This window comes from Aptenodytes patagonicus, unplaced genomic scaffold (genome assembly GCF_965638725.1).
Source record: "Aptenodytes patagonicus unplaced genomic scaffold, bAptPat1.pri.cur scaffold_71, whole genome shotgun sequence".
Classification (NCBI taxonomy): Eukaryota; Metazoa; Chordata; class Aves; order Sphenisciformes; family Spheniscidae; genus Aptenodytes; species Aptenodytes patagonicus.
In genome coordinates this window covers 300,650-369,065 of record NW_027472020.1, presented here as the reverse complement: position 1 = coordinate 369,065, position 68,416 = coordinate 300,650, and the positions used below count along the sequence as shown (strand labels likewise).

At 53.8% G+C, this 68,416-nt stretch overlaps 4 protein-coding genes and 1 long non-coding RNA gene across 6 annotated transcripts; 2 read left to right on the top strand and 3 right to left on the bottom strand.

Moving 5' to 3' along the window:
* Positions 1-4,757: 4,757 nt before the first annotated feature.
* Positions 4,758-9,691, bottom strand: LOC143173364 (radial spoke head protein 3 homolog). The gene is made up of 4 exons (XM_076363589.1): positions 9,491-9,691; positions 9,213-9,375; positions 8,423-8,531; positions 4,758-4,987 (listed from the first exon to the last, which is right to left on the bottom strand). The coding sequence occupies exons 1-4, from the start codon at positions 9,515-9,517 to the stop codon at positions 4,909-4,911; spliced, it is 378 nt and encodes a 125-aa protein (XP_076219704.1). The 5' UTR covers positions 9,518-9,691; the 3' UTR covers positions 4,758-4,908.
* Positions 9,692-12,427: 2,736 nt separating this feature from the next.
* On the bottom strand, positions 12,428-18,130 carry LOC143173363 (ADP-ribosylhydrolase ARH1-like). Its single transcript, XM_076363588.1, has 7 exons — positions 17,029-18,130; positions 16,731-16,954; positions 15,581-15,679; positions 15,405-15,510; positions 14,246-14,325; positions 13,991-14,174; positions 12,428-13,248 (listed from the first exon to the last, which is right to left on the bottom strand). The coding sequence occupies exons 1-7, from the start codon at positions 17,037-17,039 to the stop codon at positions 12,876-12,878; spliced, it is 1,077 nt and encodes a 358-aa protein (XP_076219703.1). The 5' UTR covers positions 17,040-18,130; the 3' UTR covers positions 12,428-12,875.
* A 2,675-nt stretch (positions 18,131-20,805) lies between these two features.
* On the bottom strand, positions 20,806-31,498 carry LOC143173362 (uncharacterized). Of its 2 annotated transcripts, XR_012997535.1 has the most exons (6): positions 31,434-31,498; positions 30,738-30,921; positions 30,349-30,475; positions 26,027-27,151; positions 21,946-22,072; positions 20,806-21,834 (listed from the first exon to the last, which is right to left on the bottom strand). It is a non-coding gene; the product is annotated as an uncharacterized LOC143173362 (long non-coding RNA). The 2 variants fall into 2 exon arrangements; XR_012997534.1 differs by having other exon boundaries at positions 20,806-22,072.
* Positions 31,499-36,575: 5,077 nt separating this feature from the next.
* Positions 36,576-41,449, top strand: LOC143173387 (ADP-ribosylhydrolase ARH1-like). The gene is made up of 7 exons (XM_076363611.1): positions 36,576-36,847; positions 36,922-37,145; positions 38,197-38,295; positions 38,366-38,471; positions 39,551-39,630; positions 39,702-39,885; positions 40,629-41,449. Exons 1-7 carry the CDS (start codon positions 36,837-36,839, stop codon positions 40,999-41,001), a joined length of 1,077 nt encoding a protein of 358 aa, XP_076219726.1. The 5' UTR covers positions 36,576-36,836; the 3' UTR covers positions 41,002-41,449.
* A 2,787-nt stretch (positions 41,450-44,236) lies between these two features.
* Positions 44,237-49,111, top strand: LOC143173388 (radial spoke head protein 3 homolog). The gene is made up of 4 exons (XM_076363612.1): positions 44,237-44,383; positions 44,499-44,661; positions 45,342-45,450; positions 48,882-49,111. The coding sequence occupies exons 1-4, from the start codon at positions 44,357-44,359 to the stop codon at positions 48,958-48,960; spliced, it is 378 nt and encodes a 125-aa protein (XP_076219727.1). The 5' UTR covers positions 44,237-44,356; the 3' UTR covers positions 48,961-49,111.
* The last annotated feature ends 19,305 nt before the right edge of the window (positions 49,112-68,416 follow it).

The window sequence follows — 68,416 nt, the reverse complement described above, 5'->3', positions numbered from 1 at the left end:
ATCGTGTCCTGCGAATGTCTTACCCACGCTTTGACCTAACGGCCTTGCTCTCAGCACACGTCGGGCCTCGGCGTGAGCTGCGTATCCTGCCAAAACCTGAGCAGGAGTTGAGTGAACAGTTACAGTGGTGGCAATGTCACGGCAGGCAGAAGGTGATGGGTGTCAGAGCGGGCAGCAGGTCACTGGTGTGTCACAGTGGGCAGCAGAGTCAGCAGTGGCCACGTCACCGTGGTGTCACACTGGGTCTGTGACACGGCCGCGCAGGGGTACAAAAGGGGCCACAGGACGGTGGGTCCTGCACCCTGGAGGAGCGTCCACAGGATGAACGCAGGGATGAGCTCCCACAGGGCTGTCGCCACTAAGGAGCAACCCTCCAGCATGAGGCGGACCAAGATGGACTTCTGGGACGGGATGGAGCACGCCTTCATGATGCCCAGCATCACCACCAAAGGTACAGGCATCCACAGCCACCGCGGGAGTGCTTACAGGACCAACAGTTGTAGCGCTGTGTGGGTGAGACTCGGCACTGCAGCCATCTCAGGGGTGTTTCCATCTGGGGCCGGGGACATCAATGTCTCTTTACATCTGGCAATGTGCCACAGCTCAGGGGGTGTTGGAGGGTTGAGAGCTGGCAGACGCAGAGCGCAACCTGGTTTTCCTTTGCTTTCCAGAGCGAACCGCCATCTGGGACGCAGTGGCTGGCTACGTTCAAGAACAGCTCCTGCTGCACAAGGTGGGGCGACACCCGCATCCTCTTAGTCCACCCAGGGGAGTGGGGAGTCCCCACGGGCCTGGGGCATGGCCTGCAGTTACTTTTCCCTCCTCAGAAAGCAGGAAACTCACCCCAAAAGTCCCCGCTGGGGGACAAACAGGGCTCGTGCAAGGGTGGTATCACCTCCGGCAGGTGGTATTGTACCGCAGGGCTGATCCCGGTCGCTGGAGATCCCTGGATGCCCTCGGGCTGCTTCTGCCCTGACTCCAGCACTGCTTTTTCGGGGCAGGGGAAAGGGAAGGAGAGGGCTCAGCAGCTCCTCCTTAAAGCTCTCCCCACTGCCCTGGCTCGCGTCTCTGAACAGCAGGAGCGGGCAGGGTCTGGTCCAAAGCACCGTCCCTGGACAGGGCCACTCCCAGCTCTTCCCTCCAGCCAGTCCCTCACTCTGCAGCCCTTGCCTTCTCTCCTGCTCCAGGGAGTCCGAATTCCAACCCTCGGCTCCTTCGATGTGGTCCCCACGCGGATCCAGGCTGGGAACGAGATTGTGATTATCCAGAGGCCCGTGCTTCGCCTGGCCAGGAACCTTGGAGGAGTCCACAATCTCATGGACAATAAGGATGACCTTCCTGGTAAGATGGCGGATTAAGCCCTGGCTGGCTGCAGGGTCGGGGTGAAGGGCGGTATCGCGTCCCTTTTCTAAAAGCAAACTGCCCCCTTTGCGGAGCAGGTCCAAAAACGGGGCCTTTCTGGGCAATGACTGCAGTAAGCAGCCCTTGGGAAACGCCTGCGGAAGGGCCACTGGGTCAGCGCCTCCACCCGCCTCGTGTGGTTTTCCAGGCGATAAGGAGCTGGAGCCTCTGAAATATGCCAAGGTGGCCATGGATGCCTCTGTGTCCCGGCGAAAAGTGGAGGGCTGCATCCTAGGCGTCACGTCCCTCCTCTCTCACTGCCTGGGGAAGGGGGAGAACGTCGCCCTTGTCCTGAGGGATGTGGGGGTGCTCCTCATCGAAGGCAGGAGAGTGCAAATGAAATTCTACTCTGACTTCCTGGAGAGGATTACTGGGAAGAGGATCCAGGAAGGGGCTACATTCAAGGTGAGCCTTTTGGTTGCCCCACCGCTTGGGCAGACCCACAGCGGTTCCCCAGCACTGCTTGCATGCGGCCTGCCAGGACATGGCCAGCTGCTCAGGCCAGGCGAGAGCACGGTTCCACCAGCTCTTGCTGCCCTCAACTCCTCCACTGTTGAGTGCCTTGGCCACGTTGAGGATGTCCTGCCATCTCCATGTTCCTCCCTTGCAGGTTCCCCAGCTGCTGGACATGGTGGTGTCCCGGACGGTACCCATTGCTTCCCTGACTTTGACGAGCCGCGTCATCGTCTTTCCCGAGTGAGTACGTTGGCAGCTTTAGCCTCTGGCCGACGCAGCTGCTCAGCTGCAGTTTGGTAACGTTTGCTCCTTGTGACCACGGGAGTCTTGCTGCGGAGACACCGAGCAGTGACTCATTTGTGTCTGGCCTGTAGTCATTCCTGTGAGGCGACCTGATGGGACAGATGGAGGATTTTAGGCAACACTCTCTTCCCCGTCGTGGCCAGGACTCCTTTTCTGGGTGACCCCATTTCCCAGGACAGTCCCTGGGGACGGGGCATAGTCGACTTGGGAAAACAATGGCCTTTACAACAGTGCCAAACTCGGCCGCCTGTGAGCAGGTGATCGTGGCAAGTGGCAAGGGCTGGTGGTGCCGTGGGTCATGCTGGTGTCGTCTCTCTGTCTCCAGGTTTGAACTGGAGTTTGTGCCCAAATCACCGCCCAGGGACCCTCTGAAGACCTTGAGAAATGTCCCTGGTGAGGACAAGTGGAAGCAAAAAGAGGTTTTGCCACCCGTCAGGCAAGGCAAGTAAAGTAAAGCCGCTCCCGGCTCCTTTCCGTAGCACGGGCAACCATCTTCTGTATGGGAAAATCCCTGGCAATGATTGTCAAAATCATTTTGACTTGCGTCAAAGCTTCACGCCAGCTCGGCACAGCCTTTTCTCCTAACGACTCGTTGGCTTCACGAGAACCGAGCCCTGGGATGGGATGTGCCCAAGACACCCATCCCTGGGTACAGCAGGAGGGTGGGGATCCAAGGACCTGTCCTCACGCCGGGAAATTACGTCTCCGAAAGAGACTCTGTCACCATTACCCAGCATTACCCAGCTCCCCTTTCCAAAACCTGGCGCCATAAACGCGTTCACAGAAGAGCCCGGCAAGCACCGGTGTTGGGGAGGGTGCCGGGCCTCTGGAGATAGCGGATGCGAGGGGAGCAGACCGGCCCTCTCGGATGTTTTGGGAAGAGGCCTGAGCAGCACTGCGTGTCACCGGGGCCGGCAGCATCACAGCAACGCTCTTCTGACAAGGTCTCTCCTTCCTGTTTCCAGTGAGATTTTCTGAACCGCCCTTGCCTGCCCATTCCAGCTTGACTAATAAGGAACGCAAGCAGCTCTGGCATAAGGAGGCGACGGAGATGAGGAACAACTCTCAGGTCAGGTGAGTCTGTAGGTTCAGGACTGGTGTTTGCACAGGGTCATTTTCTGACCCAGCAAGAGCCCATTGCCCAGCCCCAAACACTCGCCGTTCATTGCCGCCCAACAGTGGTGAAGGCAGCACCTGGAGGGGCGGGATGGGGCTGCCGGGAGCTCCCCGTTTCACAGGGCTGCTTGCTCTCCGGCCTTTCAGGAGAGCCCCAGCGTGGCCTCCTGAGCTGTGCATGGGGACAGCCGTGTGTCAGCCGAGGGTCCTGGCTCAGGGGGTTTCCTCTCCCGAGCTGAGCGCAGCCATCGGCTGAGCTGCCGGCGGCTGCGTAAACAGGCACATGGCTCATGGGGGCACAATGCGGCCCCAAGCTCATCACATCCTCAGGCAGACCCCTCCCTTTGTGCCCTTTCAGGCGGCTACCAGCGATCTCAGGGGCCTCCTCTGGGAAAAAGCAGCCTGTGACCGGCCAACCCAAGGGCAAACCCGCGCCCAAAGGCCAAGCATCAAAGCAGAGCCGAGCACAGGCAGCTAAACCTCGGAGGTGCAGAGGAGGAGGACAAGGAGAAAAGAAAGTCCCCGTCGGAAGCAAATTACCATCAACGATCTCTGAGGCCAGGGTGCCTGAGGAGCCTACCTACAAGGTCTTCATTCCACAGCCACCAAGACCTGAGACAGCACAATTACTAAAATCAAGGCCTGAGATGTTCTGGTCAGTGCTGAAAGAACCGCAGAAGACCATATTAGCGGGATACAGCTTTGAGCCCTCCCTTTTTGGTGCCACCAATGTACCGGGGTCCAGGCCTACGCAATGCCACCCACTGAAGACCAGATCAGTGGTCTCCAGGATGGAGTGGCCCTGGCTGGAGTGATCAGGGCTTGGGGTGCCCGAAGCAGAGGGAGCACCACCTGAGGTGGCAAAACAGGTACGTGATTTGAATCTGTGTCGTCCTTGGGTGCTATTTCCTTGTAGAAATGCAGAGTTAGAGGGACAGTGGGGACTCTTCAAAGAGCCCTTAGTTCTGATTGATGTCGTGGCTAAGTTGCCACCTTGGGCTCCTCCATCACCAGGGGCGAGGTACTCATTTTCCAATGGCGTCCTCTCTTCTGTAGCCTCCGGAAACACACAAGGCCATGTTATTTGGCCATGTTTGGAAGGCCTAAGTAACCGCAAGGCTGCTCGGGGCCAGAGAGGGGACTGTTTCTTCCCAGCTCGTTGCTCCTTTAGATCCCCGGCGGGAAGAGAAAGGCTTTTTGGGTGGGTCTGGCACAGCTTGGGAGCAAACCGCTGCTGCTGGAGAGGCTGCAGAGAAGGGGCAAATAGAGGGAGAGAAACAGCTGCCCTCCCCTCAGCGTCCTGCCCTGAAGCCATCCAGGGGGTCTGCGTGCGGGCAAAGAGCTCCCAAAACCTGCGGTATTGTTTTAGAAGAGTCTCTCTTCTTTTGCAGAAACCCATCTGACTTCAGGCCACAGGGGGCTCGGGAAAGAGAGGAATAAAAACACAAAGGAGAAGTTGCAAAAGAGTGTCGACTCTTCAATTGTTCGTAACGGTCCTTCACCAGAATGGGGGAGAAGGGTTTTAAAATTGGCCATGGCTCTGAGATCAGCCAAGCATGGTCCTGGAAGCGGGGCCATCTGAGGGACCTTCCCTCGGGACCTCTTCCATCCAAAGGACCTTCTCCATGGCCGCTATGGAAAGGAACGTGGTTTTGGAGGCAAGAGAGGGCAGCCAGGCACTTGGAGCAATGTTGTGAAGAACTGAAGATCCCTGGAGGGGAAAGGAGAGAATGCAAGTGCAGCTGGGGAGGCATGGAGGGCACGTACGTGCAGGGGCAGTGGAGGCCACCTAAGCTTACGCCCAGGGCCATAAGGGACCGGGGAAGGAAAGAGAGCAAGGCTGAGCCCAGCTCCACTGGCCTGGACTTTCTATTTCCACCTGGGGTAGAGCCAGGGCTCTCTACTATCCTATTTATCTCCCAGATGACCCAATTTATATCCACTTTCTACCTCTACCTCCACCTCCAGGTAGGTGCCCTGTTTGGCCATCCCGTGGGCCACCCACGCTGACAGAAGGTCCACCTCCAGTCTCAGCACGGTGGCACTCGCGTCCCCTGCTGTTTCCTGGCATTTTCCTCCTTGCCCAAATCCATCCTATGCAACCCAGGAACCAAACCGTCCTTACGGGAAGCTTCTGCTTAGGACCCCCTCCAGCATCCCGGGGGGGAAGGGGCCACCCTGATGCCGCCCTAAAGATGCAGTCCCTGACCTTGAGCAAAGGTTGTTCCTGAGGACACTGGCGCGAGCGAGTGATGAGGGTCTGCAAAGCTGAATTTCACTTTGCAGGGGCAGATCTTTCTGCACCGGTTTGCAAGCGATCCGAGGGTGCCGGGCTGGGAATTGGAAGACCTTCCTGAAGGGCCAAAATGGAGAGACCTACCCAGAACCAGGAGCTCAGTGTGGGGGTGAGATGTGTCTCACCGGGGAGTCTGTAGTGTCACCTACACTGGTGACACTGTGACTGGACAGCAGCTGAGCTTGTCAAATTGGGTCTTTCTACTGAGGGGAATGATAAAATCATGGGATAATTCTGGTCAGAGGGGACATCGAGAGGTTTCCAGCCCAACCCCGTGCTCAGAGCAGGTCCCATCAGGCTGCTCAAGGACATGCCCAACTGAGGTATGAACACCACCAAAGCCTTGCCCCCCTGGCTACAAGATCTGTCCGCTCTCTGGGCAAAAAAGCCCTCCTTTTTAAGGCCCAAATCATCCTGTTTAGAGTCCCAGCCCTCATGTTCAGGGCACAAAGCCTCATTTCTTATGAGTCCAAAGCTGCACCTTAAAGGTACAAAAACCCAGTTAAGGGCCCCAAACCCTCAATTTAGAGCCTAAATCATCATTTTCAGGGTCCAAAGCGTCATTTCAGGGCCCAAAGACTCATTTTTAAGATCCAGCCCCACGTTTTTAAAGCCCAAAGACTTATTTTCAAGGTGCAAGCCTCATTTTTAGGGCCCAAAGCCTCCTTGGGGGGGTCCAAATAGTCATTTTTAAGGTCCAAAACCTCATTTTCAGGATACAAACCCGCATTTATAAGTTCCAAACCCCGCTTCAAAGGCTCAAAGCCTCATTTTTAGGGTCCAAAGCCTCACTTTCACGCCCAAACCCGCAGTTTAGCTCCCAAAGCCTCATTTTCCTATAGCCTAATTTTTAGGATCCAGTCTGTAATTTTTAGGGCCCAAAGCCTCAGCTTTTTTGGAATAGAATAGAAATAGAAATAGAAATAGAAATAGAAATAGAAATAGAAATAGAAATAGAAATAGAAATAGAAATAGAAATAGAAAAGAATAGAAAAGAACAGAATAGAATAGGCTATTTCAGTTGGAAGGGACCTACAACGATCATCTAGTCAAGCTGCCGGACCAATTCAGGGCTGACCAAGTTAAAGCATGGTAATAAGGGCATTGTCCAAGTGCCTCTTAAACACTGACAGGCTTTGGGGCATCGACTTTTTAATGTCCAAAGCCTCATTTTTAAGGTCCAAAGCCTCATTTTTATTTTCCAAACCTGAATTTTGAGGGCCTGAACTCTCATTTAGAGACTTCAAAGCCTCATTTTTAGGGTCCAAACCTTCATTATAGGTCAAAAGCCTGAAATGCCGGGTGGCACCTAATTTTCAGGGTCAAAGCCTCAGTTTTAGTTTGCAAAGGCTCATTTTCAGAGTCCAAACATCATTTTAAGACGCAAAAGCGCCTTTCAGAGTCCAAAGCCTCATTGTAGTTTCCAAACCATATGTTATAGGGCTCAAAGCTTTATTTTTAGGGTCCAAATTCTCATTCACAGGGTCCAAACCCCTCTTTTACAGCTCAAAGTCTTCATTTTAGGGCTCATAATCTTACTTTTAAGGCCCAATGCTTCATTTTAAGGGTCTAAACTCCCATTTTTAGGGCCCAAACCACTTTTTTTAAGGTCCAAAGCTACATTTATGGAGTCTGAATTATCGTTTTAGGGCCCAAAGCATCATTTTTAGTTTCCAGGGTCTTACTTTTAGAGTCCAAAGCATCAATTCTAGGCTACAAAGCCTCATTTTTATCATCCAAACCCGCACTTTAGGGAACACAACCTCATTTGGGGTCTCAAAGCCTCATTTTTATTGTTCAAAGCCTCATTTTTAGCATCCAAACATCTTTTTCAGGGCTGAAAGCCTCCTTTTTAAGGCTCAAAGAATCCGTTTTGGATCCAAATCTTCATTTTTAGAATCCAAAGCCTCATTTGTAGCATTCTAACCCTCATTGGTAGGGTCCAAAGCTTCATTTGTAGGGTCTTAACCCTCATTTTAGGGTACCACGCCTCATTTTTAGGGTCCAAAGCCTCAGTTTGAGTTTCCTGGTTTCGTTTTACTAAACTAAGGCAGGTCCGGCCCTTCCCTCAGGCCTTTCCGGGCCTCAGAGGCCATTTGGGCACGGCAGAGGGGACGGTCCCGCCAGTGCCTGACAGGGAGGAGAGACGAGGCCAGCGCGGATGCGCTGCCTTCCTTCGCCCCTGGGACGACATCTCCCAGCGTGCCGCTGCACCTTCTCTGCGCCCACTGGTGCTGTGGGCTCCCGCGTGGCCGCCATGATGGGGGTTTTAAGGTCCCAAAGGGTCAATTTAGGGTCCAAAGCCCCATTTTGGGGGTCCAAACCCTCCTTTTTAGGCTCCAAACCCTCCTTTTAGAGGCCCAAGACTCCTTTTAGAGCCCAAAACCACATTTTAAGGCCCAAACCCTAACTTCTAGGGCCCAAAGCTTCCCATAAGCGTCCAAAGCAGCATTTTAAAGCCTCATGTTGGGCCCAAAAGCCTCACCTTTGGGGCCTGCGGCCTCATACACAGACTCTGTGCTGCTCTGTGCTCGAGACGCCTTGGGAGGAGGAAAGCTACTGTCCTCTCTCAGCCTGACAAGAATTTGGCTTAGATCCAAGGAAAGGGAGCAGAGGGAAGCGATGTTGTGCGGCTACGTGGGTGTGGGCCACTAGTGGGGAATGGACTCTATGGGTAGGGTCACAAGTGCCCAGTTAGTGTACTGTTTATCTTTGAGATGGCATGCTGTTTCCAAACGACCATTCTTTTAAGGCAGAATGAAAGTCTACCCTGCAATGTTAGATTTGTTGTGACTCGGTGGCAAAACCCCCCCACAATACAAACCAGGAATATGACGCAGAAGAGCTTACATTTCAAGGTTTGGGGACTTGCAGCCAAGCTCTGTCCTCCCCAGAGCCTTCTCTGCCAATGTTTTCTCCACTTCTGCCATCAGCCATGGAAGGAAGTCGGTCTCAATAGCTTCACAAGAAGAAAGCAAGAAAATGTTCATGTCTCAAGGAGGAAGGGCAGCACCTTGGGAGTCATTTGTATTTGGCTCCAGACATGAAAGCATGACCTTCCTCCTTAAAAGACACTCCCTTTGGAAGAGCCAGATGAAATCTCTCAGGAGACGTTAGCCGTCTTAATTCCTGCCTGTTTCCTGAGGTTCCCCACCTTTATGGAGCTGGGCCAGAGCCCCCTCAACCTAAAAAACAGTTCTTCAGTTAAACACCAGTAACCGAGTTTCTAATGTCAACTCATTTCTCCCTTGCTCTGTTAATCCTTCATAAAGATGCAGAAAGACTCACAAAACCCTCCTATCTCTTTGTCTGATCTGCCAAAATACAGGTGTTAGGCTAGAGATCTCCTGTTCCGTGGCCTGCTCATGCTAGCCAGCTGCTTAATTCACAGGAACGCAGAAGCAGCTCTTCTCAGGAAAAGAAAAACAAACCAAAAGACTACCCATGAGCAGAAACATTAGTTTTCTAACTGGCATTGGTCAACAAAGCAACAACCTGCCTAGCTACAATTGGAAAGGAACAAATAAAAATTTCCTTTTAGCACATAATACTAAGGAACAGGACTGTCAAGTGTGTTTCATGGCTAGTCTGCCTGTTACATTGCTACATTCACAAATAAAAAGAAAAAAAATATACAAACCTCTCTCAATTGGGTCATAAGGACAGTCGCTCTCAGGAAGGTTGCTCAAGACCGAGTCACCAAGCTCAGCCAAGACCTGCTGAGCAACTGTCCAAGCTGCCATCTTCTTGGAGGTCTCCTCCAGTGCCTGCAGTGGTTGCGTCTGCTGGCATTCACAAGGTTCCTGCCAAGACAATGCTGCCTGTAAAACACTCAGGCTTTAGCTGTTACTTCTCTGATTTGGAAGAACACCTCAGCAAACAACATAACGATCAAGAACATCAGTATATGCCTCATACCACTTCTTCTACAGCTTGAAGGGCCATAGCTCCTCCTCTTTCTCCCAGGCTGGACAGCAAAGAAGATGGTCATTCAAGAGGCACGTCTGCCTGACATACCAGCTCCACCTTTACTCCGTGGTACCAAGGCTCATCTGAACACAGCTCTGGAAAGCAAAGGCATAAGGACTGCCATGTGTTGGGAATCTTCTGAGCTTTGAAAGAAATCATGACTGCTTTGAACCTTCAAAATCAGACTTTGGGGCTTAAGAATGACGCTCTGGGCCCTTAAAATGAGTCTTTGAACCTTAAAAGCGTAAACCTTGGAACTTATAAATGAGGGTTTGCACCCTAACAATGAGGCTTTGGACCCTAAAAATGAAACTGTGGGTCCTAAAAAAAGGCTATGGGTACTAAGAGACAGGCTTGGAGCCTAAATGTGAGGATTTGGGCCCTAAAAATGGGGCTTTACACCCTAAAAATGGGTCTTTGGACACTCAGAATGAGGCTTTGGGCATTGAGAAAATGAGGCTTTGAGCCCTAAATGAGGAGTTTGGACCCTGAAAATGAGGCTTTGGGTCCTCAAAATTGCAGACTGGATCCTAATATTTGGCTATGGTTCCTGGAAATGAGGTTTTGGTCCCTGAAAATGGCGCCTTTGAAACTAAAAATGAGGTTTTGGGCCCGAGAATGAGCATTTGGACCCTATAAATAAGGGGTTGGACTCTACAAATGAGGCTTCGGACCTTTAAAATCAGATTTTGGGGCTTAAAAATGACGCTCTGGGCTCTTAAAATGCGTCTCTGAACTTTAAAAGTGGGAACCTTGGAACTTATAAATGAGGTTTTGTACTCTAAAAATGTGGGTTTGGACCTTAAAAATGACTATTTGGACCCCCCAAAGGAGGCTGTGTTCATTTAAAAATTACATTTTTTGCCCTAATATTGAGGCTTGCTTTATAAAAATAACCCGGTGTTTAATCTTAAAAATGAGGCTTTGGACCTTTAAAATGTTGGTTTGGGCTCTAAACTTTTGCTTTTAGGCCTTCGCATAGGTTTTTTTGCCATTAAGTTTTAGGTTTCAGCTCTAAGAATGAGGCTTTTCTCCTAGACATGAGGGTTGGGACTCAAAAACGTGGAGCTGGATGTTAAAAAGGAGGGCTTTTTTTACCCAAAGCATGCGCAGATCTTGTAGCTAGAGAGGCAAGACTTTGGTGGTGGTGTTTATACCTCAGTTGGGCATGTCCTTGAGCAGCCTGATGGGACCTGCTCTGGGCATGGGGTTGGGCTGGAGACCTCACGATGTCCCCTCCAACCAGAATTATTCCATGATTTTAAGATTTTCCTCCGTAGAAAGACCCAATGTGACAAGCTCAGCTGGACAGGGTGACACTACAGACTCCCCGGTGAGACACATCTCACCCCCACACTGAGCTCCTGGTTCTGGGTAGGTCTCTCCATTTTGGCACTTCAACAAGGTCTTCCAATTCCCAGCCTGGCACCCTCAGATGCCCAGCTAATCCCTGAGCAATGGCAGCCCCTGCCAACCTCCACCTCCCTGTCCAGTTTTATTGCTGAGCATGACGTCGTATGGTATGGAATATCCCTTTGGTCACTTAGGGTCAGCTGTCCCAGCTGTGTCCCCTCCCAGCTTCTTGTGGACCCCCAACCTACTCACTGGCAGGGCAGCGCGGGGAGCAGAAAAGGCCTTAACGCTGTGCAAGCACTGCTCAGCAACGACTAAAACATCCCTGTGTTATCAACACTGTTTTCAGCACAAATCCAAAACGTAGCCCCATACAGGCTACTATGAAGAAATTTAACTCTATCCCAGACAAAAAACAGTACAGGTGGTTAACCCTGGTTTCCCATCACGCCTTAGGCTCATCAACTTTGGGGTAGTTAAACCTGGGGGCCCATCAACCATGGGTTGGTAAACCCCAGCATCCAATCTCCACAGGGGCCCATCACCCTCAGGGTGGTTAACCCTGGGACCCATAACCCCTTGGAGCCGCTCAGCTTTGGGGTGTCTAACCACGGGGGTCCATCACACCTTAGGCCCAGTCACCCTTTGGGTGTTTAACCCCAGGGGCTCATCAGCTTCGGAGCCCCTCCAGCTTTGGGGTGTTTAAGCCCAGGTGCCCATCACTCCTTGGGCCCATCAACCTTGAGGTACTTAACCCTGGGTTCCCATCACACTTGGGGTGGATAACCCTGGGAGCCCACCACCCCAGGGGCCCATCACCCTTGAAGTGGTTAAAGCCCATCAACCATTAGGCCCAACACCGTTGGGGCGGTTAACCCTGGGGGCCCATCGCCCTTGGGCAGTTAAAGCCAGGGCCCAACACCCTTTGGGCGCATCGTCCTTGGGGTGGTTAACCCCAGGGGCCCATCACCTTTGGGGTTTTTTACTCTTGGGGCCCATTAGCCTTTTGTCCCATCATCCTTGGGGTGATTAACCCTGGGCCCATCAGACCTGTGGTGGTTACCCTTTGGGCCCATCATATGTAGGGCCCATCACCCTTGGGGTTGTTAACCCTGGGGCCCCATCAGCCTGGGTGCCCGTCCCTTTTTGCTTTGAAGGACCTTGGGGCTGTGGTGCCCACTAAGGTGACCATAAGTAGCAACATGCGAAGAAGGTCATCACCATCCTGGGTGGCACTCGGAGGGGTGTGGCAGTAGGGTGTGTGCTCCTTCCTCTCCACTCAGCACTGATGAGCCAACCCTTTGAACACTGGGTCCAAGTCCTGGGCTACCAGTACAAGAGAGATGGAGTGACTGGGAGAGTCCAGTAAAGGGCCCCTGAGATGCTCCATGGCCGGGAGCCTCTTGGACGGGCTGTGTGAGCCAGACCTGTTCAGCCTGGAGAAGAGTTGGCTGTAGGAGGTCCCACCCAGGTGGGATCTCAGCAGTGGCAGTGACAGGACAAGAGGCGCAGGGCAAAAACCGAGACACAGAGTGACTTGGGAGGACACTTCTTTACTGTGGGGGTGACTGAGGCTCCTCGGGGAGGTTCTGGGGTCTCTAACCGTGGAGCGATAAAAGGCCACCTGGATGTGGCTACAGTGGGCTCCCTGGGGCTTGCCTGAGCCCCCCAGCACCCCTTGAAGGGCCCTGCTTCCCCCCAGGGTCTTCCAGGGGCCCTCCCGAGCAACCCAGGACGCTGTGAAGTTCCTTGCAGCCCCCCCAGGGACTCTCCCAAGCCACCCCCAGGACCCCATGAAGGTCCCAGCTGACCCCCAGGGACCCTCCTGAGCCCCCCAGCACCCCATGAAGGATCCTGCTGACCCCCAGAGACCCTCCCAAGCCCCTCCAGGACCCCATGAGGGTCTCTGCTGCACCCTGGGGACCCACAGGGTCTTTCCTGGGAGGCGGACAGCAGGTGACACTGGGGACACAGGAGGGGCTCAGCGCCTCCCCCAGGCCAGCGCGTGGAGGCGGTGAGCGGCATCGCGCAGCCGCCCACGGTGCTCAAGGCAGCAGTGCAGCCCAGGGGGGATGGGCGCCAGCCCCCCCCGCAGCCCCCAGCACCCAGCGGCGATGGTCCCCGTCGAATCGCTGTCCCCACCATGCAGCACCCCCCTGGCACACAGGTCCCCCCAGCATCCACCGGCTGCCAGCAAGGCCTCCAGGGCCACCATGGGTGCGTCATGGCCGCTGCGCCCTGGCCACCCCTCCAGTGCCCAGCCCAGGTACACTGCATCCCGCTCGGCCGGTGACGGAAGGGATGGCACCTGCGGTGGGCCACGACCCTCCAGAAGCCCCCGAGACTCCAGGTACCTGCAGGGACATGGAGACATTGAAGTCACTGGGAACACTGGCGTCACTGAGGACAGGGGGACACTGGGGTCACTGGGGATATTGGGGTCACCAGGGACACTGGGTCAGCAGGGACACTGGAGACATAGGGACACTGGAGTCACAAGGGACATTGGTGTCACTGGGGACATTGGGGACATTGGTGTCACCAGTGACAATGGGGTAACCAGTGACACTGGGGGGTCACCGGGCTGTGGCTCTCCAGCAGTCCCTGTGACACCAGGTACCTGTGGGGACACTGGGGACAACTGGGACACCTGGGGGTACCGTGGCAGTGGATGCAGCGGGGACACCAGTAACACTAGGGAAACCAAGAGCACCAGGGACACCAGGGACACTGAGGTCAGTGGGGGTGTGGGGTGGCCCTGGGCCACGTTCCCACAGCTGAGGATGGCAGCACTGGTGGGGACACTGGGGACAGGGGCACACTGGGGGCAGGATGGGCACTGGTGACCCTGCAGACAGGCTGGGCGCCAGCGTCAGCAGTGACGCCAGTGGGAGTGGGGCAGGGGACACTGGGACCATCCAGGCACTGGGGCAGAGCAGTGACACCAGTGGCACCAGTACAGTGCACCGACAGGACTGGGAGAGAGCCTTGCGGGCACCAGTGTCACCAGTGACCCCCTGAACCCCTCCCAGTAATCTCACCAACCCCTCCCAGTGCTCCCAGTGACCCCACAGAACCCTCCCAGTACCCCCTCACCGGTGCCAGGCATCCCTGAAGAAGGGCCAGGCGGCAGCGTTGTCCCCCACGGCCACCCCGGCACCCTCCACGTAGTCCCATGCGAGGGGCAGGACTCGCAGCAGCTCGGCCCCCCAGCGCTCTGGGGGCTCCCCCCGAGCCCCCAGCGCCCCAAAGAGGGCCACCGCCAGCGCCCCGAGGTACCCTGCGGGGACAGGGCTTTCAGAGGGGCTCCAGTGTCTCCTGCTCCCCTCTCCCCCCCTGCCTGGCACCCACCGGTGGGGTGGTGGTGGGTCATGCGCCCACTCTCGATGCTCACCCGGATCAGCGTCGGCAGCTCCCAGGCGTGCGGGTACCTGCATTGGCATCAGCCCTGTCCCCGTCCTCCCCTGTCCCCTCCCTGTCCCTGTACCCCCAGCCTTGTCCCTAGCCCCACGCCGCCACCCTGGTCCCCACTGTCCTTGTCCCTGCTATCCCCATCCCCCCTGGCCCCGCCACCTCCATCTCCCCCTCTCATCTGCTCTGTGACCCCTATGTCCCCTCTTCCCTATCGCTGTCCTCATGGTCTCTGTCCCCTAGGGCTCCCTGTCCCCTAGGGCTCCCTGTCCCCACTCCCCCAGCTCAGACATCCCCAGCCCCCCCAGCCCCACTGTCCCTCGCCTCCCAGCTCCAGCACCACCATATCCCCAATCCCCGGTCCTTGCCCTCTCCAGCTCCAACACCCCCGTGTCCCCATCCCCCTCTGTGTCCCCGTTCCCCCACCTCTTACACCCCCATGTCCCTGTTACCCCATCCCCATCACCTCATGTTGCCTTCCCTCAAGCTCTGACACCCTCATGTCCCTATCCCTCAAGCTCTGACACCCCCGTGTCCCCATCCCCATGTCCCCCCATCCCCCCTTCTCCCCGTCTCCCCATGTCCCCATCCCCCTATGTCCCCATCCCTCCAGCTCTGACACCCCCATGTCCCTGTCCCTGACTCCCCTATGGCCCTGACACCCCATTACCCAACAGCCCCATCTCCCCATCCCCACTATGTCCCCATCCCTCCATCTCTGATATTCTGGTGTCCCCACCCCGCTGTGTGCCCCTGCCCCTCGTGTCCCCATCCCCCCCAGCTCTAACATCCCCATGTCCCCATTGCCCCAGCTCTGACACCCCTGTGTCCCTGTTCCCATCCCCTCTGTCTCCCTGTCCCCTCCATGCCCCTGTCCCCGACACCCCTGTGTCCCCATTCCCCCTGCTCTGACACTCCCATTCCCCCATCCCCTCCATGTCCCTCTCCCCTCCAGCACTGACACCCCCATATCCCCATCCCTGACACCCGCTATGTCCCCATCCCTCCAGCTCTGACACCTCCGTTCCCCCCGTCCCCATGTGTCCCCCCATGTCCCCATCCCCCCCACCGCTGTCCTTTCCTGTGTCCTTGTCCCTACCTGAGGCCAATGGCCAGGCTACGCATGGCGGCCCCACAGCCAGTGCCGGTGGGGTTGAAGGGGATGCGGTAGCCCTCAGGCTCCCCAGGCCGCAGCTGCGAGGTGCCTGGGGGGGTTGGGGGCATGAGACCCCCTGACACCCCCTGACTCCCCCCAGACCCTCGGACCCCACTCACCCAGGATGCTGGTGGGCCCTGGCTTGCGGCCCTCCATGTCACCCATGGCAGCCACGTAGCGGCGAGCCAGCTCCTGCAGGAGGGCTTCCCCCTCCAGGCCTGGGGCGGGGGGGGTTAGTGAGGACCCCCCTGGACCACCCAAATGGGATTGGAGGGAGAGGCCCCGTGCAACCCCCAAAACTGAAGGGGAAACGGAAGACACCCATTGCACCACCCCCAAATGGTTGGGAAAGGGAACACTGCCCCATAGACAACCCAAAACTGAAGAGGAAGGAGGACACACCCCAAGGACCCCCACAAGTGGAGGGAAAAGGGGACACCCCCCCCTTAGATCCACCCAAAACTAGAGGGGAAGGGTGACACCCACCCATGGATGCCTCAAAACTGAAGGGAATAAGGGGACACCACCCATGGGCTCCAAAACTGGAGGGGAAGGGCGACATCCTCCATGCACCCCCCCAACAGGAGGGGAAGCAGAACAATGTCCATGAACACCCCAAAACTCAGGAGAAATGGGGAATCCTCCTGAGCACCCCAAATTGGGTGGGAAAGGGGTAACCACCACCACCACCCCCCCAAGGTCCACAAAATTGGGAGGGGCAAATGGGGCCCCCCAGCACCCAGCATGGGAGGAAAGGGAACATAAATTCCCACAAACTCTGGGGAAAAATAGGACCCCCCCCAAAGGGAAATGGGGACCCCCCCCAATTTTTTTGGGGGGGGAAATAGGGAGCCTCACTTGAGCCCCTAAAAGAGGGGTGGAATTAGGATGCTCCCAAGCCCCCTCCAGGGCTGGCCGGGGACCCCCAAAAGCCCCTCCCAGGGACCCTCCAGTTTCGGTCAGGGGTATAACAGAGACCCCCAAACCTCCCCAGGGACACCCCCATACAGCCCAGGGGTATAACAGGGACCCCTAACACCACCCCCGGACCCCCACCATGCAGCCCAAGGCATATAACAGGGACCTCCAAACCCCCCCAGGGAACCCGCATGCAGCCCAGGGGTATAACAGGGACCCCCCACCCCCCCCACACCCACCCCGGAACACTCCACTGTGGACCTGGGGTACAATGGGGACACCATCCCCTGGGGACCCTCCCCTGTGTCTGTGGGGTGCAATGGAGACCCCTGCTGCCCCACCCCCTCCAACCTGTGGCCAGGCCCTCGGCGGTCGCGAGGTGGAGGACGGTGTCATCACTGACGGGCCACTCGGGGGGCTCAAGGGTGATGGCCTCCAGCCCCCCCAGCTCGGCTAGCTCAGCATGGATCTGGGGTCCCGAGGTGCAGTACTCCCAGCGGCCCCCCCGGTACCCAAGCGCATCCCCCACCCCGCTCAGCACCATGGCCGCTTCATAGGCTTCCACTGAGGGCACCCTGGGGGAAACAGTGAGGCTTCAGGGGGGGCGCCAGCGGTGGGGGGTATGCCGGGAACCCCCGGGGGCACTCACGTCTCCTCCATTGCGGTAGCAGCTGGGGACGCCCATCAGGTTCGGGGCACAGGGCCAGCGCTGGCCAGAGGCCCTTAAGGAGGATGAGGACACCCTGTGGATTCGGGGGCGGACAGGGGCGCTGTCCCCATGGGGATGAGTGGTGAGGGACCCCAGGGCCTCTGTCCCTGGGGGTTGGCAGGGAGGGGAAAGGCTCCAGGGGGCCCCGAAAGACACTGAGAGGGGACTGGGGGGCTCTGGCGGGCACCCAGAGGGGCATGGAGGGACATGGCGGGGGGGGGTGTACCCAAAGAGGGCTGAGGATACCCAAAGGGTCATGGAGGACCCTGGGGAGGCACCCTAAGGGTACTGGGGGACACCCAAGAGGGAGACAGGGGACACCCAAAGCGACCCGAGGGGTACCCCAAAGGGGCATGGAGGCACATGGGACGCACCCAAAGGGGCCTGGGGGCACATCCAAAGGGGCACACAGGCACATGGGGGGCACCCAAAAGGGCCGCGGGGGGCACCCAAAGGGGACACCCAGAGGGGACAGAGGTGTCAAAAAGATTTGGGGCACAGAGGGATGGGTTTTAGCAAGCCCCAGGGGAAGGCAGTGACAAGGAGAAAAGGAGCATCTCCAAGGAAAAATGTTTCTGCCAAATATTTTCCCATATTTATTTCACTGGGACGCGGCAAAAACATGGCCCTGAGCCATATTTTGGGGTGAGAACCCCCAAACCTGCTATTGCCTGGGTCCCGCCAGGATGGGGCAGCGATATGCAGCCCTGCTCTGACAACCGTGGCCGGCTCCGGGTTTTGCTGCTCAAAATATAGTAAAAAAATGGTATAAAATAGTATAAAAGTAAAAAAGTATAAAAAAATATAGTAAATTTTGCTGCTCAAAAATAGTAAAATTAGTCTTTGGTGGTGGGCAGCGAGTGGTTAAAAGATCGTCCTTAAATTTCAGAGCCTTAATGATGGAGTCAAGCAGCAAAGCCTCAGGCCCCATGCCAGTCCCAGGAAAGTGTAACTCCTGGCTGCCCAGCACCAGGTTTTCATCTTCTTTTTTTGGCCCAAATTATGCCAAATGAGACACAAATCCTTGATCTGTTGGTAAAAATCCTGTTTGGGGGGGTGGGGGGTGGGGGGGTGTGACAGGTGGTTGGTAGTAAAATAGGTGAATAATGAGGTTTAACATTCATTGTCAATTTGGAAAAACTAAAAAAAAAAATGGGTGTACAATTTTTTTGACATATTTTTGTTTGGACGTACAGGAATTGTGGCAGGGTACCCCCAAACCCTGCGGGTCAGGTTCAGGACAGGGGCAGGACATCCACAAACCCTGCAGGTCATGGGCCAGACAGGGACAGGGCACCCCGAACCCCATGGATAAGGGCCAGGACTGGTGCAGGGTAAGCCCCAAACCCTGTGGGTCACAGCCATGACAGGGGTAGAGAACCCCAAACCCCATGAGTCAGTGCCAGGACAGGGGCAAGAAACATCCAGAGTCTGCAGGTAAGGGCCAAGACTGGAGCAGGACACCCCCAAACTGCACAGGTCAGGGCCAGGACAGGGGCAGGGCACCTCCAAACTCCATGAGTCTCGGCTACGACAGGGGCAGGGCACCAGGAACCTACGGGTGATGGCCGTGACAGGGCAAGGCACCAACAAGCCCCAGTGGAGAGTGTCAGAACAAGGGCCGAGAGCCCCCAAACCCCACGGGTAGTGGCCCAGACAGGCACAGGGCACACCAAACCCAGCGGATCAGGTCCAGAACAGGAGCAGGGCACCCCCAAACCAAGTTGGTCATGGAAAGAGAGGGGGCCAGGAACCCCCAAACCTCAAGGTTCAGGGCCAGGACAGGGGCAGGGTACTCCCAAGCTGCACTTGTAGCAGGCAAGACAGGGGTAAAGAACCCCAAACCTCACAGGTCAGGGCCATGACAGGGACAAGGCAGGTTGAAATCCCTGTGGGTCACGGCCAGGTCAAGGGCAGGGAACACCAAACCCCATGGATCACAGCCAAGACAGGGGCCGGGCACCCCCAGACTCTGCGTGTCAGGACCAGGACGGGGCAGGGCACACCCAGACCCTGCAGTTCTATGCTGAGACAGGGGAACGGCCACCACAAACCCTGCAGGTCACGGCCTAGAAAGGGGCAGCGTACTCTAAAATCCAGTGAGTCTCGGTGGCAGCGGGGAAAGGGCACCCCCAAACCCCACAGGAAAGGGCCAGTACTGGGCCAGGGCACCCCAAAACCCCATGTGTCATGGCTAGGACAGGGGCAGGGCACCCGCAAACCCCAAGGTTCTTGCCCAGCACAGGGGCAGGGCACCCCCAGACCCCAGAAATCATAGCCAGGACAGGTGAAGGGAACCCCCAAACCCCACAGGTCACGGCCAGGACAGGGGCAGGGCACCCGCAAACCCCAAGGTTCTTGCCCAGCACAGGGGCAGGGCACCCCCAGACCCCAGAAATCATAGCCAGGACAGGTGAAGGGAACCCCCAAACCCCACGGGTCACGGCCAGGGCAGGGAAAGGGCACCCGCAAACCCCGCATGTCAGGGCCAGGATGGGGGCAGGACACCCCCAAACTGTGCAGGTCATTCCCTGGACAGGGGAAGGGACAGGCACCCCCAAATCCCATGGGTGTCGGCCAGAGCCAGGAAGGGTACCACCAACCCTTTTGGTGCTTTTGATGTCACCTGTGGTTTAGTGTCTGATGTGGCAGGATCAGGCCTTTGACATCAGCACGTGCTTGTGGTGTCACATGTGGCCGAGTAAGCTGATATGGCAGAACCAAGCACCTGGCTTGTGCAGGTTATTGTGATTTTACATGTGGCTGAGAAGCAAATGATGCAGGATCAGGCCCCTGGCATATGCAGGTGCTTCTGTTTTCACTTGTAGCTCAGTGTCTGACACGGCAGGATCAAGCCCTTGACATTTGCAGGTTCTTGTTATGCCACATGTGGCCGAGTAGCAAATGATGCACCATCAGGCCTCTGGCTTGTGCAGGTGCTTGTGATGTCAGTGCTGGCCGAGTAGCAGCTCTGACAGGATCAGGCCCTCGACTTTTGCAGGTGCTTGTCATGTCACTTGAGGCTGGGTAGCTGATAAGGCAGGATGAGGCCCCTGGATTGCGCAGATGCTTGTGATCTCACGTGTGCCTTAGTGGCCGATAGAGCAGAACCAAGCACCTCGCATCTGGAAGTACTTTTGACGTCACTTGAGTTAAGAGTGATTGATAGGGCAGGACCAGGCCCCTGGCTTGTGCAGGTGCTTATGATGTCACTTGAGGCTGGGTAGCTGATAGGGCAGGATCAGGCCCCTGGCTTGTTAAAGTTCTAGTCATGTCACATGTAGCTGAGTGACTGATAGGCCAGAACCAAGAACCGGGCCTCTGCAGGTGCTTGTGATGCCACGTGTGGCTGAGTAGCTGTTTACGGCAGGGTCACGCCCCCGACCTGTGCAGGTGCTTTTGATGTCTGTGACTGTTCATGCAGCTCCTGCTCCAATTTTGTCTAACGCGGCTCATGCTAAGGCCTCATGTATGCTGGCAGCAGCACCATTGGGCCAAAGCAAGAGCACCATGTAGGCAGGACAGGTTGCCAGAAAGAGCTAAAAGGGTGTATTGGGTTTGCGTGGCAAGGTTCGGGGGGGTGGGGCTACAGGGGTGGCTTCTATGAGAAGATGCCAGAAGCTGCCCCCATGTCCAACAGAGCCAGCGCCAGTCAGCTCCAGGACAGACCCGCCGCTGGCCAAGGCTAAGCCCATCAGCGACGGTGGTAGTGCCTCTGTGATAACGTATTTAAGAAGGGGAGAAAAAACTGCTGCACAACAGCAGCCGGGAGAGAGCAGTGAGACTATGTGAGAGAAACAGCTCTGCAGACACCAAGGTCAGTGAAGAAGCAGGGGGAGGAGGAGCAGAGATTCCCCTGCAAGCCCGTGGTGAAGACCATGGCTGTCCCCCAGCAGCCCATGGAGGCCCACGGTGGAGCAGATATCCACCCGCAGCCCGTGGAGGACCCCACGCCGGAGCAGATGGATGCCCGAAGGAGGCTCTGACCCCATGGGGAAGCCCGCGCTGGAGCAGGCTCCCGGCAGGACCTGTGGACCCGCGGAGAGAGGAGCCCACGCTGGAGCAGGTTTGCTGGCAGGACTTGTGACCCTGCGGGGGACCCACACTGGAGCAGGGGAAGAGTGTGAGGAGGAAGGAGTGGCAGAGACAACGTGTGATGAACTGACCGCAACCCCCATTCCCCGTCCCCCTGCACCGCTGCAGGGGAGGAGGTGGAGAAAATCGGGAGTGAAGTTGAGCTCGGGAAGAAGGGAGGGGGTGGGGGGAAGGTGTTTTAAGATTTGGTTTTATTTCTCAGTGCCCTACTCTGATTTGATTGGTAGTAAATTAAATTAATTTCCCCGAGTCAAGTCTGGTTTGCCTGTGATGGCAATTGCTGAGTGAGCGCCCTGTCCTTATCTCAAGCCACGAGCCTTCCGTTATATTTTCTCTCCCTTGCCCAGTGGAGGAGGGGTGATAGGGTGGCGTGGTGGGCACCTGGCGTCCAGCCAGGGTCAACCCGCCGCACCACACTTCCCGAAACAACAATGTAGGCACTTGCTAATTAATTGTAGTATCACCAATATTGTGTCATTACGGAGTATTTTAGTCCTATAAGCAGTTGGTAAGCTAACTTGAAGCACGTGTAAAGAACTGTGTGATTTTTTGCTTTCCCAGGAGACCAGATGGATCACCAGCAAATGCTGCACAGTCAGGTCCTTTTACTGGCAAGAAAAGCAGCCCTCTCCCAGCCATGGCAAAGCAGAGCTTTAGAAGGAAAAAGGGGGCAGGGAGGGGTGGGGAAAAGGGAAATGGGTTTGTACTTGATTTTACCATGGGGGTCCTCAACGTGCTGCACACGACTGATCCTCGTTTTACCTGTTGTCCCTGGGACTGAGTATTTGGGTTCAGGGCTGGTGAACTGAGCCATATTGGGGCCCCATGGGCAATGAGGTCTCCAAGTTCCCACCCAGGCTCCATTCATGCTGGGAGATGCTTACAAAGCCTGAGGAAAGAGCAGAAGAGTTACTAACAGGCTTCCCTGAAAAAGGCCAGGTTTTGATTTGTTTAATTTTGTTTTTTTCTATTTCAGTTCAAATCTCTCCACTTGGTCCTGCTCCTGTACCATCCGAGTCCTGTCTTACCAGAGAATACCAATGCTCTTGGCAAAATAACATTTTTTACGGTGATGGTGGCAAGACTCTGGAACAGGTTGCCCAGAGGAGTTGTGGATTCCCCATCATTGGATTTGTTCAAGGTCAGGTTGGACAGGCCTTTGAGCCACCTGATCTAATGAAAGATGTCCCTTTCACTAGGCAGGGAAGAGCATCTAAAGGCTAATTGGCTTGTGCTTGCCTCAGACCTGGATGGGTCACTTGCTCCGTGCACCCTGCATGCAGCTTTTCCCTGTAACGGGAGAGAAAGGAGGGTGATTGCCACCATATAAGTTCTGCCTCTTAATAAAGCAGAGTCTGAAATTATTTCTCATCCTATAGAATAAAATTCAAGCCTAGTGATGAAAATCCCATCAGGCACAATGGAGCTCATCATTGATGCTAAACTATGGCAAGGAAGGATGAGTCTCAGTACTTCACCTGTCTCAGCCACAGCAGTCAAATGGGATGAGGATGACCCTGTCTGCTGCTTCTGCTCTCTGTTACAGAGCGTGGGGAGTGGTGAGGGCAGGCAGAAATCTGGCAAGAGAAGTTGTGTCAGCTGCCAGGTGACCCTGGGGAGAGCATGCAATCGTCATAGAAATGCACTATGACATCTGGAGCCTGGGTGATGTAATCTGTGCTATTGCATCACCTGGCTGATCCGGGGCTGGGAATGTCCAGCCTGCAGGGCCAGACCTTCATGAGATCTGCTTGTCCTGTCTCAATGTGTATTTTCAGAGTGCACGAGACAGATTTTGAACATCAGCAGAGACTGGGGGAGCTTTCAAAAGCACCTGGTTTTTACAGTCCTTGCACTCAGTGATAGAGGTGACAAGTGACGTAGCAGTTGCAGAGGACAGCTGGGTAGCAGAGGGTTTGCCTGCTGAGTCTTCTGAGGAGAAAGGTAACCCACAAACTGAAGTGAGGGAGGAAGGGAATCCTACACAGGTTTTTGAAGGAGATGAGCACAGTAATGCTGGTGCTGGGAAAGACTTTTCTGCAGGTGCTGGATTGTGGAGAGCTGGTGTGTGGAAACCAGAGAGGAGATCGCTGCAGTGTTGAAAGCAGCTGAGTCCAGCTGCGCGGTGAGCTCAGCTGCAAGCTCCATAGCAGCGTACACTGACAGTGTTCAAGTATCTGAAATGGAGATTTGCTGAGCCCAGAAATTACAAGGGAGAATCAGCGTAGAAGAGGTAGTGGCAAAAGAGCTTAAAGGAGAAGCTGTGAATCAGCAGGAAGTGGTGCTTCTCTTGCAAAGAAGGTTGTGAAATATTTCAGGAGAAACATAAGCAGCAGCTACAAGTAGTTTGTGAATAAGGACAACAGGCCAGGAGTCAAAATGAAAATGCCTGAACAGCATTAAGCTGAAAATTGTTTGCCACTCCGGCAGAGTTTCACATGCATGCCATCCCATGCTGTAAAAATAATGTGCCTTTTGGGGAAAAGGAGGAAAGAAACCCACCAAACCTAAACCAAGAAGGTCGTCTTCTTTTCAGACCAAATCTCCACTGCCTGCCACACAAACCTTTCACTTATGCTCTGGTTTTGCCTGCTGAAAGGCTTTGCTTATTTGGTTCTCTTACCCTCCTGCAACAACCACCTCTCCAGGACTAAAGCATCCCTCCTCTCCTTTTACAGTCTTCCTCCTCTCCACCAAGCCTTGGTTCATCACAGGAGGAATGTTTCCTTTGGTCTTGCCTGCGTATCTGTTAGGAACTCCTTTGTCCTGGACCGACCTGGGTCTGGATCTGCAAATGGCCCGTGCTGTCCTTTGCCCCAGCTGTACCAAACCGCCAGCAAAGTCCTACCCTAACTGGAGGAGGAGCCTTTTTTCCAAGGTTGGGGAGGACCGTGCAGTGCAGGTGAGTAGGAAAGGAGGCAGCAAGGACTTTCTCTGGTTCTTGTTTCTGCTCCTCTGGGAAGATGGGGCAGTTCCCAACTCTGGTCTGACCTGGGCTGCAAAGGGAAGGGCCTGGAGGGAGCGTGGACTTGGATTACTAATGGGGGAGGTCCCGGACGACTGGAGGCTTGCCAATGTGACGCCCATCTACAAGAAGGGCCAGAAGGAGGATCTGGGGAACTACAGGCCTGTCAGCCTGACCTCGGTGCCAGGGAAGATTATGGAGCCATTCATCTTGAGGGCGCTCACAAGGCATGTGCGGGACAACCAGGGGATCAGGCCCAGCCAGCACGGGTTCATGAGAGGCAGGTCCTGCTTGACCAACCTGATCTCCTTCTATGACCAGGTGACCCGCCTAGTGGATGAGGGAAAGGCTGGGGATGTGGTCTGCCTGGACTTCAGTAAGGCCTTTGACACCGTCTCCCACAGCATTCTCCTAGAGAAGCTGGCGGCTCACGGCTTAGACAGGTGTACTCTGCGCTGGGTCAAAAACTGGCTGGACGGCCGGGCCCAGAGAGTTGTGGTGAATGGAGTTCAATCCAGTTGGTGGCCGGTCATGAGCGGTGTTCCCCAGGGCTCAGTTTTGGGGCATGTCTTGTTCAATATCTTTATCAATGATCTGGATGAGGGGATCGAGTGCACCCTCAGTCAGTTTGCAGACGACACCAAGTTGGGTGGGAGTGTTGATCTGCTCGAGGGTAGGAAGGCTCTGCAGAGGGACCTGGACAGGCTGGATCGATGGGCTGAGGCCAACTGTATGAGGTTCAACAAGGCCAAGGGCCGGGTCCTGCACTTCGGCCACAACCCCATGCAGCGCTACAGGCTTGGGGAAGAGTGGCTGGAAAGCTGCCTGGCGGAAAAGGACCTGGGGGTGTTGGTTGACAGCCGGCTGAAGATGATCCGGCAGTGTGCCCAGGCAGCCAAGAAGGCCAACAGCATCCTGGCCTGTATCAGAAATAGCGTGACCAGCAGGAGTAGGGAAGTGATTGTGCCCCTGTACTCGGCACTGGTGAGGCCGCACCTCGAATACTGTGTTCAGTTTTGGGCCCCTCACTACAAGAAGGACGTTGAGGTGCTGGAGCGTGTCCAGAGAAGGGCAACGAAGCTGGTGAAGGGTCTGGAGAACAAGTCTGATGAGGAGCGGCTGAGGGAACTGGGGTTGTTTAGCCTGGAGAAGAGGAGGCTCAGGGGAGACCTTATGGCTCTCTACAACTACCTGAAAGGAGGTTGTAGCGGGGGGGGTGTCGGTCTCTTCTCCCAAGTAACTAGTGACAGGACAAGAGGTTGGCCTCAAGTTGCACCAGGAGAGGTTTAGATTGGACATGAGGAAAAATTCCTTTACTGAAAGAGTGGTTAAACATTGGAACAGGCTGCCCGGGGAAGTGGTTGAGTCCCCATCCCTGGAAGTATTTAAAAGACGTGTAGATGAGGCGCTTAGGGACGTGGTTTAGTGGGCATGGTGGTGTTGGGTTGACGGTTCGACTCGATGATCTTAGAGGTCTTTTCCAACCTTAATGATTCTATGACTCTATGATTTGCGATGGCAAACCAAACTTTCCCACTTGAGCACGCAAACTACAACGTCACGATCCCAAGGGGCTCAAGTCTGTAAGACTCGGAAAGACTTAGTTGAGAAAATAACGAGTCCAAATGAACAGCATCTCCAAGGTCTGAGCACAGCACTACGCTATAAGCTTTAGTGACTGAACCTCTACTTTTCTACACAAATGCTAGTGATCTCCATAGAGAGAAAGCTGGTTTAGCCAGTTCTCCTCCAAAGCCCTTACACTGGTAAATCCAAACGAACATGAGGGCCCTTCTGCAGATAGCCACAGCAAGCAGAAAGGCAATCATCTATTAAATTCATCTGGAAACCCATTCCAGCAGAAAACAGAATCCTTACCAGACTGTTGGCAAAACTCCCCACATCTTCGGGCTGGCGGGACGTCAGCGACATATCCGCACCTCTGATGTTTGGGGTCCACCACAACGATGGTTTCCATTCTGTCACATCCTCTGAGCTAAAGCTGCCGGCAGGAGCTGGCTCATCCTGGGACTCGGTACCACTCAGGCACGCGACCTGCAGTCCGGAAGTACCCCTGAAAAGACCTCAACGGCCTGCATTAACACACCGGCACGCACTTGAGATAGAAACACTGCCAAGTCATCTCTTATTTGCCACAGATACAGAGGACCAAATTTAGCAAGTTGAGCCTTACTTCTGCTGAAACCTTTCTTACAGACAGCTCATTTTCTGTGTTCAGAAACTGTAATAAAGGCCTGTTGCAGTGTAAAGGCTTGAACTCTGCCTACGGTGAAGAAGCCGTTTGGACAAGCCCCAGTTTTCTTTCCTCACTGCTGCCTTGCTTCCCAGAAATCCATCAATACCAAAAGCTCTGTAGGAAGACTGTATAAAAAAGCCAACTGCAAGTGCCCTTACTTGCTACTATTTTTGTCAGGCAGCATTCTAGGAAGAAACCAGCTTTTCCCGCTAGTTTTGCTACAGCTTCATTACTTTTACAGATGACACTTCTTACCTCTGCTACTCCAGTACAGCCTCACAGCCCAGCAAAATCATACTGCAGGTAGGAAACCTTCACCATACAAAGATGGGCACGCTACAGGAATACGTTATTCTCAAAGAACAGAGTCTCAACCACTCTTCCTCTTGCTTACCGAAGTTCAGAGAGTGTTAGAAAAACAACAACAACAACAACAAAGCGGTGTTCTTATTCACATTTTATGGAGCCCCTTATATCAGCTGTTCAGCATTAAGTCCAACTCCAGTCTGAACCCCAGAATAAGAAATACCATCTCAAAATTTCTGGAAAAAGGAAGGGCTTTGAGGTGGCAAGACCAGAGAACGTTCATGAAAGCACCATCATGCAAGTACACATGCCTTATCACAGACCACCTGCTCCGTTACCTAAGTAAGTGATGTTGTCAGCTAACCTGCAGCCACTGACATCTGGAAAATAGCACAAGGTCTCTTGTTCATCAGCGCTGAGCACATAGGTTGGAATTGGAGCTGGGAGGAAAAGCATATGCAGTCAGCCCGGTTTCATTCAAATCCATTAAGGTAAGTCCAGTTCACATTTACGAGGAATCGCAGCAGGTCCCACCTGTCCCTCCAGACCCCAGCACCACTCCTGAGGAGCCTCCCGAGGAGCAGTAAGCACAGAACAAGAAACCTTCCTTCAAAATAAGGCCCACAGCCTGCTGTTTCAGCAAGAGGCATACAGCACCAGCTAAGAATAACCTCTGCTTTAACTACCCCTAGCACCACCATCTCTGTAAGGAGACCAGCTCCTAAATGACCCCCAGCCCTAAAAACACACATCTTCCCTAGGGCAATGCTAGAGGAAATATTAGAGCGCAGGGACACCTGGTCATTCAGTTTAAGCTGATGGGGAGAAGGACAGGGGACTAGAAAGAGAAAAATCAGACAAGAGAGAAGACAGAGGAGCCAACAGAGAAAGGTACAGGGAAAAGGCTAGAGATATGGAGAAATCCAGACAAATAGGGACAAGGAGCCCTGCAGAGACATGGAGGAAGAAAAAGTAGGATCAAGGAGCAGGACAGAGGGACAGAGACAGGGAAGGGGAGGAGAAGAAGAAGGAAGGGGGGATAGAGGAAGACAGGGACAGGGAACAGGTTGTACTGTTATAGAAGAAATTTGATTAACTGTATTTTTCTCTCTGAATAATCTCGTGTAGCATTAGTGGCTTAGCATTAGCACCTAAAGTAGCTGAAGCCTTAGGCCGCAAGAGCTGACCAAGCGTAAACTTTTTGATAAAACTAATGCTGCTAACAAAGAACTCACTGAATTCAGCAGATACAAGCGGAATGAAGAAGAAAAGGATGGAGACAATTCCAAGAGAATGAGGTAACTTCAGAAGGTGGCCAGCCCAGCGCCAGTGAAAACCAGTAAGAAATCAAGAGACCACTGACCAGAATTAAGTGATTGGACTTGGGGTTGGACTTGGGGATCAGGTGATGGGTGGTACGAGTATAACTGAGAGGCATGAACTGGGGTAGGGGTCCCTCTCCAGAGGCACCCAGCTCAAGCTGTAACCTAAGAACTAATAAAAGACTAATTGGAAACCTTCACTCGGACTTTGTATTCTCAGCCGGATCCTAGGGTCAGATCCTGTTACGGTGGCCAGCGTGTGTAAATCCATAACAGTACAGATAGAGAGAGAAGAAGGAGGACAGTGAAAAGGACAGAGAGGACTAAGAAATAAAGAGAGGGTCAGATCTGGATGAAGAGACTGAGAAGGGAAAAAACCAGCAATGAGCTGGAGGAAGAGGAAAAGAGGGCTGAGAAGCAGGAAAAAGGAGGAGAGGACAAACAAAAGGGAGAGCCAGCTGGACAGGGGTGTATAGCAAGAAACGATGGGACAGGCAGCAGGACAGAGAAATAAAGACAGAAAAGATGGGGACAGGAAGCAGGACAGAGGGACAGTGAGAGGAAAAAAGGGGCAGGGAGCAGGACAGAGGGGGAGAAAGAAGCAGCAGAGACAGACGGATAGAGAGAAGAGAAAGAAAGATAGGAAGAAAGACATGGGATAGAGAGAGAAAGAGAAGGAAAGGGAGCAGGACAGGGCATTACAGAGAGAGAGAAAAAAGGGACAGGGAGGGAGGACAAAGGGAAAGACAGGCAAAAATAAGAGACAGAGCAGGACACAGATGGAGGAAAAAAAGCCTGGGTTGGGCAGCAGGACAGAGAGTTGGAGAAGGAAAAAACAGCATTGGGCTGCAGACAGAGATGGAGTGAGAAATGACAGGGAGCAGGACAGAGTGACAGACAGAGGGGGAAACCTGAAGAGGAGCAGGACAGAAAAATAGAGCGAGGGAGATGGGGAGAAATACAGAGAAACAGAAAGAGAGTGAGAGGGGCAGGGAGCAGGACAGAGAGATGGAGCAAGGAGGGAAAAAGAGATGGGCAGCAGAACAAAGGGAAGGAGAGACAAGAACAGGGGCAGGCAGCAGGACAAAGGGATGGAAGAGGAATAAAATAGTGACAGGTTGCAGGACTGAGATGGATGAATTAAAAAAAAAAAAGACACAGGGAACAGGTCAGTGACAGAGAAAAAAGGAACAGGGAGCAGGACAGCATTGGAGGAAAAAAACAACTGCGATGGGCAGCGGGACAGAGAGATGGAGAAAGGAAAAATACTGAGCAAGAGTGAGAGGAAAGAAGGGACAGCCAGCAGGACAGGGGGATATAGTGAGAAAGGATGGAACAGGGAACGGCACAGAGAAAGACAGAAAAGAGAAAAAGGACAGAAGGACAGCAAGAGGAAAAAAGATTCAGGGACTTGGACAGAGACGGAGAAAGAAGCAGCAGGGAAAGAAGAAGAGAGGGAGAAAGAGGGAGAGGGAGCAGGAGAGAGAAAGAAAAATAAGGGCTGGGGGCAGGATAGAGATTGCAAAAAAAGCCTGGAGTGGGCAGCAGGATGGAGAGGGAGTAAAAAATAGGGGCAGCAACTGGGGTGGGGAGCAGGACAGAAGGATATAGCAAGAAACGATGGGACAGGGAGCAGGACAGAGTGACAGACAAGAATAACAACAGAGAAAGAGAAAAGCAGGGATGGTGAGCAGCACAGAGGGATGGAGAAAGAGAGAGGGGTATCAGGAGCCCTGCAGAGAGATGGAGGAAGAGGTGAGGAACGGTCAGGGAGCAGCAGAAAGGGACAGAGAGATAAGAGATGAACAGGAAGAACAGGAACAGTGGGATACAGAATGAAAAAACACAGTGACAGTGAACGGGACAGAACAATAGAGAGCAAGAAAGAGAAGCAGAAGGAAGGAGGGAGAGGGGATGACAAGGATAGGGAAGGGAACATACAGGCAGAGAGAGACAAAGGACAGAGAACAGGCCAGAGAGACTGTGAAAAACAGAGAGGGATGCAGATCAGGACAAAGAGATGGAGAAGGAAAAAACTGCAGTGGGCTGCAGGACAGAGAGAGACAGAAAAAAAGAGGCACAGGGAACAGGAAAGAGGGGCGAGGAGGAAAGGAAAGGGAGAGGTAGGATGACAGAGAAAGACAGACTTGGAGAAAAGAGAAAGGGGGCACAGGGAGCAAAGCACAATAACAGAGAGAGGAAGAGAGGTACAGGGAAGCAAAAAAAAAATACACAGAGGGAAATGGGGGTGGGTGGGCAGGGAGGTACTGAGATGCAGAAGAGGGGTGACATGATCCCAAGGGCCCGGGACTCACTGGAGCTCTGACTCTCTGCACTGCCAGGCAAATTTTACAGTTCAGGCACTTCTTTGTCTGTCTGTCTGTCTGTCCTTTCCTTCCTTCCTTCCTCTTCTGTAGCTCCAGTTGCTTGACTGTCCTCCACCTAAAAGAATACATTGGTGTCTTACAGCTCTTAGAACATGAGGCTTCCTAGACACACAGCCATGCACATGCACACACACACTACCTGGCTGTACCGTACTCTTCCTTACATATACAGACCCCACAGCGCACGTTGGTGATCTGGTCTGCTGAGGACTACTCAGAGGGACCCTTCCTCTCCCAGAGAGGCCGGCCATCTCTTGTCTGCAGCTGAAGACAGCAGCTGGCAGGATCCCCTTCATTTCATCCTCCAGCTGCTTTACCTTTTTCTGGTCTCTTCAGCATCAGCCACGGCAGCACCTCTCCAAAGCCAGTAAGTGTCCACCTGGCCCTTTTCACCCATGCCGCCAGGACAACAAGGTGAGAGACAGCCCATGCAAACCAGAGCCAGATGCAGTCAGGGACATCCCCAGGGGAGGAATGGACAACAAGCCCGCAGTGCGGCCTCTGAGAGAGGAAAAAACAAGCAACCATGATTACCGCAGCTGGCTCCAGGCTGGAGACCCTTCTGCTGCAGGAGCTCCTGCAGGCACTGCTCCTTCCCTGCACTGATGGCACCTGTGTTAATGGAGGATCGAGCGCGTCTGAGGCTCTGCTTGCTGCTGCTGCCAGGACAGGCCGTGGGGTGGCCTGGGGTTGCGGGACAGGCCTCAGGGGAGGTGCTGGGGCCGGGGCAGCTGCAGGGAGTAAGCGGGGCTGGGGCGGCTCAGGGGGTCTCTGGGAGTTGAGGTACCTGGTGCCTATGCCCAGGGGGGGTCTGTCTCCATCTCCTTCCCCTCCCCAGCTCTCGGGTCACTCCCGGGGCTGCCCCGCCCGGGCCCGACTCCAGCTGACCAGGAGCCCGTCGCACCGGATGGTTTGGAGCTCCCCCCCCCGCCACCCCCGGGTGGCCAGTGGGCAGGAGACACCCCCGCGCTCTCCCGAGGGCCTTGCTGCTCACAGAGGGCCCTGGTCCTCACCTCAGCCGGGCCACAGCTGGAGCAGCGACTGCGCCTCCCGAGACCAACATGGCTACCAGGAAACCCTGTGCCACAGGACAATAGCTCCCGGCATGCCCTGGGAACCAACATGGCCACACAGCAGCCCCGTGCCCCAGAACTACAGATCCCGGCATGCCTCGGAGTGCTCCTTCCTGCTGCCTGACCCTGCGGGGACTCCGTCCGTCCGTCCGTCCGTCGTCCCCCCCGCCCCGGCCCAGCCCCGCCCCCCCACAGGCCCCATGGCCGCGTCCGCGGGGTGGAGCAGCGAGGAGGAGGAGGAGGAGGAGGAGGAGGGAGGGAGGGACAGACAGACAGACAGACAGAGCGGCAGAGCGGCAGAGAGGGGCAGGGCAGGGCAGGACAGTGGGGTGGGAGACGTAGGGGAGTGGCATAGAGGGACGGGGAGAATAGGGAGGAGCTGGGCAGGGAGTGGAGAAAGGAGAAATACTGATGAGGAGCGGGCAGAGGGACAGAGCGGGAAAGAGCTGGAGGGGAAGGGGGGCAGGGGGACTTGGAGACCTCATTGCCCATGGGGCCCCAATATGGCCCAGTTCACCAGCCCTGAACCCAAATACTCAGTCCCAGGGACAACAGGTAAAACGAGGATCAGAGTCGTGTGCAGCACGTTGAGGACCCCCATGGTAAAATCAAGTACAAACCCATTTCCCTTTTCCCCACCCCTCCCTGCCCCCTTTTTCCTTCTAAAGCTCTGCTTTGCCATGGCTGGGAGAGGGCTGCTTTTCTTGCCAGTAAAAGGACCTGACTGTGCAGCATTTGCTGGTGATCCATCTGGTCTCCTGGGAAAGCAAAAAATCACACAGTTCTTTACACGTGCCTCAAGTTAGCTTACCAACTGCTTATAGGACTAAAATACTCCGTAATGACACAATATTGGTGATACTACAGTTAATTAGCAAGTGCCTACATTGTTGTTTCGGGAAGTGTGGTGCGGCGGGTTGACCCTGGCTGGACGCCAGGTGCCCACCACGCCACCCTATCACCCCTCCTCCACTGGGCAAGGGAGAGAAAATATAACGGAAGGCTCGTGGCTTGAGATAAGGACAGGGCGCTCACTCAGCAATTGCCATCACAGGCAAACCAGACTTGACTCGGGGAAATTAATTTAATTTACTACCAATCAAATCAGAGTAGGGCACTGAGAAATAAAACCAAATCTTAAAACACCTTCCCCCCACCCCCTCCCTTCTTCCCGGGCTCAACTTCACTCCCGATTTTCTCCACCTCCTCCCCTGCAGCGGTGCAGGGGGACGGGGAATGGGGGTTGCGGTCAGTTCATCACACGTTGTCTCTGCCACTCCTTCCTCCTCACACTCTTCCCCTGCTCCAGCGTGGGTCCCCCGCGGGGTCACAAGTCCTGCCAGCAAACCTGCTCCAGCGTGGGCTCCTCTCTCCGCGGGTCCACAGGTCCTGCCGGGAGCCTGCTCCAGCGCGGGCTTCCCCATGGGGTCAGAGCCTCCTTCGGGCATCCATCTGCTCCGGCGTGGGGTCCTCCACGGGCTGCAGGTGGATATCTGCTCCACCGTGGGCCTCCATGGGCTGCTGGGGGACAGCCATGGTCTTCACCACGGGCTTGCAGGGGAATCTCTGCTCCTCCTCCCCCTGCTTCTTCACTGACCTTGGTGTCTGCAGAGCTGTTTCTCTCACATAGTCTCACTGCTCTCTCCCGGCTGCTGTTGTGCAGCAGTTTTTTCTCCCCTTCTTAAATACGTTATCACAGAGGCACTACCACCGTCGCTGATGGGCTTAGCCTTGGCCAGCGGCGGGTCTGTCCTGGAGCTGACTGGCACTGGCTCTGTTGGACATGGGGGCAGCTTCTGGCATCTTCTCATAGAAGCCACCCCTGTAGCCCCCCCCCCACCCCCCCGAACCTTGCCACGCAAACCCAATACACCCTTTTAGCTCTTTCTGGCAACCTGTCCTGCCTACATGGTGCTCTTGCTTTGGCCCAATGGTGCTGCTGCCAGCATACATGAGGCCTTAGCATGAGCCGCGTTAGACAAAATTGGAGCAGGAGCTGCATGAACAGTCACAGACATCAAAAGCACCTGCACAGGTCGGGGGCGTGACCCTGCCGTAAACAGCTACTCAGCCACACGTGGCATCACAAGCACCTGCAGAGGCCCGGTTCTTGGTTCTGGCCTATCAGTCACTCAGCTACACGTGACATGACTAGAACTTTAACAAGCCAGGGGCCTGATCCTGCCCTATCAGCTACCCAGCCTCAAGTGACATCATAAGCACCTGCACAAGCCAGGGGCCTGATCCTGCCCTATCAATCACTCTTAACTCAAGTGACGTCAAAAGTACTTCCAGATGCGAGGTGCTTGGTTCTGCTCTATCGGCCACTAAGGCACACGTGAGATCACAAGCATCTGCGCAATCCAGGGGCCTCATCCTGCCTTATCAGCTACCCAGCCTCAAGTGACATGACAAGCACCTGCAAAAGTCGAGGGCCTGATCCTGTCAGAGCTGCTACTCGGCCAGCACTGACATCACAAGCACCTGCACAAGCCAGAGGCCTGATCGTGCATCATTTGCTACTCGGCCACATGTGGCATAACAAGAACCTGCAAATGTCAAGGGCTTGATCCTGCCGTGTCAGACACTGAGCTACAAGTGAAAACAGAAGCACCTGCATATGCCAGGGGCCTGATCCTGCATCATTTGCTTCTCAGCCACATGTAAAATCACAATAACCTGCACAAGCCAGGTGCTTGGTTCTGCCATATCAGCTTACTCGGCCACATGTGACACCACAAGCACGTGCTGATGTCAAAGGCCTGATCCTGCCACATCAGACACTAAACCACAGGTGACATCAAAAGCACCAAAAGGGTTGGTGGTACCCTTCCTGGCTCTGGCCGACACCCATGGGATTTGGGGGTGCCTGTCCCTTCCCCTGTCCAGGGAATGACCCGCACAGTTTGGGGGTGTCCTGCCCCCATCCTGGCCCTGACATGCGGGGTTTGCGGGTGCCCTTTCCCTGCCCTGGCCGTGACCCGTGGGGTTTGGGGGTTCCCTTCACCTGTCCTGGCTATGATTTCTGGGGTCTGGGGGTGCCCTGCCCCTGTGCTGGGCAAGAACCTTGGGGTTTGCGGGTGCCCTGCCCCTGTCCTGGCCGTGACACATGGGGTTTTGGGGTGCCCTGGCCCAGTACTGGCCCTTTCCTGTGGGGTTTGGGGGTGCCCTTTCCCCGCTGCCACCGAGACTCACTGGATTTTAGAGTACGCTGCCCCTTTCTAGGCCGTGACCTGCAGGGTTTGTGGTGGCCGTTCCCCTGTCTTGGCATAGAACTGCAGGGTCTGGGTGTGCCCTGCCCCGTCCTGGTCCTGACACGCAGAGTCTGGGGGTGCCCGGCCCCTGTCTTGGCTGTGATCCATGGGGTTTGGTGTTCCCTGCCCTTGACCTGGCCGTGACCCACAGGGATTTCAACCTGCCTTGTCCCTGTCATGGCCCTGACCTGTGAGGTTTGGGGTTCTTTACCCCTGTCTTGCCTGCTACAAGTGCAGCTTGGGAGTACCCTGCCCCTGTCCTGGCCCTGAACCTTGAGGTTTGGGGGTTCCTGGCCCCCTCTCTTTCCATGACCAACTTGGTTTGGGGGTGCCCTGCTCCTGTTCTGGACCTGATCCGCTGGGTTTGGTGTGCCCTGTGCCTGTCTGGGCCACTACCCGTGGGGTTTGGGGGCTCTCGGCCCTTGTTCTGACACTCTCCACTGGGGCTTGTTGGTGCCTTGCCCTGTCACGGCCATCACCCGTAGGTTCCTGGTGCCCTGCCCCTGTCGTAGCCGAGACTCATGGAGTTTGGAGGTGCCCTGCCCCTGTCCTGGCCCTGACCTGTGCAGTTTGGGGGTGTCCTGCTCCAGTCTTGGCCCTTACCTGCAGACTCTGGATGTTTCTTGCCCCTGTCCTGGCACTGACTCATGGGGTTTGGGGTTCTCTACCCCTGTCATGGCTGTGACCCACAGGGTTTGGGGCTTACCCTGCACCAGTCCTGGCCCTTATCCATGGGGTTCGGGGTGCCCTGTCCCTGTCTGGCCCATGACCTGCAGGGTTTGTGGATGTCCTGCCCCTGTCCTGAACCTGACCCGCAGGGTTTGGGGGTACCCTGCCACAATTCCTGTACGTCCAAACAAAAATATGTCAAAAAAATTGTACACCCATTTTTTTTTTTAGTTTTTCCAAATTGACAATGAATGTTAAACCTCATTATTCACCTATTTTACTACCAACCACCTGTCACACCCCCCCACCCCCCACCCCCCCAAACAGGATTTTTACCAACAGATCAAGGATTTGTGTCTCATTTGGCATAATTTGGGCCAAAAAAAGAAGATGAAAACCTGGTGCTGGGCAGCCAGGAGTTACACTTTCCTGGGACTGGCATGGGGCCTGAGGCTTTGCTGCTTGACTCCATCATTAAGGCTCTGAAATTTAAGGACGATCTTTTAACCACTCGCTGCCCACCACCAAAGACTAATTTTACTATTTTTGAGCAGCAAAATTTACTATATTTTTTTATACTTTTTTACTTTTATACTATTTTATACCATTTTTTTACTATATTTTGAGCAGCAAAACCCGGAGCCGGCCACGGTTGTCAGAGCAGGGCTGCATATCGCTGCCCCATCCTGGCGGGACCCAGGCAATAGCAGGTTTGGGGGTTCTCACCCCAAAATATGGCTCAGGGCCATGTTTTTGCCGCGTCCCAGTGAAATAAATATGGGAAAATATTTGGCAGAAACATTTTTCCTTGGAGATGCTCCTTTTCTCCTTGTCACTGCCTTCCCCTGGGGCTTGCTAAAACCCATCCCTCTGTGCCCCAAATCTTTTTGACACCTCTGTCCCCTCTGGGTGTCCCCTTTGGGTGCCCCCCGCGGCCCTTTTGGGTGCCCCCCATGTGCCTGTGTGCCCCTTTGGATGTGCCCCCAGGCCCCTTTGGGTGCGTCCCATGTGCCTCCATGCCCCTTTGGGGTACCCCTCGGGTCGCTTTGGGTGTCCCCTGTCTCCCTCTTGGGTGTCCCCCAGTACCCTTAGGGTGCCTCCCCAGGGTCCTCCATGACCCTTTGGGTATCCTCAGCCCTCTTTGGGTACACCCCCCCCCGCTATGTCCCTCCATGCCCCTCTGGGTGCCCGCCAGAGCCCCCCAGTCCCCTCTCAGTGTCTTTCGGGGCCCCCTGGAGCCTTTCCCCTCCCTGCCAACCCCCAGGGACAGAGGCCCTGGGGTCCCTCACCACTCATCCCCATGGGGACAGCGCCCCTGTCCGCCCCCGAATCCACAGGGTGTCCTCATCCTCCTTAAGGGCCTCTGGCCAGCGCTGGCCCTGTGCCCCGAACCTGATGGGCGTCCCCAGCTGCTACCGCAATGGAGGAGACGTGAGTGCCCCCGGGGGTTCCCGGCATACCCCCCACCGCTGGCGCCCCCCCTGAAGCCTCACTGTTTCCCCCAGGGTGCCCTCAGTGGAAGCCTATGAAGCGGCCATGGTGCTGAGCGGGGTGGGGGATGCGCTTGGGTACCGGGGGGGCCGCTGGGAGTACTGCACCTCGGGACCCCAGATCCATGCTGAGCTAGCCGAGCTGGGGGGGCTGGAGGCCATCACCCTTGAGCCCCCCGAGTGGCCCGTCAGTGATGACACCGTCCTCCACCTCGCGACCGCCGAGGGCCTGGCCACAGGTTGGAGGGGGTGGGGCAGCAGGGGTCTCCATTGCACCCCACAGACACAGGGGAGGGTCCCCAGGGGATGGTGTCCCCATTGTACCCCAGGTCCACAGTGGAGTGTTCCGGGGTGGGTGTGGGGGGGGTGGGGGGTCCCTGTTATACCCCTGGGCTGCATGCGGGTTCCCTGGGGGGGTTTGGAGGTCCCTGTTATATGCCTTGGGCTGCATGGTGGGGGTCCGGGGGTGGTGTTAGGGGTCCCTGTTATACCCCTGGGCTGTATGGGGGTGTCCCTGGGGAGGTTTGGGGGTCTCTGTTATACCCCTGACCGAAACTGGAGGGTCCCTGGGAGGGGCTTTTGGGGGTCCCCGGCCAGCCCTGGAGGGGGCTTGGGAGCATCCTAATTCCACCCCTCTTTTAGGGGCTCAAGTGAGGCTCCCTATTTCCCCCCCCAAAAAAATTGGGGGGGGTCCCCATTTCCCTTTGGGGGGGGTCCTATTTTTCCCCAGAGTTTGTGGGAATTTATGTTCCCTTTCCTCCCATGCTGGGTGCTGGGGGGCCCCATTTGCCCCTCCCAATTTTGTGGACCTTGGGGGGGTGGTGGTGGTGGTTACCCCTTTCCCACCCAATTTGGGGTGCTCAGGAGGATTCCCCATTTCTCCTGAGTTTTGGGGTGTTCATGGACATTGTTCTGCTTCCCCTCCTGTTGGGGGGGTGCATGGAGGATGTCGCCCTTCCCCTCCAGTTTTGGAGCCCATGGGTGGTGTCCCCTTATTCCCTTCAGTTTTGAGGCATCCATGGGTGGGTGTCACCCTTCCCCTCTAGTTTTGGGTGGATCTAAGGGGGGGGTGTCCCCTTTTCCCTCCACTTGTGGGGGTCCTTGGGGTGTGTCCTCCTTCCTCTTCAGTTTTGGGTTGTCTATGGGGCAGTGTTCCCTTTCCCAACCATTTGGGGGTGGTGCAATGGGTGTCTTCCGTTTCCCCTTCAGTTTTGGGGGTTGCACGGGGCCTCTCCCTCCAATCCCATTTGGGTGGTCCAGGGGGGTCCTCACTAACCCCCCCCGCCCCAGGCCTGGAGGGGGAAGCCCTCCTGCAGGAGCTGGCTCGCCGCTACGTGGCTGCCATGGGTGACATGGAGGGCCGCAAGCCAGGGCCCACCAGCATCCTGGGTGAGTGGGGTCCGAGGGTCTGGGGGGAGTCAGGGGGTGTCAGGGGGTCTCATGCCCCCAACCCCCCCAGGCACCTCGCAGCTGCGGCCTGGGGAGCCTGAGGGCTACCGCATCCCCTTCAACCCCACCGGCACTGGCTGTGGGGCCGCCATGCGTAGCCTGGCCATTGGCCTCAGGTAGGGACAAGGACACAGGAAAGGACAGCGGTGGGGGGGATGGGGACATGGGGGGACACATGGGGACGGGGGGAACGGAGGTGTCAGAGCTGGAGGGATGGGGACATAGCGGGTGTCAGGGATGGGGATATGGGGGTGTCAGTGCTGGAGGGGAGAGGGACATGGAGGGGATGGGGGAATGGGAGTGTCAGAGCAGGGGGAATGGGGACACAGGGGTGTCGGGGACAGGGGCATGGAGGGGACAGGGAGACAGAGGGGATGGGAACAGGGACACAGGGGTGTCAGAGCTGGGGCAATGGGGACATGGGGATGTTAGAGCTGGGGGGGATGGGGACACGAGGGGCAGGGGCACACAGCGGGGTGGGGACACCAGAATATCAGAGATGGAGGGATGGGGACATAGTGGGGATGGGGAGATGGGGCTGTTGGGTAATGGGGTGTCAGGGCCATAGGGGAGTCAGGGACAGGGACATGGGGGTGTCAGAGCTGGAGGGATGGGGACATAGGGGGATGGGGACATGGGGAGACGGGGAGAAGGGGGGATGGGGGGACATGGGGATGGGGACACGGGGGTGTCAGAGCTTGAGGGATAGGGACATGAGGGTGTCAGAGCTTGAGGGAAGGCAACATGAGGTGATGGGGATGGGGTAACAGGGACATGGGGGTGTAAGAGGTGGGGGAACGGGGACACAGAGGGGGATGGGGACACGGGGGTGTTGGAGCTGGAGAGGGCAAGGACCGGGGATTGGGGATATGGTGGTGCTGGAGCTGGGAGGCGAGGGACAGTGGGGCTGGGGGGGCTGGGGATGTCTGAGCTGGGGGAGTGGGGACAGGGAGCCCTAGGGGACAGGGAGCCCTAGGGGACAGAGACCATGAGGACAGCGATAGGGAAGAGGGGACATAGGGGTCACAGAGCAGATGAGAGGGGGAGATGGAGGTGGCGGGGCCAGGGGGGATGGGGATAGCAGGGACAAGGACAGTGGGGACCAGGGTGGCGGCGTGGGGCTAGGGACAAGGCTGGGGGTACAGGGACAGGGAGGGGACAGGGGAGGACGGGGACAGGGCTGATGCCAATGCAGGTACCCGCACGCCTGGGAGCTGCCGACGCTGATCCGGGTGAGCATCGAGAGTGGGCGCATGACCCACCACCACCCCACCGGTGGGTGCCAGGCAAGGGGGGAGAGGGGAGCAGGAGACACTGGAGCCCCTCTGAAAGCCCTGTCCCCGCAGGGTACCTCGGGGCGCTGGCGGTGGCCCTCTTTGGGGCGCTGGGGGCTCGGGGGGAGCCCCCAGAGCGCTGGGGGGCCGAGCTGCTGCGAGTCCTGCCCCTCGCATGGGACTACGTGGAGGGTGCCGGGGTGGCCGTGGGGGACAACGCTGCCGCCTGGCCCTTCTTCAGGGATGCCTGGCACCGGTGAGGGGGTACTGGGAGGGTTCTGTGGGGTCACTGGGAGCACTGGGAGGGGTTGGTGAGATTACTGGGAGGGGTTCAGGGGGTCACTGGTGACACTGGTGCCCGCAAGGCTCTCTCCCAGTCCTGTCGGTGCACTGTACTGGTGCCACTGGTGTCACTGCTCTGCCCCAGTGCCTGGATGGTCCCAGTGTCCCCTGCCCCACTCCCACTGGCGTCACTGCTGACGCTGGCGCCCAGCCTGTCTGCAGGGTCACCAGTGCCCATCCTGCCCCCAGTGTGCCCCTGTCCCCAGTGTCCCCACCAGTGCTGCCATCCTCAGCTGTGGGAACGTGGCCCAGGGCCACCCCACACCCCCACTGACCTCAGTGTCCCTGGTGTCCCTGGTGCTCTTGGTTTCCCTAGTGTTACTGGTGTCCCCGCTGCATCCACTGCCACGGTACCCCCAGGTGTCCCAGTTGTCCCCAGTGTCCCCACAGGTACCTGGTGTCACAGGGACTGCTGGAGAGCCACAGCCCGGTGACCCCCCCAGTGTCACTGGTTACCCCATTGTCACTGGTGACACCAATGTCCCCAATGTCCCCAGTGACACCAATGTCCCTTGTGACTCCAGTGTCCCTATGTCTCCAGTGTCCCTGCTGACCCAGTGTCCCTGGTGACCCCAATATCCCCAGTGACCCCAGTGTCCCCCTGTCCTCAGTGACGCCAGTGTTCCCAGTGACTTCAATGTCTCCATGTCCCTGCAGGTACCTGGAGTCTCGGGGGCTTCTGGAGGGTCGTGGCCCACCACAGGTGCCATCCCTTCCGTCACCGGCCGAGCGGGATGCAGTGTACCTGGGCTGGGCACTGGAGGGGTGGCCAGGGCGCAGCGGCCATGACGCACCCATGGTGGCCCTGGAGGCCTTGCTGGCAGCCGGTGGATGCTGGGGGGACCTGTGTGCCAGGGGGGTGCTGCATGGTGGGGACAGCGATTCGACGGGGACCATCGCCGCTGGGTGCTGGGGGCTGCGGGGGGGGCTGGCGCCCATCCCCCCTGGGCTGCACTGCTGCCTTGAGCACCGTGGGCGGCTGCGCGATGCCGCTCACCGCCTCCACGCGCTGGCCTGGGGGAGGCGCTGAGCCCCTCCTGTGTCCCCAGTGTCACCTGCTGTCCCCCTCCCGGGAAAGACCCTGTGGGTCCCCAGGGTGCAGCAGAGACCCTCATGGGGTCCTGGAGGGGCTTGGGAGGGTCTCTGGGGGTCAGCAGGATCCTTCATGGGGTGCTGGGGGGCTCAGGAGGGTCCCTGGGGGTCAGCTGGGACCTTCACGGGGTCCTGGGGGTGGCTTGGGAGAGTCCCTGGGGGGGCTGCAAGGAACTTCACAGCGTCCTGGGTTGCTCGGGAGGGCCCCTGGAAGACCCTGGGGGGAAGCAGGGCCCTTCAAGGGGTGCTGGGGGGCTCAGGCAAGCCCCAGGGAGCCCACTGTAGCCACATCCAGGTGGCCTTTTATCGCTCCACGGTTAGAGACCCCAGAACCTCCCCGAGGAGCCTCAGTCACCCCCACAGTAAAGAAGTGTCCTCCCAAGTCACTCTGTGTCTCGGTTTTTGCCCTGCGCCTCTTGTCCTGTCACTGCCACTGCTGAGATCCCACCTGGGTGGGACCTCCTACAGCCAACTCTTCTCCAGGCTGAACAGGTCTGGCTCACACAGCCCGTCCAAGAGGCTCCCGGCCATGGAGCATCTCAGGGGCCCTTTACTGGACTCTCCCAGTCACTCCATCTCTCTTGTACTGGTAGCCCAGGACTTGGACCCAGTGTTCAAAGGGTTGGCTCATCAGTGCTGAGTGGAGAGGAAGGAGCACACACCCTACTGCCACACCCCTCCGAGTGCCACCCAGGATGGTGATGACCTTCTTCGCATGTTGCTACTTATGGTCACCTTAGTGGGCACCACAGCCCCAAGGTCCTTCAAAGCAAAAAGGGACGGGCACCCAGGCTGATGGGGCCCCAGGGTTCACAACCCCAAGGGTGATGGGCCCTACATATGATGGGCCCAAAGGGTAACCACCACAGGTCTGATGGGCCCAGGGTTAATCACCCCAAGGATGATGGGACCAAGGGCTAATGGGCCCCAAGAGTAAAAAACCCCAAAGGTGATGGGCCCCTGGGGTTAACCACCCCAAGGACGATGCGCCCAAAGGGTGTTGGGCCCTGGCTTTAACTGCCCAAGGGCGATGGGCCCCCAGGGTTAACCGCCCCAACGGTGTTGGGCCTAATGGTTGATGGGCTTTAACCACTTCAAGGGTGATGGGCCCCTGGGGTGGTGGGCTCCCAGGGTTATCCACCCCAAGTGTGATGGGAACCCAGGGTTAAGTACCTCAAGGTTGACGGGCCCAAGGAGTGATGGGCACCTGGGCTTAAACACCCCAAAGCTGGAGGGGCTCCGAAGCTGATGAGCCCCTGGGGTTAAACACCCAAAGGGTGACTGGGCCTAAGGTGTGATGGACCCCCATGGTTAGACACCCCAAAACTGAGCGGCTCCAAGGGGTTATGGGTCCCAGGGTTAACCACCCTGAGGGTGATGGGCCCCTGTGGAGATTGGATGCTGGGGTTTACCAACCCATGGTTGATGGGCCCCCAGGTTTAACTACCCCAAAGTTGATGGGCCTAAGGCATGATGGGAAACCAGGGTTAACCACCTGTACTGTTTTTTGTCTGGGATAGAGTTAAATTTCTTCATAGTAGCCTGTATGGGGCTACGTTTTGGATTTGTGCTGAAAACAGCGTTGATAACACAGGGGTGTTTTAGTCGTTGCTGAGCAGTGCTTGCACAGCGTTAAGGCCTTTTCTGCTCCCCGCGCTGCCCTGCCAGTGAGTAGGTTGGGGGTCCACAAGAAGCTGGGAGGGGACACAGCTGGGACAGCTGACCCTAAGTGACCAAAGGGATATTCCATACCATACGACGTCATGCTCAGCAATAAAACTGGACAGGGAGGTGGAGGTTGGCAGGGGCTGCCATTGCTCAGGGATTAGCTGGGCATCCGAGGGTGCCAGGCTGGGAATTGGAAGACCTTGTTGAAGTGCCAAAATGGAGAGACCTACCCAGAACCAGGAGCTCAGTGTGGGGGTGAGATGTGTCTCACCGGGGAGTCTGTAGTGTCACCCTGTCCAGCTGAGCTTGTCACATTGGGTCTTTCTACGGAGGAAAATCTTAAAATCATGGAATAATTCTGGTTGGAGGGGACATCGTGAGGTCTCCAGCCCAACCCCGTGCCCAGAGCAGGTCCCATCAGGCTGCTCAAGGACATGCCCAACTGAAGTATAAACACCACCACCAAAGCCTTGCCTCTCTAGCTACAAGATCTGCGCATGCTTTGGGTAAAAAAGCCCTCCTTTTTAACATCCAGCTCCACGTTTTTGAGTCCCAACCCTCATGTCTAGGAGAAAAGCCTCATTCTTAGAGCTGAAACCTAAAACTTAATGGCAAAAAAACCTATGCGAAGGCCTAAAAGCAAAAGTTTAGAGCCCAAACCAACATTTTAAAGGTCCAAAGCCTCATTTTTAAGATTAAACGCCGGGTTATTTTTATAAAGCAAGCCTCAATATTAGGGCAAAAAATGTAATTTTTAAATGAGCAAAGCCTCCTTTGGGGGGTCCAAATAGTCATTTTTAAGGTCCAAACCCACATTTTTAGAGTACAAAACCTCATTTATAAGTTCCAAGGTTCACACTTTTAAAGTTCAGAGACGCATTTTAAGAGCCCAGAGCGTCATTTTTAAGCCCCAAAATCTGATTTTAAAGGTCCGAAGCCTCATTTGTAGAGTCCAACCCCTTATTTATAGGGTCCAAATGCTCATTCTCGGGCCCAAAACCTCATTTTTAGTTTCAAAGGCGCCATTTTCAGGGACCAAAACCTCATTTCCAGAAACCATAGCCAAATATTAGGATCCAGTCTGCAATTTTGAGGACCCAAAGCCTCATTTTCAGGGTCCAAACTCCTCATTTAGGGCTCAAAGCCGCATTTTCTCAATGCCCAAAGCCTCATTCTGAGTGTCCAAAGACCCATTTTTAGGGTGTAAAGCCCCATTTTTAGGGCCCAAATCCTCACATTTAGGCTCCAAGCCTGTCTCTTAGTACCCATAGCCTTTTTTTAGGACCCAGTTTCATTTTTAGGGTCCAAAGCCTCATTGTTAGGGTGCAAACCCTCATTTATAAGTTCCAAGGTTTACGCTTTTAAGGTTCAAAGACTCATTTTAAGGGCCCAGAGCGTCATTCTTAAGCCCCAAAGTCTGATTTTGAAGGTTCAAAGCAGTCATGATTTCTTTCAAAGCTCAGAAGATTCCCAACACATGGCAGTCCTTATGCCTTTGCTTTCCAGAGCTGTGTTCAGATGAGCCTTGGTACCACGGAGTAAAGGTGGAGCTGGTATGTCAGGCAGACGTGCCTCTTGAATGACCATCTTCTTTGCTGTCCAGCCTGGGAGAAAGAGGAGGAGCTATGGCCCATCAAGCTGTAGAAGAAGTGGTATGAGGCATATACTGATGTTCTTGATCGTTATGTTGTTTGCTGAGGTGTTCTTCCAAATCAGAGAAGTAACAGCTAAAGCCTGAGTGTTTTACAGGCAGCATTGTCTTGGCAGGAACCTTGTGAATGCCAGCAGACGCAACCAATGCAGGCACTGGAGGAGACCTCCAAGAAGATGGCAGCTTGGACAGTTGCTCAGCAGGTCTTGGCTGAGCTTGGTGACTCGGTCTTGAGCAACCTTCCTGAGAGCGACTGTCCTTATGACCCAATTGAGAGAGGTTTGTATATTTTTTTTCTTTTTATTTGTGAATGTAGCAATGTAACAGGCAGACTAGCCATGAAACACACTTGACAGTCCTGTTCCTTAGTATTATGTGCTAAAAGGAAATTTTATTTGTTCCTTTCCAATTGTAGCTAGGCAGGTTGTTGCTTTGTGGAGCAATGCCAGTTAGAAAACTAATGTTTCCGCTCATGGGTAGTCTTTTGGTTTGTTTTTCTTTTCCTGAGAAGAGCTGCTTCTGCGTTCCCGTGAATTAAGCAGCTGGCTAGCATGAGCAGGCCACGGAACAGGAGATCTCTAGCCTAACACCTGTATTTTGGCAGATCAGACAAAGAGATAGGAGGGTTTTGTGAGTCTTTCTGCATCTTTATGAAGGATTAACAGAGCAAGGGAGAAATGAGTTGACATTAGAAACTCGGTTACTGGTGTTTAACTGAAGAACCGTTTTTTAGGTTGAGGGGGCTCTGGCCCAGCTCCATAAAGGTGGGGAACCTCAGGAAACAGGCAGGAATTAAGACGGCTAACGTCTCCTGAGAGATTTCATCTGGCTCTTCCAAAGGGAGTGTCTTTTAAGGAGGAAGGTCATGCTTTCATGTCTGGAGCCAAATGCAAATGACTCCCAAGGTGCTGCCCTTCCTCCTTGAGACACGAACATTTTCTTGCTTTCTTCTTGTGAAGCTATTGAGACCGACTTCCTTCCATGGCTGATGGCAGAAGTGGAGAAAACATTGGCAGAGAAGGCTCTGGGGAGGACAGAGCTTGGCTGCAAGTCCCCAAACCTTGAAATGTAAGCTCTTCTGCGTCATATTCCTGGTTTGTATTGTGGGGGGGTTTTGCCACCAAGTCACAACAAATCTAACATTGCAGGGTAGACTTTCATTCTACCTTAAAAGAATGGTCGTTTGGAAACAGCATGCCATCTCAAAGATAAACAGTACACTAACTGGGCACTTGTGACCCTACCCATAGAGTCCATTCCCCACTAGTGGCCCACACCCACGTACCCGCACAACATCACTTCCCTCTGCTCCCTTTCCTTGGATCTAAGCCAAATTCTTGTCAGGCTGAGAGAGGACAGTAGCTTTCCTCCTCCCAAGGCGTCTCGAGCACAGAGCAGCACAGAGTCTGTGTATGAGGCCGCAGGCCCCAAAGGTGAGGCTTTTGGGCCCAACATGAGGCTTTAAAATGCTGCTTTGGACGCTTATGGGAAGCTTTGGGCCCTAGAAGTTAGGGTTTGGGCCTTAAAATGTGGTTTTGGGCTCTAAAAGGAGTCTTGGGCCCCTAAAAGGAGGGTTTGGAGCCTAAAAAGGAGGGTTTGGACCCCCAAAATGGGGCTTTGGACCCTAAATTGACCCTTTGGGACCTTAAAACCCCCATCATGGCGGCCACGCGGGAGCCCACAGCACCAGTGGGCGCAGACAAGGTGCAGCGGCACGCTGGGAGATGTCGTCCCAGGGGCGAAGGAAGGCAGCGCATCCGCGCTGGCCTCGTCTCTCCTCCCTGTCAGGCACTGGCGGGACCGTCCCCTCTGCCGTGCCCAAATGGCCTCTGAGGCCCGGAAAGGCCTGAGGGAAGGGCCGGACCTGCCTTAGTTTAGTAAAACGAAACCAGGAAACTCAAACTGAGGCTTTGGACCCTAAAAATGAGGCGTGGTACCCTAAAATGAGGGTTAAGACCCTACAAATGAAGCTTTGGACCCTACCAATGAGGGTTAGAATGCTACAAATGAGGCTTTGGATTCTGAAAATGAAGATTTGGATCCAAAACGGATTCTTTGAGCCTTAAAAAGGAGGCTTTCAGCCCTGAAAAAGATGTTTGGATGCTAAAAATGAGGCTTTGAACAATAAAAATGAGGCTTTGAGACCCCAAATGAGGTTGTGTTCCCTAAAGTGCGGGTTTGGATGATAAAAATGAGGCTTTGTAGCCTAGAATTGATGCTTTGGACTCTAAAAGTAAGACCCTGGAAACTAAAAATGATGCTTTGGGCCCTAAAACGATAATTCAGACTCCATAAATGTAGCTTTGGACCTTAAAAAAAGTGGTTTGGGCCCTAAAAATGGGAGTTTAGACCCTTAAAATGAAGCATTGGGCCTTAAAAGTAAGATTATGAGCCCTAAAATGAAGACTTTGAGCTGTAAAAGAGGGGTTTGGACCCTGTGAATGAGAATTTGGACCCTAAAAATAAAGCTTTGAGCCCTATAACATATGGTTTGGAAACTAAAATGAGGCTTTGGACTCTGAAAGGCGCTTTTGCGTCTTAAAATGATGTTTGGACTCTGAAAATGAGCCTTTGCAAACTAAAACTGAGGCTTTGACCCTGAAAATTAGGTGCCACCCGGCATTTCAGGCTTTTGACCTATAATGAAGGTTTGGACCCTAAAAATGAGGCTTTGAAGTCTATAAATGAGAGTTCAGGCCCTCAAAATTCAGGTTTGGAAAATAAAAATGAGGCTTTGGACCTTAAAAATGAGGCTTTGGACATTAAAAAGTCGATGCCCCAAAGCCTGTCAGTGTTTAAGAGGCACTTGGACAATGCCCTTATTACCATGCTTTAACTTGGTCAGCCCTGAATTGGTCAGGCAGCTTGACTAGATGATCGTTGTAGGTCCCTTCCAACTGAAATAGCCTATTCTATTCTGTTCTTTTCTATTCTTTTCTATTTCTATTTCTATTTCTATTTCTATTTCTATTTCTATTTCTATTTCTATTTCTATTTCTATTCTATTCTATTCAAAAAAAGCTGAGGCTTTGGGCCCTAAAAATTACAGACTGGATCCTAAAAATTAGGCTATAGGAAAATGAGGCTTTGGGAGCTAAACTGCGGGTTTGGGCGTGAAAGTGAGGCTTTGGACCCTAAAAATGAGGCTTTGAGCCTTTGAAGCGGGGTTTGGAACTTATAAATGCGGGTTTGTATCCTGAAAATGAGGTTTTGGACCTTAAAAATGACTATTTGGACCCCCCCAAGGAGGCTTTGGGCCCTAAAAATGAGGCTTGCACCTTGAAAATAAGTCTTTGGGCTTTAAAAACGTGGGGCTGGATCTTAAAAATGAGTCTTTGGGCCCTGAAATGACGCTTTGGACCCTGAAAATGATGATTTAGGCTCTAAATGGAGGGTTTGGGGCCCTTAACTGGGTTTTTGTACCTTTAAGGTGCAGCTTTGGACTCATAAGAAATGAGGCTTTGTGCCCTGAACATGAGGGCTGGGACTCTAAACAGGATGATTTGGGCCTTAAAAAGGAGGGCTTTTTTGCCCAGAGAGCGGACAGATCTTGTAGCCAGGGGGGCAAGGCTTTGGTGGTGTTCATACCTCAGTTGGGCATGTCCTTGAGCAGCCTGATGGGACCTGCTCTGAGCACGGGGTTGGGCTGGAGACCTCTCGATGTCCCCTCTGACCAGAATTATCCCATGATTTTATCATTCCCCTCAGTAGAAAGACCCAATTTGACAAGCTCAGCTGCTGTCCAGTCACAGTGTCACCAGTGTAGGTGACACTACAGACTCCCCGGTGAGACACATCTCACCCCCACACTGAGCTCCTGGTTCTGGGTAGGTCTCTCCATTTTGGCCCTTCAGCAAGGTCTTCCAATTCCCAGCCTGGCACCCTCGGATCGCTTGCAAACCGGTGCAGAAAGATCTGCCCCTGCAAAGTGAAATTCAGCTTTGCAGACCCTCATCACTCGCTCGCGCCAGTGTCCTCAGGAACAACCTTTGCTCAAGGTCAGGGACTGCATCTTTAGGGCGGCATCAGGGTGGCCCCTTCCCCCCGGGATGCTGGAGGGGGTCCTAAGCAGAAGCTTCCCGTAAGGACGGTTTGGTTCCTGGGTTGCATAGGATGGATTTGGGCAAGGAGGAAAATGCCAGGAAACAGCAGGGGACGCGAGTGCCACCGTGCTGGGACTGGAGGTGGACCTTCTGTCAGCGTGGGTGGCCCACGGGATGGCCAAACAGGGCACCTACCTGGAGGATTTCATAAGTAGAGGTAGAAAGTGGATATAAATTGGGTCATCTGGGAGATAAATAGGATAGTAGAGAGCCCTGGCTCTACCCCAGGTGGAAATAGAAAGTCCAGGCCAGCGGAGCTGGGCTCAGCCTTGCTCTCTTTCCTTCCCCGGTCCCTTATGGCCCTGGGCGTAAGCTTAGGTGGCCTCCACTGCCCCTGCACGTATGTGCCCTCCATGCCTCCCCAGCTGCACTTGCATTCTCTCCTTTCCCCTCCAGGGATCTTCAGTTCTTCACAACATTGCTCCAAGTGCCTGGCTGCCCTCTCTTGCCTCCAAAACCACGTTCCTTTCCATAGCGGCCATGGAGAAGGTCCTTTGGATGGAAGAGGTCCCGAGGGAAGGTCCCTCAGATGGCCCCGCTTCCAGGACCATGCTTGGCTGATCTCAGAGCCATGGCCAATTTTAAAACCCTTCTCCCCCATTCTGGTGAAGGACCGTTACGAACAATTGAAGAGTCGACACTCTTTTGCAACTTCTCCTTTGTGTTTTTATTCCTCTCTTTCCCGAGCCCCCTGTGGCCTGAAGTCAGATGGGTTTCTGCAAAAGAAGAGAGACTCTTCTAAAACAATACCGCAGGTTTTGGGAGCTCTTTGCCCGCACGCAGACCCCCTGGATGGCTTCAGGGCAGGACGCTGAGGGGAGGGCAGCTGTTTCTCTCCCTCTATTTGCCCCTTCTCTGCAGCCTCTCCAGCAGCAGCGGTTTGCTCCCAAGCTGTGCCAGACCCACCCAAAAAGCCTTTCTCTTCCCGCCGGGGATCTAAAGGAGCAACGAGCTGGGAAGAAACAGTCCCCTCTCTGGCCCCGAGCAGCCTTGCGGTTACTTAGGCCTTCCAAACATGGCCAAATAACATGGCCTTGTGTGTTTCCGGAGGCTACAGAAGAGAGGACGCCATTGGAAAATGAGTACCTCGCCCCTGGTGATGGAGGAGCCCAAGGTGGCAACTTAGCCACGACATCAATCAGAACTAAGGGCTCTTTGAAGAGTCCCCACTGTCCCTCTAACTCTGCATTTCTACAAGGAAATAGCACCCAAGGACGACACAGATTCAAATCACGTACCTGTTTTGCCACCTCAGGTGGTGCTCCCTCTGCTTCGGGCACCCCAAGCCCTGATCACTCCAGCCAGGGCCACTCCATCCTGGAGACCACTGATCTGGTCTTCAGTGGGTGGCATTGCGTAGGCCTGGACCCCGGTACATTGGTGGCACCAAAAAGGGAGGGCTCAAAGCTGTATCCCGCTAATATGGTCTTCTGCGGTTCTTTCAGCACTGACCAGAACATCTCAGGCCTTGATTTTAGTAATTGTGCTGTCTCAGGTCTTGGTGGCTGTGGAATGAAGACCTTGTAGGTAGGCTCCTCAGGCACCCTGGCCTCAGAGATCGTTGATGGTAATTTGCTTCCGACGGGGACTTTCTTTTCTCCTTGTCCTCCTCCTCTGCACCTCCGAGGTTTAGCTGCCTGTGCTCGGCTCTGCTTTGATGCTTGGCCTTTGGGCGCGGGTTTGCCCTTGGGTTGGCCGGTCACAGGCTGCTTTTTCCCAGAGGAGGCCCCTGAGATCGCTGGTAGCCGCCTGAAAGGGCACAAAGGGAGGGGTCTGCCTGAGGATGTGATGGGCTTGGGGCCGCATTGTGCCCCCATGAGCCATGTGCCTGTTTACGCAGCCGCCGGCAGCTCAGCCGATGGCTGCGCTCAGCTCGGGAGAGGAAACCCCCTGAGCCAGGACCCTCGGCTGACACACGGCTGTCCCCATGCACAGCTCAGGAGGCCACGCTGGGGCTCTCCTGAAAGGCCGGAGAGCAAGCAGTCCTGTGAAACGGGGAGCTCCCGGCAGCCCCATCCCGCCCCTCCAGGTGCTGCCTTCACCACTGTTGGGCGGCAATGAACGGCGAGTGTTTGGGGCTGGGCAATGGGCTCTTGCTGGGTCAGAAAATGACCCTGTGCAAACACCAGTCCTGAACCTACAGACTCACCTGACCTGAGAGTTGTTCCTCATCTCCGTCGCCTCCTTATGCCAGAGCTGCTTGCGTTCCTTATTAGTCAAGCTGGAATGGGCAGGCAAGGGCGGTTCAGAAAATCTCACTGGAAACAGGAAGGAGAGACCTTGTCAGAAGAGCGTTGCTGTGATGCTGCCGGCCCCGGTGACACGCAGTGCTGCTCAGGCCTCTTCCCAAAACATCCGAGAGGGCCGGTCTGCTCCCCTCGCATCCGCTATCTCCAGAGGCCCGGCACCCTCTCCAACACCGGTGCTTGCCGGGCTCTTCTGTGAACGCGTTTATGGCGCCAGGTTTTGGAAAGGGGAGCTGGGTAATGCTGGGTAATGGTGACAGAGTCTCTTTCGGAGACGTAATTTCCCGGCGTGAGGACAGGTCCTTGGATCCCCACCCTCCTGCTGTACCCAGGGATGGGTGTCTTGGGCACATCCCATCCCAGGGCTCGGTTCTCGTGAAGCCAACGAGTCGTTAGGAGAAAAGGCTGTGCCGAGCTGGCGTGAAGCTTTGACGCAAGTCAAAATGATTTTGACAATCATTGCCAGGGATTTTCCCATACAGAAGATGGTTGCCCGTGCTACGGAAAGGAGCCGGGAGCGGCTTTACTTTACTTGCCTTGCCTGACGGGTGGCAAAACCTCTTTTTGCTTCCACTTGTCCTCACCAGGGACATTTCTCAAGGTCTTCAGAGGGTCCCTGGGCGGTGATTTGGGCACAAACTCCAGTTCAAACCTGGAGACAGAGAGACGACACCAGCATGACCCACGGCACCACCAGCCCTTGCCACTTGCCACGATCACCTGCTCACAGGCGGCCGAGTTTGGCACTGTTGTAAAGGCCATTGTTTTCCCAAGTCGACTATGCCCCGTCCCCAGGGACTGTCCTGGGAAATGGGGTCACCCAGAAAAGGAGTCCTGGCCACGACGGGGAAGAGAGTGTTGCCTAAAATCCTCCATCTGTCCCATCAGGTCGCCTCACAGGAATGACTACAGGCCAGACACAAACGAGTCACTGCTCGGTGTCTCCGCAGCAAGACTCCCGTGGTCACAAGGAGCAAACGTTACCAAACTGCAGCTGAGCAGCTGCGTCGGCCAGAGGCTAAAGCTGCCAACGTACTCACTCGGGAAAGACGATGACGCGGCTCGTCAAAGTCAGGGAAGCAATGGGTACCGTCCGGGACACCACCATGTCCAGCAGCTGGGGAACCTGCAAGGGAGGAACATGGAGATGGCAGGACATCCTCAACGTGGCCAAGGCACTCAACAGTGGAGGAGTTGAGGGCAGCAAGAGCTGGTGGAACCGTGCTCTCGCCTGGCCTGAGCAGCTGGCCATGTCCTGGCAGGCCGCATGCAAGCAGTGCTGGGGAACCGCTGTGGGTCTGCCCAAGCGGTGGGGCAACCAAAAGGCTCACCTTGAATGTAGCCCCTTCCTGGATCCTCTTCCCAGTAATCCTCTCCAGGAAGTCAGAGTAGAATTTCATTTGCACTCTCCTGCCTTCGATGAGGAGCACCCCCACATCCCTCAGGACAAGGGCGACATTCTCCCCCTTCCCCAGGCAGTGAGAGAGGAGGGACGTGACGCCTAGGATGCAGCCCTCCACTTTTCGCCGGGACACAGAGGCATCCATGGCCACCTTGGCGTATTTCAGAGGCTCCAGCTCCTTATCGCCTGGAAAACCACACGAGGCGGGTGGAGGCGCTGACCCAGTGGCCCTTCCGCAGGCGTTTCCCAAGGGCTGCTTACTGCAGTCATTGCCCAGAAAGGCCCCGTTTTTGGACCTGCTCCGCAAAGGGGGCAGTTTGCTTTTAGAAAAGGGACGCGATACCCCCCTTCACCCCGACCCTGCAGCCAGCCAGGGCTTAATCCGCCATCTTACCAGGAAGGTCATCCTTATTGTCCATGAGATTGTGGACTCCTCCAAGGTTCCTGGCCAGGCGAAGCACGGGCCTCTGGATAATCACAATCTCGTTCCCAGCCTGGATCCGCGTGGGGACCACATCGAAGGAGCCGAGGGTTGGAATTCGGACTCCCTGGAGCAGGAGAGAAGGCAAGGGCTGCAGAGTGAGGACTGGCTGGAGGGAAGAGCTGGGAGTGACCCTGTCCAGGGACGGTGCTTTGGACCAGACCCTGCCCGCTCCTGCTGTTCAGAGACGCGAGCCAGGGCAGTGGGGAGAGCTTTAAGGAGGAGCTGCCGAGCCCTCTCCTTCCCTTTCCCCTGCCCCGAAAAAGCAGTGCTGGAGTCAGGGCAGAAGCAGCCCGAGGGCATCCAGGGGTCTCCAGCGACCGGGATCAGCCCTGCGGTACAATACCACCTGCCGGAGGTGATACCACCCTTGCACGAGCCCTGCTGGTCCCCCAGCGGGGACTTTTGGGGTGAGTTTCCTGCTTTCTGAGGAGGGAAAAGTAACTGCAGGCCATGCCCCAGGCCCGTGGGGACTCCCCACTCCCCTGGGTGGACTAAGAGGATGCGGGTGTCGCCCCACCTTGTGCAGCAGGAGCTGTTCTTGAACGTAGCCAGCCACTGCGTCCCAGACGGCGGTTCGCTCTGGAAAGCAAAGGAAAACCAGGTTGCGCTCTGCGTCTGCCAGCTCTCAACCCTCCAACACCCCCTGAGCTGTGGCACATTGCCAGATGTAAAGTGACATTGATGTCCCCGGCCCCAGATGGAAACACCCCTGCGATGGCTGCAGTGCCGAGTCTCACCCACACAACGCTACAACTGTTGGTCCTGTAAGCACTCCCGTGGTGGCTGTGGATGCCTGTACCTTTGGTGGTGATGCTGGGCATCATGAAGGCGTGCTCCATCCCGTCCCAGAAGTCCATCTTGATCCGCCTCATGCTGGAGGGTTGCTCCTTAGTGGCGACAGCCCTGTGGGAGCTCATCCCTGCGTTCATCCTATGGACACTCCTCCAGGGTGCAGGACCCACCACCATGGCCGTGTGGGTGACTCCTCAGTGACATGGCCACTGTTGATTGTGCTGCCCACTATGACACAGCCACCAGCAACCTGCTACCTGCTGTGATACGGCCACCACTGACTGGCTGATCATGATGACATGGCACCCACTGATCTGCTGCCCTCTGTGATGGGGTTGCTACCACCCCTGTGTCAGTGCCCGGTGGTCATGTAGCGCCCAGCCCATGGCTCATTCTTCTATGTCCAGCGTCCAGCTAACGTACACCTGTGCTGTCTCAGCCCCATAATCCCGTGCATTCTCCTGAAACCAGCAGACAACACATAGGGAAACTGCGTAGATCAGCCCGGTGGGATATGCTCAGCTATCCCACATTGTGCAAAATACTTATTTTAATCGCAGTTGCCACAAACACCAGTGGCTCAGTCCACAGACCCTTCACTCACACCAGAATGCTCTGAGTGGGATGAGCCATCAGTGGCTAAATTTGAGTGCTTAAAGCAAGGTGCCCCAGGGACTTTTCAAAACCCAGCAGGGATAATTTCTCAATGTTGGGGGATGGTCTATGCCCTGTAGCTTTCTGGGACTCCTCCCAGGCAGCTTTGGAGTGTTTTGGCCTTCCATGGATAGAGCTGAAGTCTCAGATAGCAGCCCCGGAGTCCTCCTAGTTAGTTACTTGAAGAGCTTTCTTCATACTGAGGGCAGGTCACTGCCTGATAGCTCTCTGGGACTCCTCTCAGGCATCTCCAGGAGTGATTTGGCTTCATGTGGAGACAGCTGAAGTCGTGGGTAGTAGCCCTAAACTCCTCCTAGGTTGTTAATGTCCTTGTTTTGTCCATGTTGGAGGCAGGTACATGCCTGGCAGCTCCCCAGGATTCCTCCTAGGCATCACCAAGAGTGTAGTCACAACCTCTGGAGACGGCTCAAGTCTTGGGTAGTAGCCCAATAATCCTCCTAGGAGTTTTGTTGAAGGGCTTTTGGTCATGTGGAAGGCAGGTCCATGTGTGGTAGCTCCCTGTGACTCCTCCCAGGTAGCTGCAGGAGTGGGTCGGCCTCTGCTGGAGAAAGCTGAATTCCCAGGCAGCAGCCCCAGAGTCTTCTGCAAGTAGGTACCCGAAGAGCATTGTGTATGTTGGGGGAAGGCCCATGCCCGGCAGCTCCTTCAGGCTCCTCCCAGGCAGCTCGGGAATGTTTTGCCCCCCCCCAGAGACCACGGAATTTCGCAGGTAGCAGCCCCAGACTCCTCCAGTGAATCCACCCGACGAGTTTTATCAATGTTGGAGGCAGGTCCATGCTCTGCACCTTGCTGGGACTCCTCCAAGGCAGCTTGGGCGTGTTTTGACCTTCCCTGGAGGGGGCTGAATTTCCTGCGCAGCAGCCGCAGACTCCTCCTCGGGAGTTACCTGAGAAGTTTTCTTCATGTAGGACTCAGGTACATGCCCAGCAGCTCCCTGTCACCTCTCTCAGACACCTCCATGAGTGTTTTGGCCTCCTCTGGAGACGGATGAAGGCTCAGGTAGCAGCCCCAGACTCCTCTAAGGTTGCTAGCCAGGGCGTTCTGTCCATGTTGGAGGCAGGGCTGTGCCCTGTAGCTCCCTGGGAAATTTCCCAGGCAGCTCCAGAACATTTTGGCCTTTTCAGGAGATGGACGAATTCCCCGGTTGGCAGCCCCGGACGCTTCCAAGGTTGCTACCCAAAGTGTTTTGTCGATATTGGAGGCATGTCCGTGCTCTGTACCTCGCTGGGACTCCTCCCAGGCAGCTTTGGAGTGTTTTGTCCTTCCTTGGAACAGCTGCGGTCTTGGGTAAAAGACGCATACAACTCCTAGGCAGTTACCTGAAGAGTTTTGGTGGTGTTGGAGGCAGGTCCATGCCCTGTCGCTCCCCGGGACTGCTCTCAGGCATCTCCAGGGGTGCTTTGGCCTCCGCTGGAAACAGGTGAATTCCCAGGCAGCAGCCCTGGACTCTTTGAGGGTAGCTGCCCAAAGAGCATTGTGTACGTTGGGGGAAGGTCTATGCTCTGTAGCTCTGTGGGAATTCTCCCAGGCAGGTTCAGGATTGTTTTGGCCTCCTCTGGAGAAAGCTGACATCCCAGGCAGCAGTCCCAGACCCTTCCAAGGTAGCTACCCGAAGAGTTTTGTCTATGTTTGAGGCAGGAGCAAGCCCAGCAGCTGCCCGGGACCCCTCCCAGGCAGCTCCAGAATGTTTTGGCCTCCCCTGACGACGGCGGAATTTTGCAGGTAGCAGCCCCAGACTCCTCCAAGGAATCCACTCAAGGAGGTTTGTCAATGTCAGGGGATGGCCCATGCCCTGTAGCTTTCTGGGGGCTTCTGGATCACCTTCTTCCTGTGAAAACCCAGACATCCACTGTTACAAACAGGAGAAAGCTATAGGCCTTTGCTTCAGATTCTGCAAAAGATACACCAAGTCCAAGGAAATTGACAAAAAGTGAAGAAATGCCACAGTGTAAGTTCGCGGTGGCAGATGAGATTTCCATCCATGTTCCTGGAGTGTAGCAGCCTCGTTTTGTTTGTGGATGCGGCATTGGAAATGAACCGCAACACCAGATTTCTTTACTGCACATGGTTCTGTAGCGCAAATACCTTTCATGTCTCAAATTAAGTTGCCAAGACTCTAGTTAAAGCTCTGCATAGCAAGCTAAAATTTTGCTTAGCGCATGATTGCTTTCAAGAGTCAAGTCCAGACATGTGCCATATCATAACCCATACCCCATTTGGGGTCCAGATTTGACTGATTTTCAGTTCAGGCTTATCTGCTGTTAGAGATTTTCTTTTTCTAAGCAAAAAGGAAAATGCTGATTGTGTGCGTTCTTTTTTCTCTTTCAGCGAGTGTTGTACTATCCTTAGTCATTTGCTGTTTACAAAAATAATTTATGGGTGTCTATGAAGTTGGAGGTGTTAACATTCTTGTGGATGAATGTACCAGTAGAGCTAACTTTTTGTATTTAAATCAGGAGAAGCATAATTTAATTGCACTTAAAATGTGCTCTTTTGCCCATTATACCTTGGAGGGGCGGATTCTAAGCTTTTAAACATTTAAAAAAAAAAAAAATCAGATCCGTGAATAAGTCTAGGTGGAGCACCTGAACTGGTGATAGGCAGATAATCTCTCACTGATATCCACAAGTAGCAGAACTGTTGCAATCATGACCTTTAAATACATTAATGTTAAATACTGGCAGCTTAAGGACCTAACAGTCAAGGTAGAAAATAATTTTTCCCCTCCCACTCTTTTTTCTTTTCTTTTTTTCTTTTTAGTGTTTTAAAGTTTCTAATTTTATAAGCACTGATGTATTTGAAGCTCTGTCATATCCTACCTAGTTTATGGCAATTGTGTGTCAGCTAGGACTTTTCTGCTTAGAGAGATCGTGAGCTGGAGAGTGGCAAATGGTTTTATGAACAAGTGTAAAAGGATAAAAAGGGATGAAAAGGCTTGTGTACCTTTTTGCCAGTTTAGTGGTATGAGAACTCCTGTAATGAAATTCCTTCTGGCTGTGAAGGAACTGTGAAATGAGAGCAAATAAAGTTTGTCATGCTACATAGTTATGCTATGTGGGAGACCAATTCTAAAAATCTCAAGCCCCTTCATCCCGTTCTGCTTTTGCTATCAGAGGAGTAACTTTTATGCTCCTGAAGGTTGATTGACTTAACAGAAAGAACAAGTAGTAGGTCTTGGTCTACCTGGCTGCTGTCCCCCACCCCTCCTGCTGGGATATCCAGCTGTAGAGCTTCTGAGTGCCGAGACATCTTGAATCAACACCTGTCAAAGCAGAGGACAGAGAACTTAAGAATTAACTAGAAACTAATCTAATCCGTTGTTTTATCTATAGAGCCATTCATTTCTGAAGAAGGCCCTCTTTTGTGCTACATGTGATAGTTTTTATTATTTTGTTTGTTTATTTTCTAGAGACTGAGTCAGTGAGCATAGTAAATCTATGGGGTCTCACTCCAGTCCTCATGCCCATGAAGGCTGGCTGTTTCATGAGTATAACAATAGCCCATAAAATAACAACAGCTTCTGACAAGAGATGTTAGCAGCATCTAAATCATGGCAAGTCTGCCATGCCAAATGGATTACTCTTTCGTCAAGTACATACCAGTTCGAGGTAAACATGTTTTGTTGTATTCTCCTCCCCTCGACTTCATGTGATAGTTCAATTCAACTCTGAGACTTCTATCCAGTACAACCTCTTTTAAAACCCAGGCTGCGTGCTAAGTGATGAACTAAAATGTGGCTGAGCAACCGTAGAAATGCCACTGACTGTCCTGCGTCTTCAAGGCAGATAGCTTCCTTAGGACAGGGATGATATGATTCCCGAATAATTCCAGGAAACCTGTTTTACTTGCAGGTGGTTGTTAATGCTGTCTTGATTGCTTCTTACATATTACATTCCATTTTGGAAAAATGTAACGTAGAGAGAGTAAGATCTTCCTTTTTTTAAGTCCCACACAGGCCATCTCTCTCCTTTATTTTTGGCATTCCAACAGTAACCAACCCCCTTTTAAGTTTCTTATGTTGACCTATCACTGTGTCAAGAGCCTGAGGTGCGGCACCAGCATTGGGCTTCTGACCTGCAGACCCACTAGTGGTGTCCTTGCTCCTCCAGCCTGAAAGCTGTAACTGAGCATGTTTTTCTCATGACGTGGCTCACCTGTGATAGGTTACAGCGTAAGGCAAAGACGACTGCTGTTTGCAGGTGACCGTGACCATTGCAGCATCTACCCTCACAGCTACAAAGCTAAGTGGGCAACAGCTTTCCGGTACAAATGTGCAAGATTCCCAATACTTTCACATTTCTGCAGCAGGAGAAAACCATCTAGTGAGGAAAAGGGTGGAAAAAAGACACTTCCTAGAATAGAATCATAGAATCATAGAATCATTAAGGTTGGAAAAGACCTCTAAGATCATCGAGTCCAACCATCGACCCAACACCACCATGCCCACTAAACCACGTCCCTAAGCGCCTCATCTACACGTCTTTTAAATACCTCCAGGGATGGGGACTCAAGCACTTCCCTGGGCAGCCTGTTCCAATGTTTAACCACTCTTTCAGTAAAGGAATTTTTCCTCATGTCCAATCTAAACCTCCCCTGGCGCAACTTGAGGCCATTTCCTCTCGTCCTATCGCTTGTTACTTGGGAGAAGAGACTGACCGCCACCTCGCTACAACCTCCTTTCAGGTAGTTGTAGAGAGCGATGAGGTCTCCCCTGAGCCTCCTCTTCTCCAGGCTAAGCAACCCCAGTTCCCTCAGCCGCTCCTCATCAGACTTGTTCTCCAGACCCTTCCCCAGCTCCGTTGCCCTTCTCTGGACACGCTCCAGCACCTCAACGTCCTTCTTGCAGTGAGGGGCCCAAAACTGAACACAGTATTCGAGGTGCGGCCTCACCAGTGCCGAGTACAGGGGCACGATCACTTCCCTACTCCTGCTGGCCACACTATTTCTGATACAGGCCAGGATGCCATTGGCCTTCTTGGCTGCCTGGGCACACTGCCGGCTCTTGTTCAGCCGGCTGTCGACCAACACCCCCAGGTCCTTTTCCGCCAGGCAGCTTTCCAGCCACTCTTCCCCAAGCCTGTAGCGCTGCATGGGGTTGTTGTGGCCGAAGTGCAGGACCCGGCCCTTGGCCTTGTTGAATCTCGTACAATTGGCCTCGGCTCATCGATCCAGCCTGTCCAGGTCCCTCTGCAGAGCCTTCCTACCCTCGAGCAGATCAACACTCCCGCCCAACTTGGTGTCGTCTGCAAACTGACTGAGGGTGCACTCAATCCCCTCGTCCAGATCATTGATAAAGATATTGAACAAGACATGCCCCAAAACTGAGCCCTGGGGAACACCGCTCATGACCGGCCACCAACTGGATTGAACTCCATTCACCACAACTCTCTGGGCCCGGCCGTCCAGCCAGTTTTTTTTACCCAGCGCAGAGTACACCTGTCTAAGCCGTGAGCCGCCAGCTTCTCTAGGAGAATGCTGTGGGAGACGGTGTCAAAGGCCTTACTGAAGTCCAGGCAGACCACATCCACAGCCTTTCCCTCATCCACTAGGTGGGTCACCTGGTCATAGAAGGAGATCAGGTTGGTCAAGCAGGACCTGCCTCTCATGAACCTGTGCTGGCTGGGCCTGATCCCCTGGTTGTCCCGCACATGCCTTGTGAGCGCCCTCAAGATGAACCGCTCCATAATCTTCCCCGGCACCAAGGTCAGGCTGACAGGCCTGTAGTTCCCTGGATCCTCCTTCCGGCCCTTCTTGTAGATGGGTGTCACATTGGCAAGCCTCCAGTCGCCCGGGACCTCCCCCGTTAACCAGGACTGCTGATAAATGATGGAGAGTGGCTTGGCAAGCTCCTCTGCCAGCTCCCTCAGCACTCTCGGGTGGATCCCATCTGGCCCCATAGACTTGTGAGCGTCCAGGTGGCATAGCAGGTCATTGACTGCTTCCTCTTGGATTATGGGGAGGTTTATCCTGCTCGCCGTCCCTGTCTTCCAGCTCAGGGGGCTGAATACCCTGAGGATAACAGGTCTGCCTGTTAAAGACTGAGGCAAAGAAGGCATTGAGTACCTCAGCCTTTTCTTCATCCTCGGTGGCAATGTTCCCCCCCCCGCATCCAATAAGGGATGGAGATTCTCCTTGGCTCTCTTCTTGTCATTAATATATTTGTAAAAACATTTTTTGTTGTCTCTAACGACAGCGGCCAGATTGTGTTCTAGCTGGGCTTTTGCTTTCTCATTTCCTCTCTGCATGACCTAACAAGATCCCTGTACTCTTCTTGAGTTGCCTGCCCCTTCTGCCACCAGTGGTAAACTCTCCTTTTTTTCCTGAGTCCCAGCAAGAGCTCCCTGTTCAGCCAGGCCGGTCGTCTTCCCCACCCATTCTTCTTACGGCATACGGGGACAGCCTGCTCCTGTGCCTTTAAGACTTCCTTCTTGAAGATCGTCCAGCCTTCCTGGACCCCTTTGCCCTTCAGGACTCTGTCCCAAGGGACTCTCTCAACCAGCGTCCTGAACAGGCCAAAGTCTGCCCTCCGGAAGTCCATGGTTGTGGTTTTGCTGGCCCCCCTCCTCACTTCACCAGGAATCGAGAATTCATTCATTTCGTGGTCGCTAAGCCCAAGACGGCCTCCAACCACCACATCTCCCACCAGTCCTTCTCTGTTTGTAAACAGCAGGTCGAGCGAGGCACCTCCCCTGGTAGGCTCACTTACCAGCTGTGTCAGGAAGTTGTCTTCCACACACTCCAGGAACCTCCTAGACTGCTTCCTCTCTGCTGTGTTGTATTTCCAGCAGACGTCCGGGAAGTTGAAGTCCCCCATGAGAACAAGGGCTAGCGATTGTGAGACTTCTGCCAGCTGCTTGTAGAATGCTTCATCCACCTCTTCATCCTGGTTGGGTGGTCTATAACAGACTCCCAGCAGGATATCTGCCTTGTTGGCCTTCCCCCTCATCCTTACCCATAAACACTCGACTGTATCATCGTTGAGCTCTAGACAATCGAAACACTCCCTAACATACAGGGCCACCCCACCACCTCTCCTTCCTCACCTGTCCCTTCTGAAAAGTTTATAGCCATCCATTGCAGCACTCCAATCGTGGGAGTCACCCCACCATGTTTCTGTGATGGCGACTGAGTCATAGCTATCCTGCTGCATAATGGCTTCCAGCTCCTGTTTGCCGCCCATGCTGCGTGCATTGGTGTAGAGGCACTTGAGCTGGGCTATCGATTTCACCCCCGGCATTGGCATGCTACCCCTAGGCTCATCTCTAGCGAGCCTGGTTTTATCCCCTTCCCCCTTCGAACCTAGTTTAAAGCCTTCTCAATGAGCTCCGCCAATTCATGAGCAATGATCCTTTTCCCCCTGTGAGACAGCTGAATTCCATCTGTCGCCAGCAGGCCCAGTGCTGCGTAAACTTCACCATGATCAAAAAAGCCAAAATTCCACCACCGATGGCACCAGCCCCTGAGCCACCTGTTGATCAGGTGTGTTTTCCTGTTCCTTTCAGTATCCTTCCCTGCCACTGTAGGGATTGAGGAAAACACTACCTGTGCTCCCGATCCTTCAACCAGTCGCCCCAGTGCCCTGAAGTCCCTTTTGATCGCTTCAGGACTTCTCTCTGCAACCTCATCACTGCCAGCCTGTATAACCAACAGCAGGTAGTAGTCAGAAGGCCGTACCAGACCAGGGAGTTTCCTAGTAATGTCTCTGACCTGGGCCCCAGGGAGGCAGCAGACTTCCCTGTGGGACGGGTCCGGTCGGCATATAGGGCCCTCTGTTCCCCTCAGAAGGGAATCACCTACGACAATTACCCTCCTTTTTTTCTTAGCGGAGACAGTCATAATGTGTGGGGCTGACTGCCTCACCCTAGGCAACCTCCTGGGTGGACCTTCGTCTACATCCTCATTTGCCTGGCCCTCAAGTTCCAGGACCCCATATCTGTTGTGTAAAGGCAACCAGGAAGGTGAGGGAGGCCAGGCGGGGGTTCGCCTGGCACCCTGAGCAGGGACCTGTTTCCATTCCCCCCTGACGCTTAGGTCCCCTCCTTCTACCTGGTGGGAAGAGGGCAGGGGATCCTCTGCTTCTTGCGGAGCCTCCGTCTGCTGCCTTTGCCTCAGGGATGGTAGGGTGCGGCTCCACCAATCTATCTCCCTCTCACGCTCCCTGATACTCCTTTAACCTTTCCACTTCCTCCTTCAGCTCTGCCACCAGGCTGAGAAGATCATCCACCTGGTCACACCGCACACAGGTGGTGTCTCTGCTGCCCTCCGGTAGAGCTGACAGGCTCAGGCACTCCCTGCAGCCAGAGACCTGGACAGCTGTATGCTTGCGTGAGGGCTCTGTCTGGGTTGCCACATTCCTTCTGGCGACGGCTTTCGGCCGAGTGGAAACCATAGCTGGTCCTCTTCTGGGAGCACGACGACTACTAGTTGAGTTGGCCAGGAGGGGGGCTGCACCTTGCCTGTGCCTTGCCCGCTTGCCTTCCCTGCACGCCCTCCCTGGCGAACTGCCACGCAAACTGCTGCACCATGCCCTTCTGATGCGCCACGCCCTGTTCACCAGGCTCCGGGTCGCTCTCGTCAGGAGCTCCCTCCTCCGGCTCGGGGAATGGGGGGGCTGGGGCACCCTCTCACTCCCTGCGCTTTTGCCTTGGCGGGTTTTGCCGCGGTTTTGCTGCTTTAGGAAGGGTCCCCCGGCGCGATCCTCCGCTCCAGAGCCCTTCACCTCGGTGGCTCCACTGAAATGGCGGGTACTCAACCCGCCATTAAGTTGGAACTCAAGGTCTTGTGGGTTGATGTTCAAATAAACAAACAAATCACATTTTCTGTGTGCTAGGATTGCAATGTATCTGCCCCGTAAGGGATGATGTTTAGGGAGGAGTATGAAGGTGCACACAGCAATGAGTATTAAAGACACGGGAGTCAGATTCACGGCTGGTGTGAAAACGAGTAATAAAAAGAAGCCCCTGCTACGGCAAAATTTCTTTCCATATGCACTTACTGAAACACCATCCAGCGTCCTGTACAATCAATATTTACACAGCTAAATATTTATATGTCACTTGGTTATGACCATTTCAAAACTTGGAAAGATATAAACAGGCAAGTGACGCTTGCAGAGGGCCAGGATTCTTTGCAACCTCATTCTTCTCTTGTGACTTATGCCAACGAAATCCATTAAGACTTCGATGAAATAGTGTCTACTTCAAAAAAAACCTAACAACCAACCCAAACACCACAGTTGCACTTCTAGCAATTACTGGAAATATGTTGACAAAAATGTTGTACATTGCAAAACTAAAGCATAGTTGCATAGAGCTATTTGGTGGTTATAGAGTAGAAGAAAAGTTTGGAAATTCCCGAACTACAGTTATTTTTGAGGAGTCAACAACTGAAGCAGCCACAATAGATAAAGGACATAATGTAACATCCAAATATACATGTGAAAACTTTAGTTACTAAGACTGCAGTTAAAAACTAAGTGCAGGAATGACACATCTCTAAATTACTGCTGAAACCACAGCTCCATTATTGCACTGGGGTTTCCACCATGTTCCTAAACACACTCTCCTGCACTTCAAGTTTGACCTGTCTAGCTGATAAATGACCCAGTACCATAAACACAAAAAGAAGGAACAAATAAAAGCATGAATTTTAGTTGAAGATTTTTGATTTCTCCTTCAGCTGAACATCAGATGCTTCTTAAAAGGAAACACTGGGGAAGACAACCCTTTTTAAAGAAACTCACCTCTGCAAACTGAAACAATGACGACTTCTGACAAGCTTCCGTAGAACTGGTTGCACCAGATTGGCAAGTACTCGAGGAAACCTGAAACAAGGAGTGTGGAGAGTAGGACCTCAAGGGTATTTCTTCCAAGACAAGAACAAGAGCGAGCAAAACAAACTACCAGGCAGCAGTAAGACAAAGCAGTCTTTAAGAGAAGATGGACAATCTAATGCTTCACAGTCCTGGACAGGTTAAATCATGTTAAAAGGTGAAAACATAGTTTAGTGCCTATTTTAATGTATTTGACAATCACCTAAGAGGAGAGCACAAAAATTACTGGGATTTTTTTTTTTTATTCCAAACTTTGCAAAGGAGTTTTATGCAACAAAATACTAAACTGATGATTTGGGGCTACATACACAAGTACCTTGTATTAGTGATGCTATCAACACTGCTACATCTGTAATTTATACTATCGTTCTGAACAAGAAAATTACTTAGAAGCTAAAAAAAAAAGTTTTTGAAGACACTGAGGGTTGCTAAGTGACGAAATACTTGTTAGAAAAATAATCCCCAATCACCTAACAGCATGACAGTAAGTAGTTAAGGGTACCAGTAGCCTAAAATTGCTCAAGTAATGTACCTAAGCATCCGTTTCGGGGTGCTTATGAGAAGCAGGGCAAGATAGAATCATAATTTCTGAAATGAAAATACAAAGAAATTACTGTTCAAGAACAATGGCCTTAATCAAATTAACACAGAGCTTAGCTGTACTATTCTTATTAGCCAGAAATGTGTCAATCAAACATCATCCTGAAAAGGAATTGCATCAAATGTGATACATTCATGAAATGTCACATTTGAGTACAAAAGATTTACATGTGTAACTCCTAGAAGCGTGAGGTACTGTTAGTCTAAAAGAAGGTATGTAACATTGCTCATAGGAAACTGAAGAAAGGAAGGAGGCTTTGTGGGCTTTTAGGAAAAGTAACAGGATGGAATTTTTTTTTTCCCCTAACAATTTTTAATTTTTCATGAAATTTCAGTTTCTTTAAAACGTTTCAATGCAAATGTGGTTTTTACCTTATTTATTACCAAAACAAGTATGTCAATAGCACTTAGTGAATGCACACATGAGATTCTGCTAGCAACTGCATCTCTTGCCCGTAAGGACAAAGCACCACAGAATAAGCAGGCCTCCAGCACACGCAGCTTGTCCTGCTGCTCCTGCCGCTGTTTGTCCGAGATGCTCAAGCACTGCAATAGCACCAGTGGTATTTTGTTTTGGGAATCTGCTACCCATAGTCACCTGAAAACACGAGATCCAAGTGTAGCGACCCACAGGCCAAGAGGAACTATACCGCACGACTCTTTGCTTACATACACAGTCAAACTTGTTTCTTCCCTGCCATAAAACCAAGCAGTAAAAGAGCCTCCTACGATCTATGCTTCCATTACATTTATTAAACACCAAGCAGGAGGTTTTGTCAGTGTACTATGGGAGTACACCAACCCAAGGGGTTACAAGTAACGTATTTTTAAGGCCTGTCTTTTGCTTTTTCAATGGTTTCTGTCACTGTTTTCACTGACATAATGTTTATGACTGCTTTTCTCATGTTTCTGTATCGGTTAAGATGTCTGTGCCTCAGCAGCAGTGTGGATAGTACCAAAGATGCATACCAATCTTGCTGCTGTTGAGTCTGAAGGGCCAAGTCTCTGCACTGGTGTGAAATATATAAGGATGCTGCTTGCATGTTTGAGTGCCCATTTGGTTATTTCAGGCCACTTCACTGGTGGGGTTCTCCCAGGAATAGCCAAACTTGGGATTTAGTTCCCAGTATAACTTAAATTTTCCACAGTTCGACCAGTGGCCTTACGGACCTTAGTTTGTGGTGTCAATTGAAGCAGTTTGTTCGCAAGCGGCGCCTACTCAATATGCCATACGAAAGGGCACTATTTTGCTTAGGAGGAGTGATGTGAACGAGGAAGCCGTGTGAAACCTCTCCGCTCCCCGAGGCAGGCACTGCAGGGCCACACACATCTGAACTCTGCCCACATGCTGTAACAGAGACCGTGGCTTCGCAGCTTCCTTGTCCTACCTAGGGGCACATCCACATGAATGTGTCGACCCACCCCCGAGCTGGCACGGCACAAACCAGCTCTGATTTGGGAGCCATTGACCCGCGCCACCCCAGGAGCACTGTGCTGGAATGGAGGAGCCCTCCCGAGAGGGTCTATTACGGCTCAGCCTCTGCAACACCAGCGCTGTAAGGCACTCGCTCCCCGGGCGGGCGCAGAGAGGGAGGACGAGCCTTCTCATTGCCTCTGAGGCCACGTGCTGGGGCCTGTTCACCTGGCGGTACAGGAACCACAAGCCGTGGGAGGTGTGAAGCCCAGTTTCTTACCGCTTTGTGTGTAAAGGACAGATTTTTGGTGCCCAGTAAGTAACTCAGAGGTGATTTTGTGCTTAGAACAACCATGCCTTTCCGATCAATTTCCGTTATCTTTAAGAGGTTAATGCTGTTGCCTTTGCTTGACAGAAGCACTAATTCGAGCTTGTTTCTTCTACTCAGCTGCTCCCCCCACACTCCCAACTTGTGGCAAATTTATTATCTGCAGGACTTCTAACTTCTGCCAGGCTGAACCTGATCAAAGCATTAAAATAATTACCGGAGCGAGTGGATGCACAGATAGTGCCAGTGCCAGTGCATACATCCCATTTCCTGCCATAATAAAACGTCCTCGGCATCTCATTTCTTCTCCTCTTTCCTCTTCCTGGCTTACCCTCAGTTGCACCGAGAGATTTTTCACTTCTGATTTACACCCTGGGCAGTACTACCCTGCGCAGACCTGGCATCGCATGCAAGATAACCTTTGTTCTCAAAGAGAAGGAAAACACAAGGATACCACCTCCAGAGCCTCCCTTTCCCTTGCAGGTTACCGTAATCTGCTCTAAAACGGATCACGCCGAACTAGGGCGAAGGGCTGATGCCAGGCTTTAACGCCATCCTGATGTGCAGAGCAGCTGTGAGGGGGAAACTGGTAGAGGAGCCGGGTTTTGGACTAAAAAACAAATCCCAGGTTTGCTGGGCAGTAACAGACAGAGAGGCCAGTGCAAGCAAAGGGCCTGACGGGCAAGTAAGGGAGATGTGCAGGGAGGTGAGCGGGCAAGCAAGGAGCGCTCCTCACCCAGCTTCAGGCCTTCTGCTAATACACCCACTGGGAGAAAGTGAGAGGACCAGGCTTTGCCTAGCGCAACAACAGTAGCTGGAGCAGACCCATCAGGCGTTTCTTCTTGGATATTCAACCAAATATGTTCATATACACACCACAGTCCTGCATAACTGATGAAAGGACCCAAAAGCCAGATGGAGACCCAAGTCCTTTGCTTACTGCTGCTAAGGTCTGTAACGTCTCCTGCCTATCTGCTTAGTAACTCCAGCCGCTGCTTGGAAATCAATCACGTACCAACACTGAAGTCTGTTATCAGAAGAAAACTCTCTAGTCTATTTAAAAAAATTACAAAAATAGGAACATAACCAGTGACATACAGAGATGACAACTGAAGCCCCAAGGCAATTTTGTAAATACCACTGTTGTGCCTCTTCCCGTCCTCCCACTGGCGCTTCTTCTCTTTGTTACCTGACATCTGGGCTTCCGACAACTCGAAGGTTAAACAAATGACTTGAAAAGTCCCTGTACATCCATCCAACATACACTTGACAGAACATCAGTGGGTGTTGAATACATTTACGTGGGATTAGCAGACCTCTAAGTATCATTTCCCTCATCTTCTCCCAAGTTCTGAGCAAACTATGCCAGTGCTGCCTTCCTTTACATTAACAGGTTTTAAGATGATAATAGTATTTAAAACCTGTGCTTACAAGGCCACCCAAGTCTGCATAATCACACACATACACACAGTCACATTGCACGTTGACAGGCAATCTTCACTAACTCTGGCGGTCCCCCACTTTAAGAACCACATGTATGCATGTGTATCTTACACGTACACGCACATGCTTTAATGACAATGAAGACTACATGAGATCATTCAGAGCATTCTTTTTAAAATTACACTGCACCTGTCCTTTTTTTTAAAATAGGTATGCCAGGGTTTTGGATTTATGACATATTTATATAATGACAAGCATATAAAAACAGTCTCTGTATTTTCCATAATGAAGCAACTACTGAACCTCTTCACTGACAATAAATACCTCAACCGTTACCTGAGTACCCCCCTGCCAATACCAACTCTGATGCAACATAACTAAAAAACCGCCATGGCAGCTTACCAATTCTGCTATTAGTTCTTGAGCTTTTCTTACTGAGCCTGTCAGACCACCTCCTAGCACGTTCTGCTAACCTCCCAAACACTGGTTTGAGCGCGAAACAGTTCTCAAACATAAGCATGGAAATCCAACCATAGGTTGCCCCATAGGCATGCCAAGATGAACATGTTATGTCTCCTCTGTCCACACTCCCGAGGATGGGAAGCCAGACGTGCTGCTCAGCTACACAAGCCTAGATAGGTTTAGGATCTTTCCTGCATTTGGGGAAACACACGCCTAAGAAATACTCGCTCCGTATCTAACCACCACTGAAACA

Bases quoted from the DNA above. Each gene is read 5' to 3' on its own strand.
- LOC143173363 (XM_076363588.1), bottom strand. The intron at 15,511-15,580 runs GTGAGTGGGGTC...CAACCCCCCCAG, and splicing joins AGGGCCCACCAGCATCCTGG to GCACCTCGCAGCTGCGGCCT. The intron at 14,175-14,245 runs GTGGGTGCCAGG...CTGTCCCCGCAG, and splicing joins GACCCACCACCACCCCACCG to GGTACCTCGGGGCGCTGGCG.
- LOC143173387 (XM_076363611.1), top strand. The intron at 38,472-39,550 runs GTAGGGACAAGG...ATGCCAATGCAG, and splicing joins AGCCTGGCCATTGGCCTCAG to GTACCCGCACGCCTGGGAGC. The intron at 39,631-39,701 runs GTGGGTGCCAGG...CTGTCCCCGCAG, and splicing joins GACCCACCACCACCCCACCG to GGTACCTCGGGGCGCTGGCG.
- LOC143173364 (XM_076363589.1), bottom strand. From the start codon at position 9,517: ATGGCCCTTCAAGCTGTAGAAGAAGTG. The intron at 9,376-9,490 runs GTATGAGGCATA...TTGTCTTGGCAG, and splicing joins TTCAAGCTGTAGAAGAAGTG to GAACCTTGTGAATGCCAGCA. The intron at 4,988-8,422 runs GTAAGCTCTTCT...TTTCCCCTCCAG, and splicing joins AAGTCCCCAAACCTTGAAAT to GGATCTTCAGTTCTTCACAA.
- LOC143173388 (XM_076363612.1), top strand. From the start codon at position 44,357: ATGGCCCATCAAGCTGTAGAAGAAGTG. The intron at 44,384-44,498 runs GTATGAGGCATA...TTGTCTTGGCAG, and splicing joins ATCAAGCTGTAGAAGAAGTG to GAACCTTGTGAATGCCAGCA. The intron at 44,662-45,341 runs GTTTGTATATTT...CTTCTTGTGAAG, and splicing joins TTATGACCCAATTGAGAGAG to CTATTGAGACCGACTTCCTT.